At 40.5% G+C, this 72,089-nt stretch overlaps 3 protein-coding genes and 2 long non-coding RNA genes across 9 annotated transcripts; all 5 read right to left on the reverse strand.

The window, feature by feature from the left end:
* Window positions 1-6,617: 6,617 nt before the first annotated feature.
* LOC129100766 (uncharacterized) lies at window positions 6,618-6,947 on the reverse strand. Its single transcript, XR_008531677.1, has 3 exons — window positions 6,912-6,947; window positions 6,756-6,800; window positions 6,618-6,647 (listed from the first exon to the last, which is right to left on the reverse strand). It is a non-coding gene; the product is annotated as an uncharacterized LOC129100766 (long non-coding RNA).
* Window positions 6,948-15,414: 8,467 nt separating this feature from the next.
* LOC129100637 (uncharacterized) lies at window positions 15,415-35,537 on the reverse strand. Its single transcript, XM_054610071.1, has 10 exons — window positions 35,188-35,537; window positions 33,942-34,115; window positions 32,982-33,397; window positions 32,035-32,370; window positions 31,106-31,241; window positions 26,411-26,527; window positions 26,283-26,306; window positions 25,444-25,491; window positions 16,737-16,856; window positions 15,415-15,486 (listed from the first exon to the last, which is right to left on the reverse strand). Exons 2-10 carry the CDS (start codon window positions 34,113-34,115, stop codon window positions 15,415-15,417), a joined length of 1,443 nt encoding a protein of 480 aa, XP_054466046.1. The 5' UTR covers window positions 35,188-35,537.
* An 8,363-nt stretch (window positions 35,538-43,900) lies between these two features.
* LOC129100638 (uncharacterized protein DDB_G0271670-like) lies at window positions 43,901-47,369 on the reverse strand. The gene is made up of 4 exons (XM_054610072.1): window positions 47,018-47,369; window positions 45,773-45,946; window positions 44,774-45,225; window positions 43,901-44,162 (listed from the first exon to the last, which is right to left on the reverse strand). Exons 2-4 carry the CDS (start codon window positions 45,944-45,946, stop codon window positions 43,901-43,903), a joined length of 888 nt encoding a protein of 295 aa, XP_054466047.1. The 5' UTR covers window positions 47,018-47,369.
* Window positions 47,370-65,678: 18,309 nt separating this feature from the next.
* On the reverse strand, window positions 65,679-66,610 carry LOC129101411 (uncharacterized). Its single transcript, XR_008531686.1, has 4 exons — window positions 66,550-66,610; window positions 66,372-66,437; window positions 66,190-66,258; window positions 65,679-66,070 (listed from the first exon to the last, which is right to left on the reverse strand). It is a non-coding gene; the product is annotated as an uncharacterized LOC129101411 (long non-coding RNA).
* Window positions 66,611-66,745: 135 nt separating this feature from the next.
* LOC129101409 (uncharacterized protein DDB_G0271670-like) lies at window positions 66,746-70,677 on the reverse strand. 5 transcript variants are annotated; one of them, XM_054611221.1, is made up of 6 exons: window positions 70,319-70,677; window positions 69,074-69,247; window positions 67,950-68,428; window positions 67,348-67,730; window positions 66,903-67,200; window positions 66,746-66,793 (listed from the first exon to the last, which is right to left on the reverse strand). In XM_054611221.1, the coding sequence occupies exons 2-5, from the start codon at window positions 69,245-69,247 to the stop codon at window positions 67,169-67,171; spliced, it is 1,068 nt and encodes a 355-aa protein (XP_054467196.1). In that variant the 5' UTR covers window positions 70,319-70,677; the 3' UTR covers window positions 66,746-66,793; window positions 66,903-67,168. The 5 variants fall into 5 exon arrangements, with proteins under 5 accessions (XP_054467196.1, XP_054467198.1, XP_054467197.1 ...); XM_054611223.1 differs by lacking the exons at window positions 66,746-66,793; window positions 66,903-67,200 and having other exon boundaries at window positions 67,274-67,522; window positions 67,646-67,730; XM_054611222.1 differs by lacking the exons at window positions 66,746-66,793; window positions 66,903-67,200 and having other exon boundaries at window positions 67,274-67,477; window positions 67,523-67,730.
* Window positions 70,678-72,089: the final 1,412 nt, after the last annotated feature.

Raw genomic sequence — 72,089 nt, forward strand, 5'->3', positions numbered from 1 at the left:
AGGCCATGGAGTCCTGACCGACCCTGTAAATGTAGACCGAGACAAAAAGACAGTAGAATAAAAGTTTGATGAAACGCTATAATTTGATATTCATTCATTTATGGTCATTTTTACCCTTGATCCTTTGAGTCCAAACTCTCCATTTTGTCCTGGGGGGCCTCTGTTGCCCTGGAAGAGGAATAAAAACACCTTTAGACTAAAAGATAAAAGAGTGTTCACCACTTTTTAACCTGTTTAACTGTTTTTGAATTGATAAAAATGCTCAAAGATCCCTTCAAAATACCACATTAAGACACCAAGACCTTGAGGAACAGCATCGAAACACACATGAATAAAATGGGGTTCACTGGATCCACAAGCATCTCGCTTACAAGTCACATAGATGTAAGTAGTGCTGAGACCCCAGTTTAGGGACCCCAGTATAAAGTTATGATTTTTAGAATAGGTGAAAATAACACGTTTATAATGCTTGGAATTATCATAAAATGTGCATGTCTGTAAAGGTGAGACTAGTTAGCCTGCTACAGCATCTGACGGACATTCAAGTCAGCCGAGGACGCAAATCCAGTTTGTATTGGAGCACCCCAGTATCCATGAATGTAGATGGTTGGATCATCTTACATTCACTTTTATAATTTAGTTTGATGTGTTGGGAGTATGATTGGGTTATCCCTTTAAAATGACCCAACAGAGAATTATGGCCCCACTCTGCAGACTGCACACCACCTGCTCAGCAGCAAACAATAGAGCAGCTAGAGGAGATGGAGAAGACCAAACAGAGCTATAAGGGAGTGAATAGTGGCCTCACATTAGCAGGCAAACACAAACACAACTCCAAATGAATGCCTAAATGTTGTCAATCTTTGGTCATTTGTGAATGGAGATGAAAAGATTTTACACAAATAAAATGTAACTTTTGAAACATTTTTACAGGCAAACATATCAATGAGAAAATGTAAAAATATTTTAAAAGAATGAAAAATATCAAATTGACACTTCCTATCTAAGCAGACATCCTGTTAAGGTTAGTCCTCCTCTGTTTTGTAAGAGGGACTAAGTCACTTGTGCTATTTTGTTATTCTCCACTTTGAGCAAAGAACTGTTCCACTGCAGTCTGTCAAGTCTATCCAGTGACAACATCTGCCAGTGCATTCAGATTATTTGTTACACTTCTTATCACTATCTGTTATCAATTTAAAGTAGTACCATCTGTAACAGTAGCAGAATGTATTATAGAGTAACAAATAGAGACAATATTTGGCTCTGGTTTATTAGCTGTACTTGACCAGGCAGCAGTGAAGGCCTCTGACCTTTGGCCCTTGTTTCCCAACCAGTCCACAGTCACCAGCCTGCCCATCTTCACCCTGAGGAGATATGACAGAGGAACTCATTAGGGGGATGGAACATAAGCTCCTCCTCCACACTGTACATGTAGAAAAGGTCTTTAGTAAAACTACAAGCACTATTTAAGTCCCGTATTTATTTTAAAGACGGACAGATGGACAGTTCACAAAGAGTTGCTATCAGCAAGGAAAAGTGTAAGTTTGTATCATTTTGAATGAGACTAGACCTGCAACGGAGCTTGAAGGTTCACTCTGGACTTTAGAATAGTAGTCCGTCAAAAAAAATCTCATGATCTTCATCAGTATGATAATGGCCATGAGATAAAATTGTTTGTCCAGATAGACCTGCAATGTTTTGGGGATTTTAAGTTCATGGGAAGACAACTAAGCCATTTAGATAACCAGCCACAGATGTGCTGCTGCCATATCTTTAAAGAAGAAAGGAAGGATTTGTAACCTTTGTCTATTTTGTAAATCCTGCAAATTTCTCCGCTGCAGTACTAATAAAGGATATTTTATCTTATCTTACCTTATCTTAATATGAAAAAGATCGAAGTGAAATATTTATAAAGTATACACGAAAAAGTTTGAAAATAGATTAAAGGCATACCTCTTAAAAATGTTCTGTCAATTAAAAGTAAAAAAAAACGCTCAGCAACATTAAGATTGGGTTTCATTAGGTCAAACGGTGTCAACAGGTTGTTTCACACTAAAACACATGATGATATCCTGGTTGCACCTCTTTTCCTCTGGGCCCAGGATGACCTCTCACCCCCCACGGACCTGAGGTGCCACGGTCACCCCTCCCTCCCTGATGACCCTGGATCCCGGCAGCTCCTGGTGGGCCCTAAAGGGGCAGCAAGTTAAGATGTTTCAGTTTGTGGAAAATGCCGTACAATGAAACGGAGACTACCTCTCATCTCTGTGATCTCATTTGTTTACTGTAATTATACCAATACATGTTTAAATACTTTTGGAAAGGTTTCACATGGCTATATGCATGTTATAAATGTTAATTTACAATGAAGCGATTGGATTAGATATATTTCTACATCTTTGATGATGGCCATCCCCTTCCATGAAATTCAGGACTGGTTTGTAATTTTTGTTTCATTTCATCTTCTTTTGTTAAAAGAGGTCCTTCATCTAATTAAATGCTTTAAACTACACACCACACTGCAATAATACAGTTCAGCTTGATCCCAAAAGTATGGATTTAATTTCATTTTCCATTTTCATCATTAATGAAGTATCCCTCTTACTTTTTCTCCTTTGGGTCCAGTGTCTCCCTTGTCACCAGCCAGTCCTTTGAAGCCCTAGATAAACATCATATAACATTTTCACATGTTTGACCGAGATCACTTTCAGTTCAATTTGTCTTTAAACCCCTTAAAAAGAAAATGAAAAGGACACAGTTTCACTTAAAGATGCATTTATCAATATCTAGTATGAGGCCGTTCTATATTGACACTGTCTGATGTGAAAGAGGTTTCTGATAGTGATGAGAGACCCACACTGAATAGTTTAAGCTCATTTTCCTCCTCAAGCTCATTGTGTTCACTCTCTCAGCTCGTTTCCAGCTGTAGGCAGCTGTTTTCAGTGTCAATGCTCTGATATACCTACTGTACTGTAGCATTATTGCTTGTAGCAGATTTAATAAATAATTAATTAATATTAAAATATTGAACAGTTATTAATAACTCAATTAGGAATCATAAACCCATACATTTGTAAAAAAAAAAAAGAAAAAGAATGATTGCATGAATGCACTCAGCTTTCACCCTTTTTTAGCTGCAGGGGTCATTATGGCATGTTTTCCAGTTTCAAAATGTCTTTCATTTTAGAGTCTTTCTTTTGAAGTCTCTTCCTCCTAATAGTTGCTGGAACTAATCTTCAGCACTTTGGTGCATCGCAGATTGGAGCTGCAGGGCACATTAGACGGCACTGGATGGCCTTAGTTGACGGGTCAGAATCACAAAGCCAGAACAAGAGGCAGAACCGGCAGAGAATCAAGGGAGAGATCTTGTTATAGCATACTAGAACCCGAATGAGAGGAGAGGCTGCTTCAGGTTCTTGCTTCTCAGGTCGGCTGGATGTCCTCTCAAACTGTGGAGATGTTTCAGCTCGCATTGGGCCTTCGAGCCTGCAGACGGACATAACTGGCTGCTCCCCCACCTCCCTGGGAGGGAGGAGGAAGGAGGGTTGAGAAGATCCCCCTCCAGCGTCAAAGTCCAGAGCAGAAGAGCAGTCTTTCTTCTGACTTCAACTTGCTTTTATCTTCTTGAGAAAAGGGTTCAGTGTACTGTGTGAACAGCAAACCATTCCCATCCATCTTGATCCTTTTTATTTAACCTTTATTAACATAGTAATACTAGTAAGTGGACAAAGTTTATTTGTTTTTTCATTACTTGAAAGCTGGGCTATCTCAGCTACAGAACGATACCAAACACCTCAATAAAACTCACTAAATATAACTTCAATAAAATTGAATTAATTAAGCATTTGTATAACATAGATAGACCTTGTTATCATGACACAGACAGACCTATATGCATAATAAATGAATAGATAAGTTTAAACTCAACATCTCAGCACAAATCAGTGTCCTGGGTGAGAGACAAGAAAGACTCTTGGAGCAGACAGGCTCCGTGCTTAGGTTGAGAGAAAACATGCAGGCAGAACAATCAACATCCAGTTTATATGGCAGGAAACTAAAATACTTGTCAACAGAGTTGTTTATAATGGACTGTATCATGGATTTAACTATACATATTATTTATTAACTCAGTTGTTTTACCTGTTTGAGATTTGGTACTTCAAGCTTTCACTATCATTTTTTAAAGACACACTATAAATAGTGAGTCAGTAACGAAGATTATAACCAATCCAAACAAAATTGAAAAACAGTTAAAAGAGTCAAATTGTGGTCCTAAACCCATGTAGGAAGAACTATTTATATTCTCAATTTATGTTAGCTCAGCATAACATAACAATTAAGGTACATCTTATTTTGCATCAACTCAGTTACTCTAAGTAATCTATTCACAATTGGAGGTGTCTCAGTCCTTTCTACTCAGGTGTGTAGAGGCTCGTAAAACAAGAAAGGTCATAAAACCTTGTTGGATCAGTCCTTACAGTTCATAAATTGGTTCAAGTGTCAAGATCCCCCCCCCCAGTTTTTGTGTCTTATCTACTGTGAGTCTACCCAGGCATGTGGTTAATTGAGAGCAGTTTCTGGAAGAAGTTTATTATTTAAGATTAGGTTAAAGATTTTTGTTATTGTTATTATTATTATGACATTTCAGTTTTTATCATCTGCACTACGGCTCTGCACTAAATAGCAGACGTGATTAGTGACGGCTGGTGAACCAACTCGTCAGCCCTAATGCTTTTCACTGGCTGTGATCACAGCATTAAAGGCACTGAATATATTTATATTGTTCAGGTGGTTTGAGACTAGACTCTAATAGGATGATGATATTACTGTTTGGATGCTAAACATCTAGAACTTTGCAGGCATCATATGTTTTGAAATCATTTGTACTTTTAAAACAAAAGACTCTGGTGCTTACTGTGCCACCTGGAAATCCATTTGGACCAGGACCTCCAGACATCCCCTAAAAGAGCAGATAACAGGATATTACTGAAAAACATCTTCCATATCTAACATCACTGTAGCTCGCTGACAAGTTACGGTTTCAATTAAAACATTGTTTCCAAAATGTTAGCTGTCATGGGGCTTTGAACATTTGAACATCAGCTGGCAGCTTAGTGAAAGGAAGCAAAGGAAGGTTCCTGTGTGTCCAACAAGGGATATCATTCTTCAATATCTCTTCAGAAGTTTATACTACATAGCTCTCTATGCAGATGATGAAAATACATTAACACTGATAGATTGGAATACAGTCGATGAGCACACAGGACAATCAAGATAAGTTGAGTTCAAACACGGACGTTTGGTCACTGCCCTTCAGGATCTGATAGCAGCCATGGACTGTGTAACTCTTTAGCGTATGTGAGGTGCACTGGGCTTTCAAATAAAACTCCAACGTTAACCCATCCAGGACATTCCACACATAAAGAGCAGCTGATCCTCTGTTCATTCACTGTGTCTGTGTTGATTGATCGGCTGATCACATAACAAACACAAGACTGATCACATAAGAGGACGATTCAAGTAATGGTTTCTTTCTTAGATTTGCTTGGGATGACAATCAACATGAAACTTTGTGATCCTAAATAATAGCTTATTGCATTATAGTTAAAATCCATAGTACTACCACTGATCCAAGATCAAGTCTCAAATCTCATCATGGCTCATGTTGACTCAAGCCAGGTCTTCTTAAGAAACTTTTAGGTTAAGCTAGTCTTATTCATCAAAGCTTGAGGCATATATGTTTTTTCTTGTTTGAGGGTTTCAAGCAATCAAGTCTCAGAGCAATCAAGTTCAAGTCAAGTCTCAAGTCCCCATTGTTGTGACTTAAGTCAACCTCTCAAGTCTGTAGCTCTGGCAAAACTTACGCCAACAAGTATTAACTTACAGAAGAACACATACAAGTTAATTACAGATTGTGTGTGCAGTTCACTGTATGAAGCAATATCACATTAGAGATAATGAATTTATAATATTTACCATGGGCCCTTCAATGCCAGGTAACCCTATTGTTCCCAGAGGTCCTATTTCACCCTGTCAGAGAAAACAAAGGCCTTGGTATAATTTTTCTTTATTAACCTTTGCCACTGATTAAGCTGCTGACCAAACAAAACTTTGCAGATTATTGCAATAAAACTCACCATTTCCCCTTTTGGACCAGGAGGGCCATAGTTGCCTAGTTGACCCTGAAAAACCAAACCAATAAATAATAACGAGCTTTAAACCAGACTAATACTCAGGCACAGTGACACCTGCTGAAGAGTTGAGAAAGAGGCCGGTACCCTTTTTATGCATGTTTCATTTCTGTAGAAAAATAGCACCTATGGGAGTATGTTATTACTCTACTGAATGAACTCTTTCAATTACAGTTGAATAAATCTCCAGCTTTATGTGTTCTGGGTCTGTTAATGGCCAATACCACTGTATGAATGAACAACATACACACACACACACACACACACACACACACACACACACACACACACACACACATACATATATATATACGTATATGGTTGTAAATATATATACATGTGGTTGTATATACATATATTACACACACAATGGCAAGAAGGTCATTCTATGATTAAATTTACCTGCGTCCCTCGAGGTCCAGTTGAGCCTGTCTGTCCTGCTAATCCTGACGGTCCCTGTATGTGATGCAATAAGATCAAATAATTATACTGCTGTTGCATTGATTCTCCATCCATAGTTGTCCAACAGTACTGCACTTAAGGCCTTATAAAGTAAAAACATACTGCAGGGCCTTTATGACCTCGTGGACCAGTTGGGCCTGGATCCCCCTATACAGGAGGACAAGAACCCACAGGAAACAATTGTGCTTGTAGTTTACATTGCAGTCTTACAATAAAATGATCTGAGAAAATGTGGCGAAGCCTCCCCTTAGAACTCACCTCAGACCCATTAATTCCAAGTGGTCCTACACCGCCTGTGGCCCCTGGTGCACCCTAGAAAAATGTCATATCTTTACCAGAGACGGGTACTGTAGCACTGGTATGAAGTGAACACTGTAAGGTACGTAAAGACATTATTGCATGCTCACCACTGGTCCTGGAGGACCCTTCATTCCATAATGTCCAGGATCTCCCTGATTAAAACAGACAAATGAACACAGTGACTTTTCAGTGAGGGAAATAAAGACGGAGTCAGAGCAAAACAGTATAACAGAAGTCCTACCTGTGGCCCTGTAGGTCCAGGAAGCCCCTGAATGCCTCTTTTACCTGAAGAACCCTGATAAGCACAAAGTGAAATCAAACTTTAAATCAAGTTGATTTATATTTTATTTGTTTTACCTAATGCATTCATCATAAACTGATAAACACGTTTTGTAAAAGTGAGGATTTGTTGCTTTTCTCTGTTTTGTTGATTGTAAGCTGTGTATCTTTGGGGTTTGGACAGTTGATCAAACAAAACAAGACATTTAAATGCATCCTATTCAGCTTAAATATGTAGGGTCACAATTGACTGTGCACTAGTCTAGAGCAGGAGGAGTGTTTCACGGTCGAACCTTTATACATTAACAGGGGGATTTATTGATGAAAGAGATGGAGGTAGTTATGCTGGAAGACTAGTATTCATTCATTTAGTAGGCAGCACCAGTCTGTGAATGGGTCATTACAAACACATCCTTTGCAGCGAAACACATGTCAAACAAATTAAAGTGGAGTGTATTTCTTTATAATGCTTCTCCCGCGGCACAACTTCCCAGGACAAGTAAACTGAGCTTCATGTCAATAGTCTCGGTTGTCAGTCTTACAGGAAGGCCAACAGGTCCACGTTCTCCTGGTTCCCCTTTATATCCCTGGAGAGCACAAAACAACATGAATACCTAATCAATCATCAATATATGCTGAAACAGTGAAACCATATTTTTTGATGTTTAAAAAGACTTGTTTAAAAAAAAAACGAGGTTCAAGTTAAATAGTTTTATAAACCAGGATGATGTGACCTAGTGATATTTCACAATGAACTTAGTCCCCATTATTGAATTTATATTGAGTAAAAAGCATTTCTGGCCAGATATAAAAAATAAAATGAACGTTGACTTGTAAAAGAATGTGATATGCACACAGCTGAAGAGAAGTCGTCTCGGTACAAGCATTAGAACTGGAAGTTTTAAATACTGCAGCTTTGGTTGAGGGTTAGAGGCTATTTCTAGCCACTAGAGGGTGATATAGTGAAACTTCTATGGCATCTGCTGCTCATCTAAAGGAACAGAGGAACACAGCAGCAAAGGCTGATATTCATAAAAATCTATTTACTGACCTTTTCCCCAGCTCTCCCCCTGTCTCCACTTGGTCCAGGCTCACCAGTGAAGCCCTGCAGTCCAGAACACAGAGAAAACAAAATGTCATATCTTAATGCAAATATTGTGTAAGAACTGACTTGTATAACCCAGGGCTATTGTACGCTCTGTACCACTAATATTTTGAGCAAACATAATGAGCTCCAGAGGTGATGTAAATTGTTGACCTTTGACCAAGTGGTATAAGTGCATTCAAAGTAGTTCTTGTAGCGGACATCCACGTGACATTATATAACTCAAGTGTCTATGAGACAATCTGAACTTATCAACTTCTTTCAGGAACTGCTCTCACGATCCATAAGGGTACTAAGGGGTCAGACTCTCAATTTACTCTGTGCCTGGACTATCTCAAGATAAGACTTGGGGTCACTCTTGGGGTATCTTGATGTTTTATGACCCCATCTTTCTGGGTTTTATTAGCGAGGAGACGAGGAAGAACGGATCAAGCGGAACCTCAACAAAGAAGACGAGCAGGTTGCAAAGAAATCCGAGAAAGCTGAATCCAGCGAGAGATGGAAGAGTGGGATTCAACGCACTACATCATCCCACCAGATGCAGAGGCCTTCAGAGGAACAGCCGCCATTCCATGCAGCTTTACCTCCAATCTGCCCAACAGAGCCATCAGGTGAAACAATACCATTCCCAGATGATGTTGATCAGTGATGATCATAAAATGAGATTGATGTTGCTAGGCCAAATAAATGTAAGTCACATAATAAAATAATCTTAGATAGAACTATCTTAGACCTCAAAATCTCTTTTAAATTTCAATCATAACTAATATAAAGGTGTTTCACAATCTTCCCTGGTGCTTCTCTAACTTTCAACTGCTGAACAATGCATACATTTTTAGATAAAATGAAGGTATCAATGCCAAACGATGGATTTAAGTGATAGACATCAATCAATGATGAGTCATTGATTCTACCTAGTAACATGTAACCCTTTTTAATTTAGTTGTGGTTCACTATTATTTATTATACTATTTATCCTATTCTTTATTCATTCCCTGCATGTTGTTTAATTTATCATTTATTTATTTATTTTCTGTTTAGTAGTTTAGGTATGTAGTAAGTCCAATAAATATTTATTCCCTGTACACCTTGAGAAGAAATCCATAGCAACCCTGAAATTAAGTTTTAATTGATAAATATGAAATTTAGAAGTTTTGCCTATTTTTCCAAAATGTAATCTTATTTTAAATTCTGTTAGTTAGACTAATGGTGCTAAGTCCAGGTCCCATCATTCTTTTATACTAATGTATGGGTTTATAAATGATAATTTAGTTATTAATAATAGTTACATTGCTTGATATTAATTTGTAATTGTATATTAAATCTGCTACCAGCAATCACGGTACATATTTTGGCGCCCAAGGTGGGGCATAACACAAAACAATTGTTTGAGTATTTACACTAATCACTGTGATCAAGGAATATGGCTCTCTCAGATGTCTGTGTCGGGTGCTGGAAAGAGGAAATGTTGCCAGGTTGCTATGGTTACCAGGAAGATAAGTACATCTGTACATTCACCAGACTTTGTCTGAAACTATTTATTATTAATTTGTTACTCAACCCGTCTCCTACAAAATGGCATTCCCATAAAACTAAACTGTATTTCTAATAACCTTTTACAAAGAAACATATTTTCTCCTGAACTACGGTTGCAGTTTTTAACATGGCGAATATTAAAACAAATCAAAACAAAAATGTAACAAAACTCCTAGTTAGGTTCAGTAAAACATCATAGTTTGGTCTGAAATGAGAACGTTTCACGGGCGTATGTAAATTACAACATTGGTTGGGACAAACATAAAGTGAAGACTGGGGGTCATCTCTGAGAAATTTTGAGCATCAAACACTTCATTTCCTGCATTATGGTGAAATTGAATGCGCCACATTTATGATGGAAATGTCTTTATTAATGCAAAGGAAGACGCTAAATTCAAGAGCCAGCTGACATTTCAAAATATAAAAATATAACAGACATAATGCAGTAAGGCTCTCAAGTATTCTGTATTGCTTTCAAATATTTATTCTCCTGTATATTTATTCTCCTCAACTTTTCTCCTTTAATGTTGTCCCTGCTAGGGCTGCCTCCTCTAAGTCAACTGATCGGTAGTTTTGGTCTTAGTCGATTTCTTTAGTCGATTAGTCATGTTTTTATGCTTTTCATGCTGAATCACATAATCCAAGAAACTCATGAGCATAGCTAGGGTGAACACAAGATTTGAAGTGGAGCTTTTGTGATTCTTTTTGGAGGAACTCAGTTTTACAGATTTGTCAACTGAATGAACTAATTCCTTTGTCTGAATAGTGGCCTAATATTATCATTACAATGCTACAGCAAACACTATAGTTAGACACTGTACAGAACAATACAACACAATAGTATACAATAAAATCGTAAGTACATTTAAAAAGTAGCAGATATGTAAAAACATTGAGAGTATGTAACGGTGTGCCATTTTTTTAAGTTAAGTTTAAAGGTTAGGTAATGAGTGCTTTCTTTAAACTCAATAGGAACACGGTTCCAGTAGTGGGTGGCTCTGGCTGAGAAGACTGTTCGCCCAAACTTTCTACGTCTGTATTGCACAAAAAAGTGTCCTCTGGTAATTGTACACTTGTACCCTGTAGCTACTATCCTTCAGCATTATGAACTGATTCAGTGTAGGAAGTGCAAGCCCATGTAGAACCTTAATGACGAGGCAAGCATCTGCAAAATAATTTAAAACCATCGTAATTAAATAGTACTTTTAAACTATATTGCAATGGTGATAGGGATTGGACTTTCGGTCAAGTGTTTTTAGTGTTTCTTTGTAAAGGGTCTCAATAGGTTTAATAAATGAGAAACCGTCTACATAAACCACAAACATGCCAGACTTAGATGAAATAATTGACCAGTTATCTTATCTACCACGTAGCTTATCTTTGGATTAGTCGGGGTAACTATATAAAAGTGTATGCTGAAGCATGTGGTGTGTTTTACTCAACATTAGTGTAGTAGTTCTCAAACTGTGGAGTACTTTTGGCCACTGGGCCATCATATAATTAAAGGTAAATTAAAGCGTGTGATTCAAATATCACAATTAATAGTAATGGGCCCTTATGAACATTTAAAGAGGTGTTGCTTGCTGTTATCATTCATCCTGTTCATACTGGCGTATCTATTTCTAATGTGCTTTCAATCCACACTGCAAAAGTTTATCTGCAGCGATTTTGAGGCTTTAGCTCTCCCAAGGACAACAAATCAAGGTGTATCTTCCACATTACTGCCCTTATTTTTGCTATCCTTGCACTGCAACCAGGAACAAGGAATCACTGTCTAAGGAAACACAAGTTGCTATTATATAATAATAAGACTGTTACTTTCAGACAAACCAACTTGATTTAATTTGCTCAGACTGCTGAAACCTCACAGCTACAGATAAACTTAGGATACATACTTGCATGGAGCGAGAACTAATAACAATAGGAGGGCATCTTTTAATGGCCAGTATGAACACGGATCGATTACAATGTGTCACAGTTCTGCCTGCTCCCCTGACGGCTTGGCGTTCCACTGGTTGGGTTTCTCCACGTGAGCCGATCCAAGCCCGGTGTCCTGTTGTATGTACTGCCTGGAATAAAGCTTCTTCCTACTACTCCGTGTGTCTGTCGTACTGCTTTTGGGTCCTTACCACACCCGTTACACAATGAGTGAAACCTGTCTCTGTTACTTTCACTGTGGCACCTGGCTATTCTAAAACCACTAGAAGACATGTTAAGTTGTATAAGGACAGCGATTCGCTATCAATCAGAACAAATTTTAAGAGGATATGATGGGGAGTGCCCTGGTAGTTAGGGGGTTAAGCAGCTGACATCCGCTGCTCGTATCTGGCCAGGGTCCCCTCGTTCTACTATTGGCTTTCTAATGAAGGCATACAATGCCCATTTGAATTACATGATAAAAAGAAGCTGTGATGAAGCCTATTCTACTCCAGATTTTTTATTTGCACTACTGTAACTAATAGAAAAGAAAACTGTCAAAAAAGTTTTACAGCAGTATGCAACAGAGAATGCTATTTTTTTCTGCTTCTAAGGAGTACATAATGCTGCATACAAGAAACGCTGATAAAGTGTATGATAGAGGGCTTGCATGGATCCCATTACTTAAGTCTTTGAGCTTGAGGAACCACAGTGAACCAGGGACCAGCATTTAGTCTTCATGCTCAAACACTCACCTCATCACCTTTCTCCCCTGGTGAAACCGCTTCTCCTTTAAAACCTCTGGGACCCTGATGGTGAAAAAAAACTGGAAATGTTACCCAATTGATGCAGAGTGATCATGTGCAAAGCAATGAGTGTGAGAACTGGTAGTTCTCACCTGCAGCCCAGGTAGTCCTGGTGGCCCACGACGTCCGTCAGCTCCTCGACTGCCATCCCTGCCCCACCTCCCTGTGTTGCCAAGAACGCCCTTTGGCCCAGGGTCACCCTAACACACACATACAATCCCATGATATTATGTAACCAGGTATAATGGGGCGACTGATGTTGGAGAAAGGATTTTTAGATTCAACATTTACCATGTCTCCTCTCAGTCCAGGTATTCCTCTGTTCCCTGAATCTCCAGGAATACCCTAATGATGAATACATTTTAAAAGGTTACATAGTTGATTTATTATCCTTGTACAACAGGTTTGCCCAAGTAAATGCAGTTTATAGTCCCAATTTGCTACATAAGAAAAGCACACAACAGACAAAACTATATGTTATGTGGAGGGTACAGGATGAGTAACAGAGTCCCACAGCCTGAGGAAAGAAGAAGCTGTTGTGAGACAAAAGCAGGGTGAACGGGCTGTGGCTGGGCTCTACATTATGTCCTGGACCGTGTACATGCCATGCAAGTTTTTAATGTTTCCAGTTAGGGTGCTTTCTATTGCTCCTCTGTAAAAGTTAACAAGAAATTGGCATGGAAATTTCGACTGTGATGACCATGTCAGGTTGAAAACCGATGCACTTAATCCAATCGTCATACTTTCTTTCGATGTTGATGAGTGTATTTTTGTCATAAATGTAACAAAGTCTATCGGAGCTACCGGCCACCATTTCTACATGCACTGTCATCGATAACATAATTTTGACAGATATGAGAAGATAAAGCAGGGTCAAAAATTGACCAGGAATAGAGGACAGGCAAATATGCTTAAGGAATAAAATCATGGACAACTTCATCATGCAAATGTACTCATGTAAGCATTAAGGATGGTGAACTCACTGGAGAGCCAGGTTTACCCATTTCACCAATGGGTCCAGTTGGGCCGGGCTTCACCTTAAGTGCAAGGAAATATAAATCAGTGACTAACTCTGATTGAGTATCTAAGATCATCTTAAAGCTAAGCTACTCACCGGCCAGCCAGCTCTGAGCATTTGATAGACAGCTGATCTCTGGAAAAAATAAGCAATTGCAATCAGAATTTAAAATTAGATATTTGATAGGAAGTGATTAAAACAAATACGCTAAAGGTAATAATTTAAGGTAATCAAGGTATTAAAAATCTAATCACTGCGAGAGTTTGATATAAAAAAATTAAAAAAAATCTCCAGAAATGTTAACCTTATGCTGGAACTAGAGAAACAAAGAACAGGTGTTAAACTTTTTCAGTATCGTTAGCTTGGCAAAGTAGAACAAAATGTTTTAAAGTTTGTTTTTTGACATCAGTTGTACTGTTCTACTTTATAGTATGAGTGACTTCACATGTTCCGAGCTGTTCATGAGACAATTGAGATAAATTCCATCTCATACTGTGATGTGTGTCTGGTAGGTCCAGGAAAAAGGTGATTCACTGTGAGTGAAAAGGGTTCACTGTTACTGAAATTCGTTACAGCTTGACCGTTTGTTTTTCATGTGTAAAGTCACGTCTATCAAGTAAATACAGCAGCAATGCACTCACATACCAGCGAGGATCACAGTGTAGAAGGGGTCTTCAAAGAACATATCACAAAAAGATGAGGAACAAGTTGTTTTGTTTTTTAAATGGTCAAAATATTTTCCTCCCACTGCCTTTGGGTAGCCTGTAGGTCTACAATCGAAGCTAGCCAAATTAGCACAACATGCTAACGCTAAATTCAACAAGCTAACCTGCAAAATAAACAGTAAAGCAACATACAAATGGCCAAACTTACAGCATTATAGTGTGAAGTTGGGTCACAGACCGTCAGTATCATTCCATCCTTGAGCTTTCTGAATTGCTTCCAAAGACTTTGCTCTTGTTCTATGAATGTTAGTTAGAGTTCTGATGGACAGGTGGCACCTAGCATGGTAGCCCCTGTCATAAGTGTATGAATGGGTGTGAATGGGTGAATGATGACATGTAGTGTTAAAGCACTTTGAGTGGTCGCTATACAAGTACAGTACATAATATGTCAACTTTATATTTTGACTTGTGGAAATGATTTACCGTTATACTTCTGAAACCAGAATTTCCTTGGGCAATTGTAGAGATGCTCTTTTTTGTTAGAGTCTTTCAGATTTGAGCAAACAGGACGGATAAAACTAATGCCTGTTGCAACTTAAAGTTCCTACATTAGCCAAACAGTACATAACGCTGAACAGTATAGGCTTAAAGACAATCAGTCAGCTTGGGGTGAGTACTGGAACACTGTTGGTTTACTTGGCTTTCACATTTCATGTCTTTTTAACATTTGAGATTGCGGGCCGAAAGACATGAGTTGGTGACAATGTGTTGAGAGCTCCTAGCGGTGCATCTTGTAGTGCTCTGATGGTTGTTAAGAGATCCGTCACAGAGCTGAACTCTGAGAGTCAAGAGACCCTCGGGTAAACTCCAGCTCACAGGAGTCCTTCTGGTTCATTACACCACCCAGCTCTGCTGCTCCAGGTCATATTTGTCTTGGCAATGTTGCTTCAGCGGTGGTATAAGTGGAAGCTGGCCAACCCTGTCAAGGAGAGGCACAGACTGGCAGAGAGGCCTGGACCTCCCTTAAGGCTGGCTGTGTCTCAGTGGACGGAGCAGTCAGAGCCTTCAGTGTATTCTGAGAGAGCGGCAACACTGCAGCCTTTCACGGCCGGCTCGACCCTGCTCTATTAGCCGGTCAAAAAGCATAGCACAGGGCCTGACCAGGCATGAGATCTAGATCTCCAGCTACCTCAGCTCTCATTACAGTCTGCGTAAGCACAGGGAACTGAGGTCGTCTAAATATACTGTCAACACACTTAGCCCTGCCTGAAATAGATGCCCTCCATGTGATCACCGTCTATATAGAATCACTGCATAAACACTATGACTCATAATCATTTCAAAAAAATGAAAAGATAAATGTTGTTCTTTAAAACTTGGGACTATTTTTTGTTTTGTTTTGGCCATCACTTTTTAGTGTGATGCGTACTGAAATACTGATCCAACCTGAACCCATTTCTCTGACCATACAAGCACAGTTTTCCTGTGCAGTGACAGATTATTACCAATATTTTGTGATGATTTACTTTCAGTTTGACCTCCTAAATGAAGTGATACAGACAATCTGGATGTACTGGGGTTTTGTCTGATGGTAATGCATTGTCACCTGAACACTTTCAAGAGTTTTTTTATGACACTCTTATTGAGATTAACTTTAGGGCATTAACTGACGGTGACTGCTGCCCCCGTGGCACTGCTAACATGATGCTGCTTCACATGTGTTCAAACATTCTTATAGTTACTATATTAGCTAAACAAGTTTGTTCTACCATAGAAAGCTGTGTGGGGATTTTGTGGTATTAAGACAGGGTGACATTAACAGTCAGGAATAGACAAAGTGTGGTGAGGACACTGAGGACATTGGTCTGAGACAACCTCAGGGCTCAACATTAATGCTTGTACGCTTGCCCAGGGCAATTAAACTCTTTCTTTGGGCAAGTGGAATGCCTCATGCTGTTAAAAATAAATGTGATCTTTAATAGGGGCACAGAGTTTCTGCACAGTTCTTCTGATAAAGAAGCTAACAGCTGATGTAAAGAAGTTACATTCAGTTCATTATGGTGCGTTTAAGCTCCAAAGAGTAAAATTAATATTAGGCAAAGGTAAATTACATTTTATTATGATTTGTTCAAATATAATGTTGTAATAACTAGTTTTTGTTGAGAAACTTGAATAAATCCAGTTGTTTGAGGGGATGTTTTCACAGAAAAATATTTCAATAGATATTATAGATGAATTATGATCCCCAAAAACATTTTTATCAAATGGCAGAAGATGTTGTATACTGTACAGATTGTAAAGCCTTCTGAGGGAAATTTGTGACTTGTATTTTAGGGCAAAGCTAAAAAATTGAATTGAATTGAATGGAAAATAAAAATACAATCATGCACTTCCTTATTATTCACTGCAGTTCAGGTCCGGCTGAATTGTAGGGTGGGTGTTTGCATTTAGACTTACCCTAAAATCAGTCCAGTCCTCCTCAGAGTTCTTCCATAGGTAGAGAGTGGGAAGTCCTGGAGGTCCTGGAGGCCCGGGATCCCCTCTCTTCCCATCCAGACCTGGAATACCTTCAGAGCCCTAGAAAGTTGAAGTATTGCCAGTAAGTACAACATCTATATTTCATGAACGGAAATAGGACAAAAGATAAGATATCATCCTGTCAAAGGTAAGGCAAAGTTACTTTTACTAATTATTTATAAAAAAACAGAGATCCTTGTTGAAACCAGGCAAAAACCAAAGACCGGCTTTTCTTGGGACCTGCTGCACTGAAGACTGTAATTATAATATTTACTCCAGTTATAAGTATTAAAGGAAAACGGGGCCTATCATGACTGTCATACTAAGGTCAGTTAAAAATGTATAAAACATATTTACAGTTTCCAAAGCTCCCACAAATTGAGGAACATTCACTTTAAAGTTTTAAAAGATAAGAATATAAAATAAATATAGAAAAATGAACATGAAGACCTGAACAAACAATATATTGATCTTTTTACAAGTATTGTGTTTGTGTCCATAAGACTAACATAGCCTGTTATTTACAAAAACCTGCTGATTGGAAAGGTGCATATCATCTCATATAATTACATTTTCATTATGATGACAAAAAACACAAAAGAAAAATGCACACTTGGCCCATACACATCTTACCTTGTCACCTTTGAATCCATTATAGCCTTCTCTCCCAGCACATCCCTGTAACAACAAGGCATTGAGCTAGTTGTACCATACATCTACAGCTTATTGCAGTCTGCCATCATCTACAGGGTGATGATCTTACAAAAAAGTCACTGTGGTCTCTCCAATACCTTATTAATGCAATACGTTTTGAAAGAAATTGCTCTACCCTACAATTTCACAAGTTGAATAAAAAACAGTATGAGTCAATTTCACGTGGGTTGATGCAACCACACTGTTTTCTCAGAATAACCATAAACCTCCACTTACAACCAAAATATAGGCCCATCAAAGAGAGGCAATTTGGGGAATTACATAAGCCACTCTGGGAAATAGTCATGTATTGAAAAAAGAAACCATTTATACCGCGGCTGATATTTTGGTACCAGCAGTGTCAAAAGCCATTTTCTTAAGTGAACTTGACGTTTTTTTTAAGGAGTGGATCCCAACGTGAGGTTTGCAGCCCAGCCAGAGCTCTTAAATAGGTTGAAAACATAAATAGGTCGGAAAGAAATGTGCTTAATGTGAGAGGAGAAAATCTGAATCATATGCCAGTGCAGTGTGGAGCAGGAGAAGGGGTGCTTACCCTAGCTTGATAAAGACAGTAAGTAGGACAACAGACCAGAATCCTACCAACACCTTTGAACAAAGCACACTGATTGACACCTATAAACAACAATTTGGGAATTAGGTCTATTTTGTTGGCAAACAACTTGACTGTGTGCACCTTCCCAAAGTCATGTTGTCACAGTGAGGTTGCCAGGTTTGATACCACCATGCCTGTATAGAGAGCTCTACCAAGATTAGCTGTATCTGGCAAACCACACTATAGCCACAGAGAGTGCACTGAAGTGGACAGCAGATGGATAAACTGTTCTTTAACAAATAGTTACAAAACATAATTCACAAAAAACAAAAACTGTTGTTTTTATATTTCTATTTGAATGCAGGTTTAACAAATTAAAAACGTGTTAATCAGTGAGCTTTAAATGTTTTGGTCTATTTTTTAACTTTGGACGGAGCATTGCTCGCTGTTTCCCCCCACTTCCTGTCTTTATGCTAAGCTAGGCTAACCACGTCCAGAATGCGGCTCTGCTCTTTAAAGGTGATGGATATCCATCCTGTTATCTCACTCTTGGAAACAATGAGCACATTTCCCAAAATGTTGAACTATTGTTAAATTCAATTCAGTTTTCAATTTAATTTATTTTATATAGCCCCAAATCCCAAATTTTCCTCAGAGGGCTTTACAATCTGTACACATCGACATCCTCTGTCCCGGAACCCTCACATCAGCACAGGAAAAACTCCCTAAAAAAAACCTTTAACAGGGAGAAAAAAGAAAAAACCTCTGGGAGAGCGACAGAGGAGGGATCCTTCTCCCAGGATGGACAGAATGCAATAGATGTCATGTGTACAGAATGAACAGCATAACAGAGATACAACACATTCAATGCAAACCTCGATATAAATAAAGAGAACTGTGAGAGAGGGATAACCCTCCCTCTTTCAAATGTTTGTAGGAAGTGCAAAAACATGGAAACATGGAGTATGTCAGGAGGATCAAAAAGCTGATGGTTCTTTGGGACCTATTTTACCAATGATTGACAATAATAAGTTAGGAGTAATGAATGGATGAATGCTAGTCTGTTAAGGTTAGTTAAAAGTGCTAAAAACAAGATTGGGACTCTCAACATGGCGCCGAACTATGCTACCAACGCAACCATGCTGACCGAGCTGTGACTCAATCCCACATACACCATCCTGCTGCAACAAATACTCACCAGAACACCAAATATTAAATAATCACTGTTTCAAGCGTCAAGACGTTTACGATTAATTACTTTTTTATTACTTTTTAAAATAAAACTATTTATGTGTGACTGGTCTCTAAATATTTACGTCTTCAGCCAAAGGAAGGGAAGGGAAGTGGGAAAGAACTGAAAGACGGATTAACACATTGTCTGTTTTGGTCTTTTTCAAGGATTTGTGGACAATAACAACAATATAGACGAACATCAGCCTTCTACTTTAAGTAAATATCATATATTTCCAGTTTCTCCGATAATACCATGTGAAGGCAGGATTGATACTCTAATCCGACTTTACTTTGAGCAATCAATATACTCAGAGCTAAATCAATAATGACATATCCTTCTACAAGGGTTTAGGAACTAAAGTGTTTCCCCGGACCGATGTGTCCATCTTAAAGAGATGCTTACTCTCCTTCCCCGCGGTCCGATTAAACCAGAAGGGCCTTTGTGGATTCGGTAGATTCTCTGGTCAGATCCATAGAAGATGTTCCCTGTTCCTATAGCAGGTACAGATGGCAATGACTCCATGTGCTGAATACAGGAGTGCTGCCCTTCCTTTTTGTTTCTTAAAAGATGGTGATGGCTATTTGTCTCCCAATGTCCCTTCGACGCTATTGATGGTATCATGTTCTCATCCATCAGTAAAGTTACATTATGAGATTTCAGCTCAGACATTTGTGTCAGTGATATCGGTGAAGTCAAGTCGACTGTTTCTGCTGCACTTTTTTGGATGATATTTTTATTCATCATTTGGATGCCTGGAGAGGAAACAACGTCATGAACTCCTCTGTCTTCATTGTTAGTGGCCATCGTGATGTGACGTTCATCCACAAGAGCAGAGCCATGCCTTCGAGAGTCCCTCTCTAACAGGTGATCCTGAGAGGAGAGACACAAAAGAAATTGCAATCACACAGTGTCTTCAACGACATTAATTGTGTGTAATTCTGGAAAATAGACAGTAAAAGAAGAGTAGTCTGAGAATACGATGCAGGAGTAGGCAGGTTTTATGGTATGTAGAGGGTGGAGCACCTGACCAAAGTTATTACATTTGGTATTCGCCAAATAAATAATCAAGTAAACATCATATTAAATGATGTTGAAATAGAAAGAGTGTGTGTAAATATACTTCTGGCTGTGGTAATTGATCATAAATGATGTTGGATAATGATAAATATTAAATAGTAAGTTGATCAGACTATTTCATACCAACAAACTAAGGCACTATTAACTTACATGCTTTATAATGTTGTGATCTAGATTACCTTAAAACTGCACAGATAATGTAAAAAAGCACATCATTATTTATATCAGTCCACTTGCACTTGGTCCCTGCCAGATTGTTTTGTGTGTAACTACCAAAGCATGTTTCTAGTTTGGGAAGCTGATCTGCCCGTTCAACCCTGCTTGCTCTTTGGACTTTAGATTTTCTGCCTGCCTCTTTTTGATTTGTTTGCCTGAATGACTGATCTCCCGGGTTTGACCCTGCCTGAACATTAATTAAACTGAACGATCCTTCTATCTCTGTCTCTTTGTCGTGCTTTTGGGTTTCAGTTTGCATGTGCTAGTGACCATTACAAAACAGATTATTTTGTATGAAAACGTTTGGAACTTTGTTTTTGTAAAACTACTAGTGAAAGGGTTAAGGCGAGACAGAACGATAAAGGTTCAGCCTGCACATTTGTTTTTATATTCCCTTTAACTAATTCCCTTTAATTAATTTAATTTATGTGCATTCATTTTGCTATTAGCCTTGTAAAATAAAACAAAAAAGATGCATGGGATTGTTCAGTAATATTAATTTATATTGAAAAACTATAATGCTTTGTAATAAACTATAAATCATTTAAATAAAAATGCTAAAAATAGAATTGTAATTGAAGAAAATGCTAAAAAACACAACATGTCAGCACTGAAATGTGCTTAAGTGTGCCCTCGATTGTGCATTTCTGTTCTTACCTTAGACGATCACAGGTGAACGTCAGCATCTTTGTGAAAACCACCAAGTGGGTTTAAAGAAGACACTTATCCTTAAGAATGTGTGCTGAATGAAGCCCATTGACTTCTAGTCATTCCCTCTGTGTCAGTGCTGCCAAGAAAAGTATAAGGACCCAGAATGTCTGCTGCCATGTCCATTAAATACTGAACCACTGTACAGTAAAGTGGCTCTCCGTATCAGAGTTGAAGTCAGGTCACACTCCACACACTTCCTCTGCCATTCTTCTCAACAATCCAACCCCCTGGCTGAGAGCCCCATGCTTCTCCCAGTCCACACAATTCCATCCACAACAAGATTTCCTGACAACTACTAGTCAGACTAGATTGAAACCTGTAATGGAAATTTATCGACTATGGAGGACTGTCCCAATGACCTAGGTTACATAGTAGCATTGTCAAGTCAACACTTCTCCTAGATAGGTTTGTCCATGGAAGGTTATCTTGAAAGCATATGGTAAACGGTATATCCATGTTATTTCTCAAAATATAAGGCATCATGACTGTTGAAGCAAGTCAATCATACAAGTCTGGAACTGATCGACTTCAAAGACCACCTAATACAAAAACAAGAAGGTAGTGAAGAGGAGGCAGAATACAGAGGCAGTACAGGTTCTCATTCCCCTTATTCAGCAGAACACAATGCTCCTTATCCTGAACAAGCTGCCATTGTTGCTGCAGCTCTTCCAGCCAGCAGACACTTGATCTCTCTGCACCTGAGCCTATTTGTCCAGGTAATCCTCCCCATACTGCTCCTTACTATCACTCTGACAGAGGAGGACCCCTGTATTAAACAACTGAGTTTAAAATCAAACCCTAAACCAACACCAGCATAAAGACCAGGACCACGTTGAAGAAAACTAAATACAGTTTCTTTAGTGATTCCATAGAGTGAGATGGGATCTTACTTAGATTGGTGATTCTGATCAATTGTGCGAAGCTTCGATTACGTATCGTCATCAGTTCTTTTAATAAAAGGGTCGATTCTAGCTCCACCCCTATTCTGTGTCTATGCTGACATCGGGCCACATTTATTACCTTGATTTCTCAATAATAATAATATAAACTTTATTTGTATATTATATGCAAAAAGTATATGTATATATCATTTTCTTATAAATGTTACATAGTGCTTCAAAGCTAGAAAATAAAAGATGAAATAATAATGAAATAAAATGATATACAGTACACATTGATAAATAAACTGTAATGAAATAAATGTTGCTTTTTTAAAAAAGACTCTTTTAATAAGAGATCCAAAGTAGGGGTAGATTTAGCAGACCTAATCTCAGCCGGTAGGTTGTTCCAGGGTTTGGTCTCCTGGACTGAGAAAGCCAGATAGCCTTGAGTCACCAGTCGGGCTCTGGGAACGCTCAGAAGGCCACGACCAGCTGATCCGACCACCGCACAGGCACAGGGGTGTCAGGTCTGTCATATAACTGGTGGCCTGGATATTTAAAAACTGTAAGGTCGTCAATAATATTTTAAAATGACTATAAGAGTGAGCGGGAGCCAATGCAGGGAGGCCAGAACTGTAATGATATGATCTTGTTTCCTTGAACCAGTGATAATCCTAGCTGCAGCATTTGGGACCAGTGGAATGCGTTGGAGTAAATACTAAGTAATGTGTATTGGGCACTACAGTAAACAAGATGAGAAAAAAATGAAGGCATGGACAACCCTGGGTAAATCTACCATATGGTAAATGGTCTTTACTTGTATTTTATTTCCAGTCTTCCGACCACTCAAAGCGCTTCAACACTACATGTCATCATTCACCCATTCACACCCATTCATACACTGATGACAGGGGCTACCATGCAAGGTGCCACCTGCCCATCAGAACTCTAACTATCATTCATCCCTATTCTTACACCACAGGAACAGCCTGCAGGAGCAATTTGGTGTTAAGGGCCTTGCCCAAGGAAACATCGACATGGACTAGCGGAGCCGGGGATCGAACCACCGATCCTCTGATTGAAGGACAACCCTGCCACTCTACCACTGAGCCTCTGTAGCCTCATATATGAATTTTAAAATGAACTTGAGTTGAAAGATGCATGACTGAACAACCTTCTTTACTTTGTAATCAACACAGAGGCCAGAACCAAATTATAACCCAACCTTCTTGCAGATGGCATAATGTGATAGGGTTCCAAGATTGCAGACCACCTGACTGTTGGAGTTGGGTGTGGCAAACAAAATCATTAATGAACGCACAGTAATGGACCATAGATTGACCCTCAAGGAACGCCATGGGGAATTTCCAACAGCAATAGAAACGGTTCTACTATACAGATAAGGGTGTATTAGTCTCTTCTTTTAGACCAACCCAGGATTTTGCTGGTTGACATGAACACCAACATGAAGCAGGAGGAGCTCAGTGAGTACTACACATCCAGTGTGTTTTGGGGTTAATGGGGGGATGGAACTAATTAGTTTTCTTTCAGGTTTTGGAGGATCTCATGGCTGGTCATTACTAATATTGGGGGGAGGGGTGTTCCATATTTGATATATTAAAGAAGCAAATACATGCTTGTTTCTCAATGCTCCAAAAGATAAGTTGAAGTACTTTTATTGTCACTACAGGCACGTAAAGAACAGAAGGGAATATCATGCGTACAGAGCTGTAATGAAAGAGAAATACAACATACGTGATAAAAGAAATAGCAGCAATTCCATATCTTAAAAAGCAGTAATATACAACAATAGTTAGAATATAACATTTTAGCATGTGTGCATGTTTGCATGACGTTGATCGCATGTTCGGAGCATTACTACTCTGCTACTAGTCTATCAGCTCAGCATCCTGACAGCCGATTAGTGCTGAGAGACTATGTCCATGTTTTTGTTCTGATTGCATGATTCAATTCAGTTCTGATTGGGTGTCAGTTGCCCTCTGTGTTGGCTAAACAGCCAGAACAACACTTTTCCTACTCTCTGTTTTTTTTTTGTTGCAGTTTCTCATTATAATGTGACTGAAACATAAAGATCCCAAAGTGCAATGTCACCAAAACTGTCCAATGAATATGTTTCCTGTCAATCCATACTTCACCTTCACAACTCTTAAAACGTTTAGTTTTTACTTTAGCTCCTGTCCCTTTTGCTAAACTAAAGACATCAGTGTATTACTTGTCTGAACCAAATTAACTGAACTTCAGGAGTCAGCATTTTTAAATTCCAACTAATCTTGATAATATCACAATTGGCACATTCTGGAAGATCAGTTATTTTAGTCTTCAGGCATGTAACTTACAAGTGAAACAGTTGCCTGAATGGAATTGTGAAAAGGACAAACAAATGTAGAAATTCTGTCCATTAAACCAAAGATTTTTTTATCTGACATCAGACACACTTTGACTAGCGGTGATTAATATACAGCACAAAAAGAAGATTTAACATAAATTTGTGTGAGGTATGAGCAACAATAAATGAAGTCATCTATATTTTAGGTCAGAACTTGATCTCTGCTAAACCACAGAGCTGGGCAAACACATCCCATCATCTGGAGCTGTACATAACGAGCAGGGTGGTTTTGCCAAAACGCAATGTCGAGGATTTGGCTGGAGGAGGGTTGCCTAAGGACATGTTTGTACACAGCACAGGAAGATCAGCAGGGAGGCAAAGACGCCTTAGCAGCATCTGAGGTCTACAAGTTTACATTGTTGTTTGGCTCGGACAGAGAATTTCCAGCAACGCCTTTTCACTTCAGCTCACATGCTTTTGCTCTGTGCATGCTGTTTAAGACCATCACAGGACGTCTGATCAGAGACCCAAAAAAAAGGCTTTCAAGTGCACAAATGTGCTGGTGGAGAGCAGAGATAATTGATATGTATCAGTTTACACAGGCCTCTACATATAAAGGGCGTTTGCTACCGGCTGGAGTATCAAAGACCCATTACAAAATAGCTAAATTAAGAGAGTCATTTTAGATCCATAGAAACATAATCACGTTCAACTATCAGCACACAAAACCTAGGAAACACATGTCAAAGGAAGGATTCTTCCTTACTCATTCATATTAATAATAATAATAATAATTGATTGTACTTCCTCTACTCAATCACCCATTCATACACTGATGACAGGAGCCATCAACATTCACCATTCATACACGTTTCACCTTTACACGTTCTGATCCGTTAACACTGACATGGGGACCCGTCCTTGGCTGTACATACCTGATCTGTCTGCTGCCCATCCACAGTCAGTCCCATGCCGAGAGGGTCCTGCAGCCAAAGGCAGCCAAGCACACAGGTTAACAAAATCCACATGTCTACAGCATGTCCTCCTCACTCACTGCAGCTGCGTCCAGAGCCCATATGCAGTCCACTGGTCCTGTCAGGAGCAAGAGCTGCAGGCGTTTCCCCTCCTCCAGATGTCCCTCATAGAGCCAGCAGAGACACACCCAGGACTGTCATACACACTATACACTGCTCTACTCACTCAGCCCTGAGACACACTGATGCTCATCTCGTTCACATAGGAAAGATACTGCTGCTTTCACATCAAAGCCTCATGACATATGTTATGGCCGCGAAGTGGAGGAATTTTAAAACAGCTTTCCCCACTGGCATCTTTCCATGTATGTTAAGATCAGATAACTGTAGGATCAAAAGGTAGAGAGATACAGGTAAAGAAAAATGGACTGTAAGGCAGAGCGGGCCTCTGGGCAGAATATTCTCACGATTTCTAATTCAAGAATATATGTGCTAATAATAAGGATGAACAATGAGAAATATACAAAATTAATCTGTGGCTCAGAGGTAAAGCAGGTAGTGGGTCGTCCACTGATCAGAAGATCAACAGTTTGGCAGTGTGTGAGTATGTGTGTTAAGGTTTGGATTAGTGTTCTGGACCAACAAAGGCGAAAACAGACTTGGGGATCTTTCCAAAAGGTTTAATTAGAACAAATGAGCAAAAAAGGGTGAAAAACTAAAAAGCACAGGTGGCGACGGCAGGAAGCTGGCACGAGGGATGAAAGACATCGGGAGAGCAGAGAGAAACCAGAGGACAATACCTCAGGTAGGGAACGAGGCACACGCTGGAAAAAACAAGGGACAAAGAACAAAAAGAACTGCAGCACTGTGAGTATTTCAAAAAGCCAAGGAACTAGCGCAACGACAGCAACATATACTGACCCACTACCAAACAAGACAGAATTATCTGGCACAGGAGCAGAGTGGTGACCGGGTTTATATGGAGAAGGTGATTGATGATGAGTGACACCAGGTGTGCCATGTTGCCGCTCTGGAGCCACACCTCCTGCCACAGAAAACAACAAAAACACATCAAACAGAAAGGCAAAACATGTCAGTGTGTGGATGATTAGATTTGAGGTGGGCACACTGCACCAGTGGGAAAGAAAACCAGAAGGGAGAGAGATACAGAAAAACAAAAAAAGTCCATTTAAAATACTTGTGGGTTTGTCAAAAAAACTCAAACAGAAAAAAAAAAATATGAAAGTGAATGTCAGTGTGTGGATGATTAGATTTGATACTGGTGGGCAGCCCACTGTCATCAGTGTGTGAATTAGTCTGAATGGTATAATGTTGACATGGAGTGTTTAGTGCTTTGAGTGGTTGAAAAACTAGAAAGGAAATTCAAATGCAAGTCCATTTAACATCATACTTTTGGGTTTGTCAAAAAAACTGCCAATGAAGCATTTTGAAACAAAACAAAATATGAAAGTGAATATATATGATATGAAACTACTCATTGCAATGCATGAATAAAGACAAGGAAATACACGAGTGAATTGAAAAGTATCTAACTATTCAGGTGTTGAATTTGGCAGAATGTGTTGTTTGAAGGAGGAGAGTTGAGTTGGATGTGATATAGCTCTGCGTTATAAACCACTACATCTGGAGGGCTGATGTCTGACACACATTTGCCTGGACTCACAGTGAATGGACTCAGCTTAATGTGTATTCTACTGCTCTACTGCTTCTCCACCCAACACATCTGCAGGGTTCAAGGGAAGAAGCCATAAACATAGTGTAGCCACCAGGGACTGGTGAGTAGGGCAGGTGTAGCCAATCATTGATGCAAGTCTCCGCCCACATAACAGGACATATAAACACAGGCCTAGTCATGGCCAGCTCTTGTTTAGTGATTCAATCTCTGCTCTGTACAGTCTCAAGCCAGGTACAGCTAGCAATTGTCAGGATTTAACTTATGAAATCATTTCAAGTCATGCAAGAATAAGTAAACAAGGTGCTGAGGTTGCATTAATCTGGGTTCCTGCTCACATAGGCATTCTGGGAAACAAAAGAGTGGACAAACTAGCCAAAAAAGCTGTTAACAAAGGGATCATTGATACACAAATATATCTATCAAAATCAGAAGGAAAGAGGATTGTACAGAAGGAAACCAATAAAGAGTGGCAGCAGCACTGGGATCAGGAGACAAGAGAAAGACATTTACACTCAATTCAGAAGAGTGTTGGTATTGTGAGAAATGGGGGAGGAAACAGAAAACAGGAGACGGTCATTACAAGGATAAGAATAGGGCACAGCAATCTGACCAGTACACTCCACATTATAGGGAAGCACTCAAGTGGTTTTTGTGATCATTGTCATGTACCAGAAACTATACAGCATGTGATGGTTGAATGCAGGAGATATGAAGCACAGAGAAAGGACATGTTGGAAGGAATGAAAAGATCGGGACTGACAGGAATAGGTGTAAAGAATATACTGGAGTGTGGTGGAAGTGGGCGGGGCGGAATATGCTTGGGCACCTTCTTAAGAAGAACAGGTCTGATGAGTAAAATATAGCATTCTGGACGCGGTAGGAGTTAACTAACTCCAGAAGATGGCAGTAATGCAACGCTAAGGATGCAAGCTGCTGTTAAAACCCAAAAAGAAGAAGAAGAAGCCAGCTCTTGCCAGTTGTCTGGGGTCCTACCACTTCCTGTTTGTGGTGTATGTTGGCAAACAAAAAGACATGTGGCAGGTATGTACTGTTGGGATTTAACTAGACAACTAAAACTGGTAGCTTTAAACAGGTTTCATATGTTTTGATTGTAGTCAGTTACATTTTACATGTAAATCATATAATTCATTTAGCCTTGGTTCCTTACTATATCTTTTGCATTTTATCTTTTGTGTTTTGGTACATGGCCTTCGGTATGGTTGTCAGCTGCTGTTTCTAGGATTTAAACGTTGATTATATACAGATTTTCTACATTTCCCTTTGGCATTTGTAAACCGGAGCCAAAGCACAAGGTTTTTATAGCTTTCAAGCCAGGCCCCAATGATCTGGGTTTCATTATTTGCTATCACCTGAGTGAAGCGTTTATTCTATTGCATGTTATTTATCTCCATGGAGTTAACTGTGTGTGTGATTTTTAAAGTGTAGATTCACTGCATGTTAACTATTTTATAAAAGTGTTTGGTTAGGTATTTTAAGTTGTATATCACTTGTCCCTAGTTCCATAAGTCCTGCTTGAAAGCTTAACAGCCTATTGTTGCAGAATGTTTGTATAATAAAAGACGACTGACTGCTCTCCAACCTAGTGTCCTTGTTTTTTGATTTTATTATTCCTTATTCCTGCGTTGTAGTCTAGTCTTGCTACACAAATAATCTCACTTTGTCTTTAAATACCTCACACTTTTGAGCTGTCAGTTTTACTCCATGTGCCTGATAACAAAGCAGCACCTTTCTCAGATATTGAAGATGGTCCTCAAAGGATTTGCTGTGGACAAGATTGTCATCCCAAGCATGGCTGAGATCGGATCAGGTTAAAAAAAAGAAGGACCTGTCCTAACACTACACTTCACCTCTCTGGTCTGGCCTGCTGGATTCACTGTCTTTAGCCTCCCGACTTTCACTCTGTGTCACTCTGGTCCTGGCTCTGCACTAGATGAATCAACACATCTGCTTTCTTACAGTATATGGAGAAAGCTTCTTTTACCACAGCAGGTGTGATTTCTGGATGCTGCTCCATTACACTCATTACCAAATGCTCGTTGACATTGTAGCCAATAATCTGTGGGTCTGCTACTCCTGGCTCATTCAAAACAAGCACTGGCACAAGTAGCTCTGGCTGTGGACCCCTGCTCGATCCCAAATTGAACTTCAGCTTTCCCCCCATCAAAAGGTATGGATGTTTGATTTGCTGCTTTGCCAACAAGAGTCTGGTAATGGCAGCGACCTGTCAATCACAGTAAGCCCCGCCCTAAAGCACACTCTGCTTTATGGTCTTTTTTGGACTTTCTTGACTCGCAAAACTTTTAAAATGACCAAACATCTTATGTTTAATTCATGGCACAATTCAAACAGGATAAAATAAAGATATTTGTCTATTCCGACTGTGAATATTTTACTCCGGCTTTCTCCTCCGTTAGTGCTTCCCGCCCCACATTGCACTCTTTAAAAGGTAAAAAATATTTTTGATACTCAAAATGCACCGCTATCCCATTCCAAGTTACTGTAAGTAAACCAGACCTCTTAAATATTAAGTCTCTCTCTGACAAGACTTTTATTCAAAATGAGTTAATTTCACTCCGGTGGCAGGAGTGAAATTGAATCATCCTCAACATTTGTTGTGTTCAGTTTTTAGGAAGATGAAGACAGTTGGAGAACAATTAGATACACAATAGGATGTAGGCTCTACAGGAGGATTTATTTCACTGAATAACACCATTACAGAGCTAACAATTACTTTAAAAACATGTTTTATTTTCAATTAAGGTTCTGAACTTGCTCTCTTTAGCAGAGATGAAGGAGTCAAGGTGGACTGAGTTCTTTGGTCCAGATGTTTCCCAGCTGTTGGGGGGGGTTTACTCCCCCGTGGAGGAGGGAGAGTTGATCGTTAATTCCTGATAAGTTAGTTTTGTTGTTTTTGATGGTCTGAACTGATGATGTGACAGTGATCTGGTGTCTCCCTGCAATGGTTCAATAAAGCGACTTTGAAAACCAAAACTCTCTCCTCCTCTCTCCTTCTCCTCCTCCTCCTCTCTTTCTCCTCCTCCTCCTCTCTTTCTCTCCTCCTCTCCTCTCTTCATAAAAACAACGTGAATTAAAATAAATATCTTCAGAGATAAAATAATTGTAGGAATTATCCATCAGTGTGACAAATAAAAAATGATAGAAATTGATATTTACCTTTTAATAGAGAAGGTTCACACTTGCCCTCCACCTCCTCTACTTTCATCTCTCCTCCTCTCTCTTCGTAAAAAAAATGCAAAATAAGTGAATCAAATAAAAAATCTTGAGAAAAAAATTTAATATATGAATTATCCATCATTATCAGAAGAAATTGATGGTAATTGATATTTACCTTTTAATAGAGAAGGTTCACACTCGCCCTCCACCTCCTCTCCTCTCCTTGTCTCCTCTCATGTCCTCTCTGTAAAAAACAAATACAGACAAGAATTAGTTAGAATTTTAAGAAAAAAAAAGCAAATATATGAAATATGCATCTGTATCAGAAAAAATGATAGAAACTGATATTTACCTTTTCAAATAGAAGGTTCAGACTCGCCCTCCACCTCCTCTCCTCTCCTCCTCTCCTCTCCTCTTCTCTCCTCTTCTCTCCTCTCTTGGCAAAAATAAATTAAGACGTTAAGCAAATTTAAAATCTTTAGAGAATTAGGATAAACATATAAAGCATCCATCAGTATGAGAAAAAAATTTAAGAAATTAATATTTACCTTTTTAAAGAGGAGGTTCACATTAACCCATCACCTCCTCTCCTCTCCCTAACAGATTAATGAAACACGAGTTTTAGAGTTATAGTTTAAAAATCAAGTGAACAGATTATTTATTGATCACAACATCAATTTTGATAAGAAATAAACTGATACTCACCTTTTCTATATAAGGGTTCATACTCACCCTCCACCTCCTCTCCTCTTGTCTCCTCTCCTTGTCACTGAGGACTCTTGTCAGACTGGGGTGGGCAGCGACAGACATGTGGACCCTCCTGACATGGTGTGGCCATCCTATTAGTTCTCTGCACAGAGGAGCTTCACTGGGGGGTCGAAACACGTTGGAGGTTCACGCTATCCCCCCCAGCCCACTCTCTGTGTGCAGACACCCTGCTGAGTCTCAGTGCAGCGACAAGGAGACCTTTCTCACCACAGCAACGTCCTGAAATCTAAAACAACTAAATACAACTTAATAAAACTATATACAACCTAATAAAACTATATACAACCTAATAAAACTATATACAACCTAATAAAACTTAATACAACTAAAGACAAACTAAATACAACCTAATAAAACTTAATACAACCTAATAGAATAATGATACTTAAACTCTAAACAATTCAACACTCATGTTAATCATTACTTTAAATAAATAATTTAAAAGTGAATCAAATTAATTAATTTTAAATAAATGAATAATAGTGTTTATTATTGTGCTTTACCTTACCTGGAGGTTCAGTGCCCCTGTTGCACCACCAGCTGTCCAACTGGTTCCTCCACTCCAGATAGAGCCTCATGTCCCTCGCCCACTCCGGCTCAGGAAGGTCCCACAACGGCCGACCATCACTGGGACTTACCTTTACAGGTCCACCAGGTCCCTGAAGTGGTTGAGGTGGACTTACCTTTACAGGTCCACCGGGTCCCTGAAGTGGTTGAGGTGGACTTACCTTTACAGGTCCACCGGTCCCTGAAGTGGTTGAGGTGGACTTACCTTTACAGGTCCACCGGGTCCCTGAAGTGGTTGAGGTGGACTTACCTTTACAGGTCCACCGGGTCCCTGAAGTGGTTGAGGTGGACTTACCTTTACCCTGTGTTGGTTGAGGTGGACTTACCTTTGCAGGTCCACCGGGTCCCTGAAGGTTCCACCGGGTCCCTGAGACGTTTTAGCAGGACTAACCTTTATAGGACCATCTTGTTTCTGGTGCTTAACATTACCTGGAGGTTTAGTTGCTCTGTTGCACCACCAGCTGTTAAACTGGTTTGTCAACTCCTGCTCAGGGTGGTCCCATGACGGTCGGCGCCCACTGGGACTTACCTTCAACGGCTCACCAGGTACCTGAGATGGTGTAGGTGGACTTACCTTCAACGGCTCACCGGGTCCCCGAGGTCGTTTACGGGGACTCGACCTTGAAGAGGTCTCACCTGGTCCCTCAGGTGGATCAGAGGAGCTTTGGAAAACAACAAATAAATGATCAGAATCATGCAGATGACTCACAATGTTATTTAACTATATCACCAGAGGACTATTGTCCAATAGAAGCACAGAGTGAGTGAATTGGACCAATCAACAATTGAATAGTAGAATCTTCTTCAATCAAACAAAGACAAAACTGAGGTAGTTGTTTACGAAGCCAAGAAGGAACGATTAGAAGTCAACGTTCTGTTTAAATTGACAATGTTGAAAACCAGAGACCAAGACAGAAATCTAGGTGTAGTCATGGACTCTGAATTTCAACAGCCGTTAATCTGGAATAAACTCCCAGAAAACTACAGGTTGACTACAAGTCTCACTTCTTCTAAATCAAGGCTGAAGACTTTCTGTTCGCCGCTGCCTTTCATCAAATAATTCTCTTAAACCGCACTCTAACTTTTGGTCTTGTATTTTATTCCAGTCTTATTCTATTTTAGCTTGTTTAGTTTTCTGTTCTCTTGGCTCTTTTACATTTGAATGTAATTTTATGGTTTGTTTCTTTTAAACTTTGTCTCAATGATGTGGTTTAATGTGATGAAAACTTTGAATGGCCTTGTTGCTAAAATGTGCTGAATAAATAAAACTTACCTTCTCTTGCTTCGCCTTTGGGGGGAACTTGGGGGGACGCTACAGGAAGAACTAGAGGAGGAGCTTGAAGAAGAGGAAGAGGAGGAGCTGGAAGAAGAGGGAGAGGGGGAGCTAGAAGAGGAACTAGAGGAGGAGACAGAATAGGATTTAGAGGAGAAGCAAGAGGAGCAACTAGAAGAGGATTTAGAGGAAGAGCTAGAAGAGGAGCTAGAGGAGGAGCTTGAAGAAGAGGGAGAGAAGAAGATACAAGAGGAGTAAGAAGAGGAAGGGGGAGTAGCAGAAGACCCAGGGTCACAGAGAGCTGAGGAGCCAGTCCTGGGTTCTGAGGCTGGGGTCCTACGGAGGATGAGCCGGGGGATGCCAGGCCGGTTGGGGTCCTGGATGAAGAAACTCTTCCAGGTGAAGCGTTGACCCGCCTGAAGGTAAAAATAAAATACATCAAACTGCTGCTCCACATCATGGTAACAAACCTGTTAGTATTAGGAAATGTTTAGGGTATTACTTTACAGTAAAAGATCAAAAATGGGCAGATATGAATCTCTTTAACATTGTGAGTGACGGACATGAAGCAGATGACAAGGAAACACTCAAATACGCCAAAACTAAATGAATTCTTTCAACAATAGAAACAAATGTTTTAAATGAAAAATTAAGCTTTACAATCAGAGATCACATGAATGAGATTCACCCCAAAGACAGTCTAAGTTAAATAAGATACAATAATAAAAAAAACTCTCCTTCACTCCCCTATTCCTCACCCTTTCTTTTTCTTTCTTTTCTTTGTTTTGTTTTTGGTTTGGTGGAGTTTTGTGTCTCTTAGTTATTTTTTGTTATTTATACATGGAACTTGTATAAAAGTATTACAAATGTGCAATGTACTCTGCAGTAAACAATTGTCTATGAGATAATGAAAGAAACTCAACAATAAATGTGTGATGTTCAGGTTCTTGGTGTTCTTACCGTGCTCCTGGTTGGAGTGACTGTAACCCTGCTGCCAGGGTCGTAGTCAGGTGGGGGCCCGGATGAGGAGCCGATCAGGGAGGTTGGACTGGTGATCCTGATGCAGGTGGTCCAGATGCCGGGCCGGTAAGGGTCCGGGATCTGGACGCTGCTGTAGGTGCACCGTTGGGCCATCTGAGGGTAAAAACAAACACAACCCTCAGACCACTGATGCACTTCATGCTCATTTATCACATATTGTATTAAAGTAGCAGTAAATAAAAACAGTACAGTCCAAACTGTCTGCATTTCTTTCACAGTGTTGTTACTGCAGGAGGCCTTACATATGTCTACATGATGCTGGTATCAAACCCACGAGCTCACAGTCACCACTGATACAGTTAAATGTTATATATATATATACTTTATATATGATACAGTTTACTTGTACAGAAAAACTGTTGACTGTAATATTTCTGCTGCAGACAATTCATCTACTAATAAAATAACACCTGACCTGGTCTGATATTCACTACATCATTATGTATTCATAATAAATGAGCATATGGAGGATTAGGCTGTAGGTCTGACAAAGTGACACATTTATGAACCAAGTTTGGTGTAAAATAGCCTCCTGATATATGAAAACATGTCCCAAATATGTAGGAAATGTGGGGATTATGATATTAATTAAAGATCAATATTATTGCCACTGCTCGCATCACTTATGATCTGAATCACCTAGAAGTTATATAAATATATAAAACAATATTTTGTTAGCTAGCTAAATATTTGTTAGCATATTTTAATGCTGGACGGAAGGTCCGAGATAAAACAAACCAAGAAATCAGCTTTAGTTTAGAAACACTTGTTCAGACTTTGTCACAACAGTCAAACGTCAGTCCTAGAGGATTCATTTACTGTGATCATTAAAATATTACTAATATTAGCATTAGCATCGGTGTGTTCTGGACGTTCAGAGTCTCAACGGGGAAATACATAGAAACAAGGTTGGTCTAGAAAGTTTATAAATCTCACATCTCTCCAGCAAAAGTTCTCTAAACTTTGACAGTAGGTCACAAGTAGAGGTCGAGATGCAAACAATCGCAGTTTGGTGTTTTCTTCTCAGAGAAATCGTGGGGTACAAGTAGAAACTTCTGCTTTTCTGACTGATAGAACGTTTGTTTGTGAACATTCCAAAAGACGCACATTGAGGGAAACATGGCAACCATGGAATGTTCAGGTCCCTGCTGAGAACAGGTCTTACCTCAGAGTTCCATCAGGTCCAGATCAACAGTCCTCCGCTGCAGAAACAGCAACTAAATACAACTTTATGAGGAATATCCATCATGTGACTAAGACATAAGCTCGAATAATAAAACTACATTTTGACTCACTGTCTCCTGTCATGTTTGAGAGACATGTGACCTGCCCAGGGGTCAACCACAAATGAATTCTCCTCTCAGACCTTTTACAAAACCCTGTCTTAGATAAAGTCCAATAATATAGAAATGCATGTTTGCATGGAGCTTTGAGGGCGTCAGGTTGGACACTGTCCTTGGTCCTATATGGTCCTCCAGTGTCCACAGGTTGACAGCATGTGGTCCTGATGTTTTACAGGTTTCCTCTGTTGTTGTGATGCATTTATACAAACAGGAAGCCAGATTTTCAGAATAAGTGACACAAACTATAAAATATATTTACTATAAAATGAACAAATATTTTCTGCAGTGTGTTAACTAGCCAGGCAGCTACAACATCCAACAGAAAACCAATCATTAACACAGTTTAATAAAACATTCAACCCTTTGAGTGTGTGTATTATTCTTTGAAGCAGTTCTGTATACCAAGTACTACAATTGCTTGTAATAGAGAGGGCCTTCATTACTATACCTAACAAGCTGTTAGAGAACGAGCTCGGTAGGTTGGGTAAATTTGTCAGTGGATTCAAAACAGTGAGTTGGGGATGTAAGGATCCAATATGTGCAGTCTTTGTTAAATTGGGATTTTCTATGTGGGGGGCTCTGATCCGGAGGGGCCGCCGCTCCCCATACGCAGAGTACGCAGAGCCAAAATTAAGGTTGCAAAAAAAAAAATCCATGATAGTCGTTATATTAGTACATTAAAGAAATTAGCATTTTTTATATGTTGCTTAATATGTACACTGTAGATTTTGAGTGTGTTTGATGAGGTCACATTAAGAGCTGATTTTATTTTCACAAAAACAAACAACAAAAACAATATGTCTTTAAGGTACATTGACATGGATGAACACAAACATTTGAACAAATAATGGGCAATGGTAATCCCTTTGTTACTACATTTTCTAGTTACACTGCATCATGTACATCTAATTCATCACCTCCCATATGGTCTGATATGGAGATACCACATCATTACTTTCCCTTTTCCTACAGGCCAAGTGATCAGCTGACCTTCTGGTTGCCACCCACTTTCTGACAAACCTGGTAGGCTTCCAAGATTTGAGAGGAGGGCCAACCAGCTTAATGAACATCAAAGCCGACACATTCTCCACATTCAATCTGGATCTCAATGGAGTCACAACATTATTCATCTCTGAAAACCCCCTCTCACACTCTGCACTGCTGACAGAAATGGTATTAACGGCATGTCTAAGTGTGAGAAGGGCCTTTTGCATTGTGTCTGGTTTGTTTTTGTACTCACGGTAAGCTTGTTTCACTCCAGTGAAACCAACTTTTACCTGGTCACAGAGTTCCCTCAACTCACTTTCCCCATACATCACAGGTAGAGGGCTCGGCCATGTTTCGGGATTCAAGATGTTAATCTTGGTGAAGAGAGACTCCTCTTCACTCCTCACCATTCTTTCCTTCATGCTCTGGCATAAGGCCTCATAAAACTTGGTTGGGTTGATGACCTTCTGCCCTCTATCACCATGAAGTGCTATGCCATTGAAAGACCCTTGCTGCACTGCCTCACATGCCTTTCTATAGAAGGGGCCATTTTCTGGATCCTCACTCATGGCGGTAAACACATCAGTCTGTCTTTTAATGAGGTTCACTGCTTGAGACAGTCTAATGTCTCTGGCCTGCAGGGCCTCAGACAGGTCTTTGAGTTCCTCCAGTGCATCCATCATTAGTCCCAGGTTCCTCAGAAATGCATCCGAACTCAATTTAACAGCTAGGCCCGAATACATAGATCTCTCACTTGATGTTCTGTTAACATCTTGACCTGCAGCTGTGAGATGACTGTGGAGTGCAGCATACATCATCCAAATGGCTTTCACTGTTCGGAAAGATGAAGCCACCCACCTTACCCCTAAGACTCTACCGATTCTCCTAAGACACACACCAACCTCAGAAGCTGCAGCATCAAGTTCTCTAAGGTTCTTGGGTGACTGATGGTATAGGCAGTACAACTTGTCAAGGAAAGCTGTAAAGTGGTTGGTCTCAGTGCATGTCTTCACAGCATCTGACACAGACAACTCCAACCTGTGGTTCAGACAGTGCCAACCAATGAGACCTGGGAACTTAGTTTTAAGTTGTGTGTACACTCCATTCTTTTTCCCACCATTACGGCAGCTCCATCAGAGCAGAAACCCACCAGACATTCTTTTAGAAAATCCTCATGAAGACCATGTTTTAAGAGGCATTTGAGTAAATCACCAGTGATTCCATCTGCTGTTGTACTTTCTAATTCAAGCAAATCTAAGAAGAACGTAAGAGGCTCAGAATCATGGACAGATGTTCTGAGGTACACAATGAGACACGATTTCTTACTGAATGAGGTGCTTTCATCCACAATAACTGTGAGCTTTGGCTGAGTCTGTTTAATACTATTCAGTAATGCCTGTCTCATCTCTACAGATATGAAATGCACTATGTCTGCACATGTGACGTTGGAATGGAGTACACGGCCAACATTTGCACCATTCATCCTCTGTAGCTCTACTAGGTTAGGATGATCAGAGTAAGGCCTGTTGCCCTTTGCCAGGTAGTACGCTGTCCTAAAGACATTGTGAGTTGATGCTAAAATTTCACCTTGTGTTTTCAAAAAACTTGACTCAAGAGCTTGCTCACCTTGTTTTTTCAGTATATCTTCTGCAATTTTGTGACTTTGGGAGGCACTATGTTCATTTATTTTTTTTCTTAAAGATTTCATTTGCTTCTCTGTACTACTGCCATATGGACCTACTCTGCAGTTTTGCCATTCACTGGAAAATGTGTATCTGAGTTTACCTGTTCTCTCTGCCCCAAGTGATGATGCCGCACTGCATGTTTCACATCCCAATTTTTTATTTTTTGCCACAAGAAATGGGTAGGTTTTTTTTAAAATAATCATATTGCTGTCTCTTCCAGCAGTCAGGGAAGTTGTCAGTTGCACCTACATGCTCATCTGCACCTGTCCCTCCCGGTCCATCCTCAGCTCCTCTGCCCTCAGTGTCCTCATCTCTGCCCTGTCCATCCTCAGCTCCTCTGCCCTGTCCCCCTCAGCTCCTCTGCCCTCAGTGTCCTCATCTCTGCCCTGTCCATCCTCAGCTCCTCTGCCCGGTCCATCCTCAGCTCCTCTGCCCTGTCCCGCCTCACCTCCTCTGCCCTCAGTGTCCTCATCTCTGCCCTGTCCATCCTCAGCTCCTGTCCATCCTCAGCTCCTCTGCCCGGTCCATCCTCAGCTCCTCTGCCCTGTCCAGCCTCATCTCCTCTGCCCTCAGCTCCATCCTCATCCCTGTTCTGTTCAACTCTGCATTTTTAGTTTAGTGGAGGAAGAGACAGCACTTAAGACATGACAGACACACTATCAGGATGAAAAGATCTAGCAACAAATCACAGCTTGGTTACAGTGACTTCTGCACACGGGCCTAGCTTAATTATTTCAAAATTATGTCTTGGATAGCAGCTGCCCACCTTTTGAAGAAATCTGTAAGCTTCCTCCTTTTTGTTCCACTCATGTTTACCTTTTATCTCTGAAATGTTCACTTGTTGACTTTCACCCTAAGTTAAGAAGTAGATAGAATGTCTTTTAAAATGGTTCATATTATATAATGATGTAATCAAACGTTCTTTAAATAAAACACTTTTGAATGAATGAATGAATGAAGCTATCTTTTTCTTAAAGGCTAGCCGATAGGCTACGTCACCATCATGTTAACGCGGGCTTTTAAATCTAACCTGCTGTGTAGCCTATATGCAAACATTAAATCACAGGACCTACTGTACTCACAAATAAATAGCCTAGGCAATGCACTGCAATTCATAGATACAAATAAGTTTGAAATTCATCCAGCTAGGAATGAGAAATGTGATTCGGAGATCGCATAGACTACTTGCTAAATCATTTAGAATTAGCAGCATTGTTCTTTTTAACTAGCGCTTGCCATTTGACATACCAGTAGCAGGCTATCCCTGCATGTCTAAGGTTAATTTTTCCTGCTTAATGAAAATGCAAGCCCATATCTAATGATATTAGCCTATTGGTGATGATCGACCTCTTTCAAAATACCGTGCACCTTTAATTTAGTTTCTCTTACCTCGCCATTCACCTGTCTACTACGATAATTATGTCTGATGATGACCGTTAGAATGATTTGACGTTGTGTTGTCTGATCTGGGGGAGGAGGAGCTGCTGCGCAAGTTTCGTGCGCGATATGCCTACTTCTCAAACTTGCTCCAGATGTCTAGGCCAGCCTATCCCTACTCCATTATTTAGAATTGTGTTTTAAAACAACATAGATTTGCAATGGAAAAGTTGTAAATGAGTAGGACAACATTGCTCGTGATGGACTAGGCAGACTGCCAAAATCGGCTGGAGCTGATCTGCTGCGCAGAACTCCAGACCCGGCCGCTTATGTGCCGGGGCTCCGCCCGGACAGCCCCGGCCCAATTTAACCTCTGGTTTAAAGTGTTGTTACCTCTTGTAGGGAAATTTAAAACTGGTGGAGTTTAGGTATCATTTCTTAAGATCAAAATGATTGAAATCCCCCAAAACAAGGATGAATAGAGCTGGTACCAGATATATTGCAGAGCATTATTCCCTCAAGATTTCTGAAAGGAAATGTAATACTTAATCTTCAGGCAGAATAGTGTCCACTGGGCAGGTAGAATACAGGATTTTGATGAACACTGAATTCTCCCTCTGCTTTTTAATGTTCTCACTTTTTCATGTAGCAGAAAAAACAAAAAAAACATGTTGTTAAATACAATGCCTTGAAATTATCAATCAATCACAGCTGAGTTCACAATGCTTCAAAGCTTCTGTAATGAAAGAGCCTTGTCTGTCCCACGAATTTAACAGCTTCCATCAGCGTTGGGCACAGGCTCCACCGAGTGGCTTCATGAGTAACTACAGCTGTACGTTTGAAATGTATTATATAACCATGTTAATCCCATTGAGACACCTGAATTGCGGCCCACCCAGCCTGCCACAGGAGAGACAGAGGATTCTGCTGAGCTGAATAACCTACCATCATGTGCTTCACCACGTCGGCCCTCCTTCCGAGCACTGACAGAGGCTGTTGCACGGTCCCGCCATGGGGCGGCAGCAGATCAAGACAGTCTTTCTGCTGAAGATTACCGAGAAGCAGAGAGATGTCTTCAAACAAGCCCAGGAGGACAACTTAGCTGAGGAGCTTAACCTCTTGTGTGCCAGTAAGCCAGTATCTGCCACCAGTATCTGCTATCCCTAGCCCCAGAGTATGACAAGACTGTGGGACTTATCCGAGTTCGAGAGAAGGCTCCGCTGCAGGGACCGGCTAGAACCAGATGCCATCCACCCAGTGGTACTGGACCCGTGGCATAAAGTGACCCATGTCATCATTCAGGACTTAGACCAGGGCCTCCATCATCTAGGATCAGAGCACCTCTTTGCAGGGCTGCGCCGCAAATACTGGATTCTGCATGACCCTGAAGCTGTGAAACGTCATCAGCACTCCTGACCGGACTACCAGAGGTGGAGAGTCACTCCAGTTGTGCTCAGGATGGCAGACCTCTCACATTCCAGACTGAGGCTGCTGAAGTCCCCGTTTTACTCCAGAGGCACAGACTGTTTTGGGCCCACTCACAGTGTAGGTAAGCCATCGGCAAAAGAACACATAGGGCCTACTGTTTAAGTGCCTGACCACACGTGCTGTGCACCTGGATGTTTGCTTTATTGCACAAAGAGGCAAACCAGCTGAGCACTGAAGTCATCCTAGGAATGGACAGGAGAGTCCGTACAGCAGTGGTCCAGATCAAGGGCATGAGCTATACCAGACCAGTCGCTCACCTTGTTACCCTGCCTGCCGTCTCTTATATTATATTATTAGGAATCTAATAAAACTATACATCTCTGCTGACATGTGAAGTTGCACTTTAGACTTGTTAGGTTAAACAACCTGTTACATTATAAAGAGGTTTTTCTTATTATTTCATGTATATCTGTTTCAGAACCACAAACGAACTTGTTTGACTCCAGTCAATAAACCTCTCAAAGGAACATCTTGTCTGGAGTGCTTTCTAATCGATGCCCCCTGGTGGCCACAACTTTTAATGAACCAGTGAAATTATAGTCTTACTCAGTCAATCTAACAGGACGGGACTTTAACTTTCTCCTCTGTTAGTACTTCCTGTTTACATTTTAAAACCACTTTTAAAAAGGGTTAAAAACTATTTTATTCACACAAAGAAAACACTGATTTCCCATTCCAAGAAACCATAAGTAAACCAGCCCTCTTAAATATGAAGTCTCTCTCTGATGAGACTTTTATTCAAATAAGTTCATCTCCCACCCTACCTATGTATGTTAAGTATCTTAAAATAGTGACATCAGACTCGTTTTAGGTGGCAGGAGTGAAAAATTGAATCATCCCCAAAATGTGTTGTGTTCAGGTTTCAGAACAATGAAGACAGTTGGAGAACAATTAGATACACAATAGGATGTAGGCTCTACAGGAGGATTTATTTCACTGAATAACACCATTACAGAGCTAACAATGACTTTAAAAACATGTTTTATTTTCAATTAAGGTTCTGAACTTGCTCTCTTTAGCAGAGATGAAGGAGTCAAGGTGGACTGAGTTCTTTGGTCCAGATGTTTCCCAGCTGTTGGGGGGGGGTTTACTCCGTGGAGGAGGGAGAGCTGATCGTTAATTCCTGATAAATTAACTTTTTTCTGCTCTTGGATGAGTTGTTTTTGCTAGTCTGAACTGATGATGTGACAGTGATCTGGTGTCTCCCTGCAATGGTTCAATAAAGCGACTTTGAAAACCAAATCTCCTCCTCTCCTCTCTTTTCCTCTCCTCTTATCTCTCCTCCTCTCTCCTCCTCTCCTCTCTTGGTACCAACAAACACCAAAGAAAAGTGAATCAAATTAAAAATCTTCAGAGAAAAAATTTAAATGTGTAAATTATCCATCATTAAGAGGAAATAAAATGACAGAAATGGATATTTACCTTTTACAAGAGAAGGTTCACACTGGCCCTCCTCCTCCTCTCTCCTCTCTCCTCCTCTCCTTTCCTCTCCTCTCTTCATAAAAACAAATAAAAACAACGTGAATTAAAATAAAAATCTTCAGAGATAAAATAATTGTAGGAATTATCCATCAGTGTGACAAATAAAAAATGATAGAAATTGATATTTACCTTTAAATAGAGAAGGTTCACACTCGCCCTCCACCTCCTCTCCTCTTCTCCTCTCCTTGTCTCCTCTCATGTCCTCTCTGTAAAAAACAAATACAGACAAGAATTTGAGTTAGAATCTTAAGAGAAAAAATGTAAATGTATGAAATATGCATCCGTATCAGAAAAAAATGATAGAAACTGATATTTACCTTTTAAAAGAGAAGGTTCAGACTCGCCCTCCACCTCCTCTCCTGTCCTCCTCTCCTCTTCTCTCCTCTCCTCTCCTCTCCTCTCTTGGCAAAAACAAATTCAGACGTTAAGCAAATTTAAAATCTTTAGAGAATTAGGATAAACATATAAAGCATCCATCAGTATGAGAAAAAAATTAAAGAAATTAATATTTACCTTTTTAAAGAGGAGGTTCACATTAGCCCATCACCTCCACTCCTCTCCCTAAAAGATTAATGAAACACGAGTTTTAGAGTTATAGTTTAAAAATCAAGTGAACAGATTATTTATTGATCACAACATCAATTTTGATAAGAAATAAACTGATACTCACCTTTTCTATATAAGGGTTCATACTCACCTCCACCTCCTCTCCTCTTGTCTCCTCTCCTTGTCACTGAGGACTCTTGTCAGACTGGGGTGGGCAGCGACAGACATGTGGACCCTCCTGACATGGTGTGGCCATCCTATTAGTTCTCTGCACAGAGGAGCTTCACTGGGGGTCGAAACACGTTGGAGGTTCACGATATCCCCCCCAGCCCACTCTCTGTGTGCAGACACCCTGCTGAGTCTCAGTGCAGCGACAAGGAGACCTTTCTCACCACAGCAACGTCCTGAAATCTAAAACAACTAAATACAACTTAATAAAACTATATACAACCTAATAAAACTATATACAACCTAATAAAACTAATACAACTTAAAACTAATACAACTTAAAACAACTAAAGACAAACTAAATACAACCTAATAAAACTTAATACAACCTAATAGAATAATGATACTTAAACTCTAAACAATTCAACACTCATGTTAATCATTACTTTAAATAAATTATTTAAAAGTGAATCAAATTAATTAATTTTAAATAAATGAATAATAGTGTTTATTATTGTGCTTTACCTTACCTGGAGGTTCAGTGCCCCTGTTGCACCACCAGCTGTCGAACTGGTTCCTCCACTCCAGATAGAGCCTCATGTCCCTCGCCCACTCCGGCTCAGGAAGGTCCCACAACGGCCGACCATCACTGGGACTTACCTTTACAGGTCCACCAGGTCCCTGAGGTGGACTTACCTTTACAGGTCCACCGGTCCCTGAGTGGTTGGACTTACCTTTACAGGTCCACCGGGTCCCTGAAGTTGGGACTAACCTTTATAGGTCCATTTGTTTCTGGACTAACTTAATCTTGTTTCTGGTGCTTAACATTACCTGGAGGTTTAGTTGCTCTGTTGCACCACCAGCTGTTAAACTGGTTTGTCAACTCCTGCTCAGGGTGGTCCCATGACGGCCGGCGCCCACTGGGACTTACCTTCAACGGCTCACCAGGTACCTGAGATGGTGTAGGTGGACTTACCTTCAACGGCTCACCGGGTCCCCGAGGTCGTTTAAGGGGACTCGACCTTGAAGAGGTCTCACCTGGTCCCTCAGGTGGATCAGAGGAGCTTTGGAAAACAACAAATAAATGATCAGAATCATGCAGATGACTCACAATGTTATTTAACTATATCACCAGAGGACTATTGTCCAATAGAAGCACAGAGTGAGTGAATTGGACCAATCAACAATTGAATAGTAGAATCTTCTTCAATCAAACAAAGACAAAACTGAGGTAGTTGTTTACGAAGCCAAGAAGGAACGATTAGAAGTCAACGTTCTGTTTAAATTGACAATGTTGAAAACCAGAGACCAAGACAGAAATCTAGGTGTAGTCATGGACTCTGAATTTCAACAGCCGTTAATCTGGAATAAACTCCCAGAAAACTACAGGTTGACTACAAGTCTCACTTCTTCTAAATCAAGGCTGAAGACTTTCTGTTCGCCGCTGCCTTTCATCAAATAATTCTCTTAAACCGCACTCTAACTTTTGGTCTTGTATTTCATTCCAGTCTTATTCTATTTTAGCTTGTTTAGTTTTCTGTTCTCTTGGCTCTTTTACATTTGAATGTCATTTTATGGTTTGTTTCTTTTAAACTTTGTCTCAATGATTTGGTTTAATGTGATGAAAACTTTGAATGGCCTTGTTGCTAAAATGTGCTGAATAAATAAAACTTACCTTCTCTTGCTTCGCCTTTGGGGGGAACTTGGGGGGACGCTACAGGAAGAACTAGAGGAGGAGCTTGAAGAAGAGGAAGAGGAGGAGCTGGAAGAAGAGGGAGAGGGGGAGCTAGAAGAGGAACTAGAGGAGGAGCTAGAAGAAGAGGAAGAGGAGGAGACAGAATAGGATTTAGAGGAGAAGCAAGAGGAGGAGCAAGAGCAGGAACTCGAAGAGGATTTAGAGGAAGAGCTAGAAGAGGAGCTAGAGGAGGAGCTTGAAGAAGAGGGAGAGAAGAAGATACAAGAGGAGTAAGAAGAGGAAGGGGGAGTAGCAGAAGACCCAGGGTCACAGAGAGCTGAGGAGCCAGTCCTGGGTTCTGAGGCTGGGGTCCTACGGAGGATGAGCCGGGGGATGCCAGGCCGGTTGGGGTCCTGGATGAAGAAACTCTTCCAGGTGAAGCGTTGACCCGCCTGAAGGTAAAAATAAAATACATCAAACTGCTGCTCCACATCATGGTAACAAACCTGTTAGTATTAGGAAATGTTTAGGGTATTACTTTACAGTAAAAGATCAAAAATGGGCAGATATGAATCTCTTTAACATTGTGAGTGACGGACATGAAGCAGATGACAAGGAAACACTCAAATACGCCAAAACTAAATGAATTCTTTCAACAATAGAAACAAATGTTTTAAATGAAAAATTAAGCTTTACAATCAGAGATCACATGAATGAGATTCACCCCAAAGACAGTCTAAGTTAAATAAGATGCAATAAAAAAAAAAACTCTCCTACACTCCCCCGTTCCTCACCCTTTCTTTTTCTTTCTTTTGTTTGTTTTGTTTTGTTTTTGTTGGTGGAGTTTTGTGTCTCTTAGTTATTTTTTGTTATTTATACATGGAACTTGTATAAAAGTATTACAAATGTGCAATGTACTCTGCAGTAAACAATTGTCTATGAGATAATGAAAGAAACTCAACAATAAATGTGTGATGTTCAGGTTCTTGGTGTTCTTACCGTGCTCCTGGTTGGAGTGACTGTAACCCTGCTGCCAGGGTCGTAGTCAGGTGGGGGCCCGGATGAGGAGCCGATCAGGGAGGTTGGACTGGTGATCCTGATGCAGGTGGTCCAGACGCCGGGCCGGTAAGGGTCCGGGATCTGGACGCTGCTGTAGGTGCACCGTTGGGCCATCTGAGGGTAAAAACAAACACAACCCTCAGACCACTGATGCACTTCATGCTCATTTATCACATATTGTATTAAAGTAGCAGTAAATAAAAACAGTACAGTCCAAACTGTCTGCATTTCTTTCACAGTGTTGTTACTGCAGGAGGCCTTACATATGTCTACATGATGCTGGTATCAAACCCACGAGCTCACAGTCACCACTGATACAGTTAAATGTTATATATATATACTTTATATATGATACAGTTTACTGGTACAGAAAAACTGTTGACTGTAATATTTCTGCTGCAGACAATTCATCTACTAATAAAATAACACCTGACCTGGTCTGATATTCACTACATCATTATGTATTCATAATAAATGAGCATATGGAGGATTAGGCTGTAGGTCTGACAAAGTGACACATTTATGAACCAAGTTTGGTGTAAAATAGCCTCCTGATATATGAAAACATGTCCCAAATATGTAGGAAATGTGGGGATTATGATATTAATTAAAGATCAATATTATTGCCACTGCTCGCATCACTTATGATCTGAATCACCTAGAAGTTATATAAATATATAAAACAATATTTTCTTAGCTAGCTAAATATTTGTTAGCATATTTTAATGCTGGACGGAAGGTCCGAGATAAAACAAACCAAGAAATCAGCTTTAGTTTAGAAACACTTGTTCAGACTTTGTCACAACAGTCAAACGTCAGTCCTAGAGGATTCATTTACTGTGATCATTAAAATATTACTAATATTAGCATTAGCATCGGTGTGTTCTGGACGTTCAGAGTCTCAACGGGGAAATACATAGAAACAAGGTTGGTCTAGAAAGTTTATAAATCTCACATCTCTCCAGCAAAAAGTTCTCTAAACTTTGACAGTAGGTCACAAGTAGAGGTCGAGATGCAAACAATCGCAGTTTGGTGTTTTCTTCTCAGAGAAATCGTGGGGTACAAGTAGAAACTTCTGCTTTTCTGACTGATAGAACGTTTGTTTGTGAACATTCCAAAAGACGCACATTGAGGGAAACATGGCAACCATGGAATGTTCAGGTCCCTGCTGAGAACAGGTCTTACCTCAGAGTTCCATCAGGTCCAGATCAACAGTCCTCCGCTGCAGAAACAGCAACTAAATACAACTTTATGAGGAATATCCATCATGTGACTAAGACATAAGCTCGAATAATAAAACTACATTTTGACTCACTGTCTCCTGTCATGTTTGAGAGACATGTGACCTGCCCAGGGGTCAACCACAAATGAATTCTCCTCTCAGACCTTTTACAAAACCCTGTCTTAGATAAAGTCCAATAATATAGAAATGCATGTTTGCATGGAGCTTTGAGGGCGTCAGGTTGGACACTGTCCTTGGTCCTATATGGTCCTCCAGTGTCCACAGGTTGACAGCATGTGGTCCTGATGTTTTACAGGTTTCCTCTGTTGTTGTGATGCATTTATACAAACAGGAAGCCAGATTTTCAGAATAAGTGACACAAACATAAATTTACAATAAAATGAACAAATATTTTCTGCAGTGTGTTTACTGGTCCACATCCTGTCCGTCTTTGGGCCATAGTTGGACAAACATCTCTCCAGAGACATTACATTTACACATCCCATTTCTTTTGTTAGACATTTAATGTTTTTAAAGGATGTGACTTTACTAATTGATAAAATATTAGTATGTACATGTTAACGTAATTGTTTGCAATAATAGTGGTTGTGTTAACCAAGAATTGGGGGTTTGTGAAGCACAAGTACACGTGACTGGACTGACTCTCCCACTGCAACACAACAAATGTGATAGAAAATAGCTAAATACATAAACTCAAGTACTGTATTCAGTACAATTTTAACTATACTTTACTGCTCTCCAATATCTGTTGACTATATTTCAGGTGGAAATATTACTTTTTACTCCACAAATATATTTGGCGGCTGTTACTTTTCAGATAAAGCTCATGAAACACAACACATTGGACATAGAGCGAGGTCTATGTGTGTCCAATGAATATGGGAATGCCAAAGCTTTCAGAGAGCTTAAACCTTTAATAAATAAATATTTACCTTTTACAGAGATCACACACTTCATACTGCCCTCCCACCTCCTCCTCTCCTCTCTTGCGAGTAGCGCTGAAGTTACCAAATGCTTTGTTAGACCCCTTGGCGTCACTTTTTCTACCGCACAGGGTCGCTCGGTGAACGGTCGCCGTAAAACACGTAGTTAAATTGTGAATTCAAACTGAAACACTTGGACAGGTTGAGGCAACAAAAACAGGTAACAAGTTAACATAGGAACACAACACAAACATAGCTAACCTAACCTCTAAATAACTCTACTCCAGTCTCAAACACCGGTCTACTGGTTGAAAAGTCCTGCACGCGTATCAGAAGTCCCTCCATTCATACCTGTTAGGATGGCCACATAGCGGCTTAACTTTAAAAGCAGGAGGCTTGACACAGAGGTTTGGTGCAGACCCAAAGGTGTTTATTTCACCCACAATAATTACAAACAACATGACAGTCATCTTAAGTCATCTTTCACTGTCTCTTAGACCCGATTCCGACTAGGCTGCTTAAGGAAGTTTTACCTTTAATTAGCAATTCTTTATTAGAAATTATCAATCTGTCTTTACTAACGGGCCATGTACCACAGGCCTTCAAACTAGCTGTAATTAAACCTCTTCTTAAGAAACCTACTCTTGATCCAGAGGTGTTGGCTAACTATAGACCTATATCTAACCTTCCGTTCCTCTCCAAGATCCTTGAGAAAGCAGTAGCAAATCAGCTCTGTGACTTTATGCATAACAATAGTTTATTTGAGGATTTTCAGTCAGGATTTAGAGTGAATCATAGCACAGAGACGGCACTGGTGAAAATTACCAATGACCTTCTAATAGCTTCAGACAAAGGACTTGTCTCTGTATGTATTGCTAGACCTTAGTGCTGCATTTGATACCATTGATCACCAAATCCTATTACAGAGATTGGAGCATCTAATAGGCATTAAAGGAACCGCACTTAGCTGGTTTAAGTCGTATTTATCAGACCGATCTCAGTTTGTATATGTAAACAATGAAAGCTCGATGAAAACCAGGGTCAGTCACGGAGTTCCACAGGGGTCTGTTCTTGGACCTATTTTATTTACCTTATATATGCTTCCCTTGGGGAATATTATCAGAAAACACTCAGTAAACTTTCATTGTTATGCAGATGATACCCAGTTATATCTATCAATTAAGCCAGACGAAACTAACCAGTTCTCTAAACTTCAAGCATGTCTTACGGACATAAAAACCTGGATGACCTGTAACTTCTTAATGTTAAACTCTGAAAAAACAGAAGTTATCCTACTAGGCCCAGATCACCTTCGAAATCAATTATCTAACGATATAGTTTCTCTAGATGGCATTGCTCTAGCATCCAGCACTACCGTTAAGAACCTTGGAGTTATCTTTGATCAGGATCTGTCTTTTAACTCTTATACAGATCTCAAGGACAGCCTTTTTTCATTTACGTAACATTGCGAAAATCAGGCAAATCCTGTCTCAAAGCGATGCAGAAAAACTAGTTCATGCATTTGTTACCTCTAGACTAGATTACTGTAACTCCTTATTATCAGGCTGCTCTAATAGGTCTCTTAGATCTTTACAGTTGATCCAGAATGCTGCAGCACGTGTTCTAACAAAAACTAAGAAAAGAGATCATATTACTCCAGTATTAGCTTCTCTGCACTGGCTCCCTGTTAAATCAAGAATAGAATTTAAAATTATTTTACTTACCTACAAAGCTCTAACTGGCCAGGCACCGTCTTATCTTAAGGAACTTATAGTTCCATATTACCCAACTAGAAAGCTGCTCTCAATCAATGCAGGGTTACTTGTGGTTCCTAGAGTATATAAAAGTAGGATGGGAGCCAGAGCCTTCAGTTATCAGGCTCCTCTTCTGTGGAACCAGGTTCCAGTTTCAGTCCGGGGGCAGACACACTCACCACTTTTAAGAGCAGGCTTAAGACCTTCCTTTTTGATAGCGCTTATAGTTAGGGCTGGTTCAGGTTCGCCTTGGTCCAGCCCCTAGATATGCTGCTATATGCCTAGACAGCCGGGGGACTACCTAGGATACGCTGAGCTCCTCTCTCCTCTTCTCTCCCTCCATCTTTATGTATTAATCTCCTATTTATGCATCTATGCTATCTTGTGCTTTCTCGCCTCGCAGGTTCCCAGGAATCGGGGTTATATTTGGACTGTCATCGTGCCACCTACTGAGGCCCTGCTGACACCCACTACTACTACCACTATCATCTTTAGTCACATTACTATTATTATTGCCTGTACTATTACGCTTATTGACTTGCTTGTACCCTGGAGTCTTTGTGCTTTCTCGCTTCACAGGCTTCTATAAATCGTGGCTGTACCTGGACCGTGGTCGTGCATCCTGCTACTACGGCCCTGCTGACACCGACTGCTACCACCATTATTATTACTAGTCACATTACTATTACTATTACCTGTACCATTAAGCATTTTAGCTTTACTTCCACCCTGAAGCCCTTTTTGCTTTCTCGCTCTGCAGGTTTCCATGAATCGTTGTGGTACCTGGACCGTAGTCGTGCCTCCTGCTGTGAGCCGACTGACACCCACTGCTACTTCGATTATTATTATTAATCACATTACTATCCCTATTTTCATAATTATAATTCTACTATAATAATTGCTGCTGTTATTATAAGTAGTCTTATTATATGAATCATTTATGTCATATACATTGAATGTGTTGTATCTCTGTTATGCTGTTCATTCTGTACACATGACATCTATTGCATTCTGTCCATCCTGGGAGAAGGATCCCTCCTCTGTCGTTCTCCCATAGGTTTCTTCCTTTTTTCTCCCTGTTAAAGGGGTTTTTAGGGGAGTTTTTCCTGTGCCGATGTGAGGGAAGGACAGAGGATGTCATGTGTACAGATTGTAAAGCCCTCTGAGGCAAATTTGTAATTTGTGATTCTGGGCTATACAAAATAAACTGAATTGAATTGAATTAACGGTGTTTATTTCACCCACAATAATTACAAACAACATGACAGTCATCTTAACATACAGTGGACCACGGGCAGCATGTGGTCCTGGTAGCGACAGCGCTTTATGATATCTGACAGCCTTATATAACCTGCTCCTGACAAGGACCTCAACCCCACCACCGTATAGGTAACTCTGCCCCTCCCCTGACAACACAACTACCTGAATTACACCAAATACATTCAAATACGTTCCTTCCATCCCAATGTCAGTCGTCTGCAGGATCTTTGTTCTTGTAACACTTCACTATAGAATCGTATAAAGCCCGAACAGGGAATTTAACTACACTAACACCCCTCTACTAAATTCTACATGGTACCTACATGGAACTATAAAGTGTGGCTCAGGTACACCGGGGACTGTTTCAGACTGAACACCCTGAGGAGACACAACACAACATCATCATTTTGGCAAAGATCCAACTACAATGAGTACATTATGTTGAGATAACCTAACTAGCCACACACCATTCCCTTACTTTGAAATCTGGACCAGAAGTTTTCCTTGGTGGGATTAACGGTAGCTTTAAATTGGGGGTGTAGGAGAGCAGGGATGAACAAAGTCAGCAAGTGTTTGTCTTTTGGCTGCACACCGCTGTGGCCGTTTAATCGACACTCAAAACACACAGTTTTACTCTGACCTGACCTCACCTTTAACCCCCACATGACGTTGCATTACCATGGTTACCCTACCTCTCTTAAAGGGAACATGTCACACTTAACATGAGCAGCATCCGTGTTATATCCCGGTGATTCCCATAATCAAACAGTTCACATTGACTTTACAACTGTTGAATTATGTGCTTGAGTCCATGACAAGTCCACCAGAAAAAAAAAACTTTTAAATTGGCTAACATCTTATGTTTAATTCATGGCAATCCCGTGTGGCTGGTCCCTGAGGACAAGCCCTTGCTTTGCTTCTTGTGGCGCGACCTGAAGACAGAGGAACCAGCCAGCATCTACACGTGGCAAGTCCTTCCATTTGGCACCACATGTAGCCCCTGCTGTGCCACTTTTGCGCTGCAGAAACATGTGTTTGATCACAGCCAGCCAGGTGAGGATGTTGGTTTCTCCATAGAAAGCTCCTTCTATCTAGACAACCTCCTGCAGAGTCTCTCTTCTGCTGAAGAAGCCTGACACCTGCTAGACAAACTGACATCATTGCTGGCTACAGGTGGATTTGAGCTACGCCAGTGGGCCAGTAACACCCCTGAGGTCATCAGCCACCTGCCCAGAGAAGCCAGATCCGAGAGCAGTAAGTTGTGGCTCAACGAGTCAGGCACTGCATGCGTGCAGAAAACTCACATGGCCACGTGAAAGTGTCTTTCCTAACTGCAAGATCCAGGGTGGATCCAAAGAAACAGCAGTCAACAAGGCTAGAGCTCTGTGCAGCACTGACAGCTGCTCAGTTGGCCACACTACGGCAAAGAGAGCTGACTGTGAACATCTGCGACGTTGTCTTCTGGACAGACTCCACAGCAGTCCTCACTTGGCTAGAAGACCAAACTACTGTTGATATGAAGTGTTTGTAGAAACGCAAGTGGCTGAGATCCAGGAGCTGACTGACGCCTGGGCCTGGAGGTTCCTGGACTCTGTCAACAACCCAGCTGAAGACCTCACTCGGGGAAAACACTGTTGGAACTGTCTGGTAAATGTAGGTGGAGACAGGGCCCTGCCTTCTTGCAGCAGACACCTGAATTGCGGCCCACACAGCCTGCCACAGGAGAGACAGAGGATTCTGCTGAGCTGAATAACCTACCATCATGTGCTTCACCACGTCGGCCCTCCTTCCGAGCACTGACAGAGGCTGTTGCACGGTCCCGCCATGGGGCGGCAGCAGATCAAGACAGTCTTTCTGCTGAAGATTACCGAGAAGCAGAGAGATGTCTTCAAACAAGCCCAGGAGGACAACTTAGCTGAGGAGCTTAACCTCTTGTGTGCCAGTAAGCCAGTATCTGCCACCAGTATCTGCTATCCCTAGCCCCAGAGTATGACAAGACTGTGGGACTTATCCGAGTTCGAGAGAAGGCTCCGCTGCAGGGACCGGCTAGAACCAGATGCCATCCACCCAGTGGTACTGGACCCGTGGCATAAAGTGACCCATCTCATCATTTAGGACTTAGACCAGGGCCTCCATCATCTAGGATCAGAGCACCTCTTTGCAGGGCTGCGCCGCAAATACTGGATTCTGCATGACCCTGAAGCTGTGAAACGTCATCAGCACTCCTGACCGGACTACCAGAGGTGGAGAGTCACTCCAGTTGTGCTCAGGATGGCAGACCTCTCACATTCCAGACTGAGGCTGCTGAAGTCCCCGTTTTACTCCAGAGGCACAGACTGTTTTGGGCCCACTCACAGTGTAGGTAAGCCATCGGCAAAAGAACACATAGGGCCTACTGTTTAAGTGCCTGACCACACGTGCTGTGCACCTGGATGTTTGCTTTATTGCACAAAGAGGCAAACCAGCTGAGCACTGAAGTCATCCTAGGAATGGACAGGAGAGTCCGTACAGCAGTGGTCCAGATCAAGGGCAAGAGCTATACCAGACCAGTCGCTCACCTTGTTACCCTGCCTGCCGTCTCTTATATTATATTATTAGGAATCTAATAAAACTATACATCTCTGCTGACATGTGAAGTTGCACTTTAGACTTGTTAGGTTAAACAACCTGTTACATTATAAAGAGGTTTTTCTTATTATTTCATGTATATCTGTTTCAGAACCACAAACAAACTTCTTTGACTCCAGTCAATAAACCTCTCAAAGGAACATCTTGTCTGGAGTGCTTTCTAATCGATGCCCCCTGGTGGCCACAACTTTTAATGACCCAGTGAAATTATAGTCTTACTCAGTCAATTTAACAGGACGGACTTTAACTTTCTCCTCTGTTAGCACTTCCTGTTTACATTTTAAAACCACTTTTAAAAAGGGTTAAAAACTATTTTATTCACACAAAGAAAACACTGATTTCCCATTCCAAGAAACCATAAGTAAACCAGCCCTCTTAAATATGAAGTCTCTCTCTGATGAGACTTTTATTCAAAATAAGTTCATCTCCCACCCTACCTATGTATGTTAAGTATCTTAAAATAGTGACATCAGACTCGTTTTAGGTGGCAGGAGTGAAAAATTGAATCATCCCCAAAATGTGTTGTGTTCAGGTTTCAGAACAATGAAGACAGTTGGAGAACAATTAGATACACAATAGGATGTAGGCTCTACAGGAGGATTTATTTCACTTAATAACACCATTACAGAGCTAACAATGACTTTAAAAACATGTTTTATTTTCAATTAAGGTTCTGAACTTGCTCTCTTTAGCAGAGATGAAGGAGTCAAGGTGGACTGAGTTCTTTGGTCCAGATGTTCCAGCTGTTGGGGGGGGTTTACTCCCCCGTGGAGGAGGGAGAGCTGATCGTTAATTCCTGATAAATTAACTTTTTTCTGCTCTTGGATGAGTTGTTTTTGCTAGTCTGAACTGATGATGTGACAGTGATCTGGTGTCTCCCTGCAATGGTTCAATAAAGCGACTTTGAAAACCAAATCTCCTCCTCTCCTCTCTTTTTTCCTCTCTCCTCTTATCTCTCTCCTCTCTCTCCTCTCCTCTCCTCTCTTGGTACCAACAAACACCAAAGAAAAGTGAATCAAATTAAAAATCTTCAGAGAAAAAATTTAAATGTGTAAATTATCCATCATTAAGAGGAAATAAAATGACAGAAATGGATATTTACCTTTTACAAGAGAAGGTTCACACTGGCCCTCCTCCTCCTCTCTCCTCCTCTCCTCTCTTCCTCTCCTCTCTTTGCGAAAACAAATAAAAACAACGTGAATTAAAATAAAAATCTTCAGAGATAAAATAATTGTAGGAATTATCCATCAGTGTGACAAATAAAAAATGATAGAAATTGATATTTACCTTTTAATAGAGAAGGTTCACACTCGCCCTCCACCTCCTCTCCTCTTCTCCTCTCCTTGTCTCCTCTCATATCCTCTCTGTAAAAAACAAATACAGACAAGAATTTGAGTTAGAATCTTAAGAGAAAAAATGTAAATGTATGAAATATGCATCCGTATCAGAAAAAAATGATAGAAACTGATATTTACCTTTTAAAAGAGAGAAGGTTCAGACTCGCCCTCCACCTCCTCTCCTGTCCTCCTCTCCTCTCCTCTTCTCTTCTCTCCTCTCTTGGCAAAAACAAATTCAGACGTTAAGCAAATTTAAAATCTTTAGAGAATTAGGATAAACATATAAAGCATCCATCAGTATGAGAAAAAAATTAAAGAAATTAATATTTACCTTTTTAAAGAGGAGGTTCACATTAGCCCATCACCTCCTCTCCTCTCCCTAAAAGATTAATGAAACACAAGTTTTAGAGTTATAGTTTAAAAATCAAGTGAACAGATTATTTATTGATCACAACATCAATTTTGATAAGAAATAAACTGATACTCACCTTTTCTATATAAGGGTTCATACTCACCCTCCACCTCCTCTCCTCTTGTCTCCTCTCCTTGTCACTGAGGACTCTTGTCAGACTGGGGTGGGCAGCGACAGACATGTGGACCCTCCTGACATGGTGTGGCCATCCTATTAGTTCTCTGCACAGAGGAGCTTCACTGGGGGGTCGAAACACGTTGGAGGTTCACGCTATCCCCCCCAGCCCACTCTCTGTGTGCAGACACCCTGCTGAGTCTCAGTGCAGCGACAAGGAGACCTTTCTCACCACAGCAACGTCCTGAAATCTAAAACAACTAAATACAACTAATAAAACTACAACCTAATAAAACTATATACAACCTAATACAACTTAATACAACTTAAAACAACTAAAGACAAACTAAATACAACCTAATAAAACTTAATACAACCTAATAGAATAATGATACTTAAACTCTAAACAATTCAACACTCATGTTAATCATTACTTTAAATAAATTATTTAAAAGTGAATAAATTAATTAATTTTAAATAAATGAATAATAGTGTTTATTATTGTGCTTTACCTTACCTGGAGGTTCAGTGCCCCTGTTGCACCACCAGCTGTCGAACTGGTTCCTCCACTCCAGATAGAGCCTCATGTCCCTCGCCCACTCCGGCTCAGGAAGGTCCCACAACGGCCGACCATCACTGGGACTTACCTTTACAGGTCCACCAGGTCCCTGTGTTGGTTGAGGTGGACTTACCTTTGAGGTCCACCAGGCCCTTACCTTTGAGGTCCACCGGGTCCTGGTGCTTTACCTTACCTTTATAGGACCATCTTGTTTCAGGTGCCCTGGAGGTTTAGTTGTTGCACCACCAGCTGTTTAACTGGTTTGTCAACTCCTGCTCAGGGTTGTCCCATGACGGCCGGCGCCCACTGGGACTTACCTTCAACACTCACCTGGTCCCTGAGATGGTGTAGGTGGACTTACCTTCAACGGCTCACCGGGTCCCCGAGGTCGTTTAAGGGGACTCGACCTTGAAGAGGTCTCACCTGGTCCCTCAGGTGGATCAGAGGAGCTTTGGAAAACAACAAATAAATGATCAGAATTATGCAGATAACTCACAATGTTATTTAACTATATCACCAGAGGACTATTGTCCAATAGAAGCACAGAGTGAGTGAATTGGACCAATCAACAATTGAATAGTAGAATGTTCTTCAATCAAACAAAGACAAAACTGAGGTAGTTGTTTTATTGGCCAAGAAGGAACGATTAGAAGTCAACGTTCTGTTTAAATTGACAATGTTGAAAACCAGAGACCAAGACAGAAATCTAGGTGTAGTCATGGACTTGAATTTCAACAGCCGTTAATCTGGAATAAACTCCCAGAAAACTACAGGTTGACTACAAGTCTCACTTCTTCTAAATCAAGGCTGAAAATGTGCTGAATCAAATAAATCTCTTAAACCGCACTCTAACTTTTGGTCTTGTATTTTATTCCAGTCTTATTCTATTTTAGCTTGTTTAGTTTTCTGTTCTCTTGGCTCTTTTACATTTGAATGTCATTTTATGGTTTGTTTCTTTTAAACTTTGTCTCAATGATTTGGTTTAATGTGATGAAAACTTTGAATGGCCTTGTTGCTAAAATGTGCTGAATAAATAAAACTTACCTTCTCTTGCTTCGCCTTTGGGGGGAACTTGGGGGATGCTACAGGAAGAACTAGAGGAGGAGCTTGAAGAAGAGGAAGAGGAGGAGCTGGAAGAAGAGGGAGCTGGGGAGCTAGAAGAGGAACTAGAGGAGGAGCTAGAAGAAGAGGAAGAGGAGGAGACAGAATAGGATTTAGAGGAGAAGCAAGAGGAGGAGCAAGAGGAGGAACTAGAAGAGGATTAGAAAGAGCTAGAAGAGGAGCTAGAGGAGGAGCTTGAAGAAGAGGGAGAGAAGAAGATACAAGAGGAGTAAGAAGAGGAAGGAGGAGAGTAGCAGAAGACCCAGGGTCACAGAGAGTTGAGGAGCCAGTCCTGGGTTCTGAGGCTGGGGTCCTACGGAGGATGATCCGGGGGATGCCAGGCCGGTTGGGGTCCTGGATGAAGAAACTCTTCCAGGTGAAGCGTTGACCCGCCTGAAGGTAAAAAAAAAAAAAAAAAAATACATCAAACTGCTGCTCCACATCATGGTAACAAACCTGTTAGTATTAGGAAATGTTTACATCATATACTGAAAAGATGAAAAATGGGCAGATATGAATCTATTTAACATTGTGAGTAAATGTCATGAAAAGATGACAAGCAAAACATCAAATGTGTGCAAAACTAAAAAGGTTCAATTCTTTCAACAATAGAAACAAATGTTTTAAATGAAAAATTAAGCTTTACAATCAGAGATCACATGAATGAGATTCACCCCAAAGACAGTCTAAGTTAAATAAGATGCAATAAAAAAATATACAAGTCTCCTACACTCCCCCATATACCTCCCCTTTCTTTTTCTGTTTGTTTTGTTTTTGGTTTGGTGGAGTTTTCTGTCTCTTAGTTATTTTTTGTTATTTATAAATGGAACTTGTATAGAAGCATAAAAATGTGCAATGTACTCTGCAGTAAACAATTGTCTATGAGATAATGAAAGAAACTCAACAATAAATGTGTGATGTTCAGGTTCTTGGTGTTCTTACCGTGCTCCTGGTTGGAGTGACTGTAACCCTGCTGCCAGGGTCGTAGTCAGGTGGGGGCCCGGATGAGGAGCCGATCAGGGAGGTTGGACTGGTGATCCTGATGCAGGTGGTCCAGACGCCGGGCCGGTAAGGGTCCGGGATCTGGACGCTGCTGTAGGTGCACCGTTGGGCCATCTGAGGGTAAAAACAAACACAACCCTCAGACCACTGATGCACTTCATGCTCATTTATCACATATTGTATTAAAGTAGCAGTAAATAAAAACAGTACAGTCCAAACTGTCTGCATTTCTTTCACAGTGTTGTTACTGCAGGAGGCCTTACATATGTCTACATGATGCTGGTATCAAACCCACGAGCTCACAGTCACCACTGATACAGTTAAATGTTATATATATATACTTTATATATGATACAGTTTACTGGTACAGAAAAACTGTTGACTGTAATATTTCTGCTGCAGACAATTCATCTACTAATAAAATAACACCTGACCTGGTCTGATATTCACTACATCATTATGTATTCATAATAAATGAGCATATGGAGGATTAGGCTGTAGGTCTGACAAAGTGACACATTTATGAACCAAGTTTGGTGTAAAATAGCCTCCTGATATATGAAAACATGTCCCAAATATGTAGGAAATGTGGGGATTATGATATTAATTAAAGATCAATATTATTGCCACTGCTCGCATCACTTATGATCTGAATCACCTAGAAGATATAAATATATAAAACAATATTTTGTTAGCTAGCTAAATATTTGTTAGCATATTTTAATGCTGGACGGAAGGTCCGAGATAAAACAAACCAAGAAATCAGCTTTAGTTTAGAAACACTTGTTCAGACTTTGTCACAACAGTCAAACGTCAGTCCTAGAGGATTCATTTACTGTGATCATTAAAATATTACTAATATTAGCATTAGCATCGGTGTGTTCTGGACGTTCAGAGTCTCAACGGGGAAATACATAGAAACAAGGTTGGTCTAGAAAGTTTATAAATCTCACATCTCTCCAGCAAAAAGTTCTCTAAACTTTGACAGTAGGTCACAAGTAGAGGTCGAGATGCAAACAATCGCAGTTTGGTGTTTTCTTCTCAGAGAAATCGTGGGGTACAAGTAGAAACTTCTGCTTTTCTGACTGATAGAACGTTTGTTTGTGAACATTCCAAAAGACGCACATTGAGGGAAACATGGCAACCATGGAATGTTCAGGTCCCTGCTGAGAACAGGTCTTACCTCAGAGTTCCATCAGGTCCAGATCAACAGTCCTCCGCTGCAGAAACAGCAACTAAATACAACTTTATGAGGAATATCCATCATGTGACTAAGACATAAGCTCGAATAATAAAACTACATTTTGACTCACTGTCTCCTGTCATGTTTGAGAGACATGTGACCTGCCCAGGGGTCAACCACAAATTAATTCTCCTCTCAGACCTTTTACAAAACCCTGTCTTAGATAAAGTCCAATAATATAGAAATGCATGTTTGCATGGAGCTTTGAGGGCGTCAGGTTGGACACTGTCCTTGGTCCTATATGGTCCTCCAGTGTCCACAGGTTGACAGCATGTGGTCCTGATGTTTTACAGGTTTCCTCTGTTGTTGTGATGCATTTATACAAACAGGAAGCCAGATTTTCAGAATAAGTGACACAAACATAAATTTACAATAAAATGAACAAATATTTTCTGCAGTGTGTTTACTGGTCCACATCCTGTCCGTCTTTGGGCCATAGTTGGACAAACGTCTCTCCAGAGACATTACATTTACACAGTCCTGCATCGAACTTGTATTACTCTCGTTGATCCCATTTCTTTTGTTAGACATTTAATGTTTTTAAAGGATGTGACTTTACTAATTGATAAAATATTAGTATGTACATGTTAACGTAATTGTTTGCAATAATAGTGGTTGTGTTAACCAAGAATTGGGGGTTTGTGAAGCACACGTACACGTGACTGGCTGACTCTACCACTGCAACAAATGTGATATAAAATAGCTAAATACCTAAACTCAAGTACTGTATTCAGTACAATTTTAACTATACTTTACTGCTCTCCAATATCTGTTGACTATATTTCAGGTGGAAATATTACTTTTTACTCCACAACATATATTTGGCGGCTGTTACTTTTCAGATAAAGCTCATGAAACACAACACATTGGACATAGAGCGAGGTCTATGTGTGTCCAATGAATATGGGAATGCCAAAGCTTTCAGAGAGCTTAAACCTTTAATAAATAAATATTTACCTTTTACAGAGATCACACACTTCATACTGCCCTCCCACCTCCTCCTCTCCTCTCTTGCGAGTAGCGCTGAAGTTACCAAATGCTTTGTTAGACCCCTTGGCGTCACTTTTTCTACCGCACAGGGTCGCTCGGTGAACGGTCGCCGTAAAACACGTAGTTAAATTGTGAATTCAAACTGAAACACTTGGACAGGTTGAGGCAACAAAAACAGGTAACAAGTTAACATAGGAACACAACACAAACATAGCTAACCTAACCTCTAAATAACTCTACTCCAGTCTCAAACACCGGTCTACTGGTTGAAAAGTCCTGCACGCGTATCAGAAGTCCCTCCATTCATACCTGTTAGGATGGCCACATAGCGGCTTAACTTTAAAAGCAGGAGGCTTGACACAGAGGTTTGGTGCAGACCCAAAGGTGTTTATTTCACCCACAATAATTACAAACAACATGACAGTCATCTTAAGTCATCTTTCACTGTCTCTTAGACCCGATTCCGACTAGGCTGCTTAAGGAAGTTTTACCTTTAATTAGCAATTCTTTATTAGAAATGATCAATCTGTCTTTACTAACGGGCCATGTACCACAGGCCTTCAAACTAGCTGTAATTAAACCTCTTCTTAAGAAACCTACTCTTGATCCAGAGGTGTTGGCTAACTATAGACCTATATCTAACCTTCCGTTCCTCTCCAAGATCCTTGAGAAAGCAGTAGCAAATCAGCTCTGTGACTTTATGCATAACAATAGTTTATTTGAGGATTTTCAGTCAGGATTTAGAGTGAATCATAGCACAGAGACGGCACTGGTGAAAATTACCAATGACCTTCTAATAGCTTCAGACAAAGGACTTGTCTCTGTACTTGTATTGCTAGACCTTAGTGCTGCATTTGATACCATTGATCACCAAATCCTATTACAGAGATTGGAGCATCTAATAGGCATTAAAGGAACCGCACTTAGCTGGTTTAAGTCGTATTTATCAGACCGATCTCAGTTTGTATATGTAAACAATGAAAGCTCGATGAAAACCAGGGTCAGTCACGGAGTTCCACAGGGGTCTGTTCTTGGACCTATTTTATTTACCTTATATATGCTTCCCTTGGGGAATATTATCAGAAAACACTCAGTAAACTTTCATTGTTATGCAGATGATACCCAGTTATATCTATCAATTAAGCCAGACGAAACTAACCAGTTCTCTAAACTTCAAGCATGTCTTACGGACATAAAAACCTGGATGACCTGTAACTTCTTAATGTTAAACTCTGAAAAAACAGAAGTTATCCTACTAGGCCCAGATCACCTTCGAAATCAATTATCTAACGATATAGTTTCTCTAGATGGCATTGCTCTAGCATCCAGCACTACCGTTAAGAACCTTGGAGTTATCTTTGATCAGGATCTGTCTTTTAACTCTTATATAAAACAGATCTCAAGGACAGCCTTTTTTCATTTACGTAACATGCGAAAATCAGGCAAATCCTGTCTCAAAGCGATGCAGAAAAACTAGTTCATGCATTTGTTACCTCTAGACTAGATTACTGTAACTCCTTATTATCAGGCTGCTCTAATAGGTCTCTTAGATCTTTACAGTTGATCCAGAATGCTGCAGCACGTGTTCTAACAAAAACTAAGAAAAGAGATCATATTACTCCAGTATTAGCTTCTCTGCACTGGCTCCCTGTTAAATCAAGAATAGAATTTAAAATTATTTTACTTACCTACAAAGCTCTAACTGGCCAGGCACCGTCTTATCTTAAGGAACTTATAGTTCCATATTACCCAACTAGAAAGCTGCGCTCAATCAATGCAGGGTTACTTGTGGTTCCTAGAGTATATAAAAGTAGGATGGGAGCCAGAGCCTTCAGTTATCAGGCTCCTCTTCTGTGGAACCAGGTTCCAGTTTCAGTCCGGGGGGCAGACACACTCACCACTTTTAAGAGCAGGCTTAAGACCTTCCTTTTTGATAGCGCTTATAGTTAGGGCTGGTTCAGGTTCGCCTTGGTCCAGCCCCTAGATATGCTGCTATATGCCTAGACAGCCGGGGACTACCTAGGATACGCTGAGCTCCTCTCTCCTCTTCTCTCCCTCCATCTTTATGTATTAATCTCCTATTTATGCATCTATTTTGCTTCTTGTGCTTTCTCGCCTCGCAGGTTCCCAGGAATCGGGGTTATATTTGGACTGTCATCGTGCCACCTACTGAGGCCCTGCTGACACCCACTACTACTACCACTATCATCTTTAGTCACATTACTATTATTATTGCCTGTACTATTACGCTTATTGACTTGCTTGTACCCTGGAGTCTTTGTGCTTTCTCGCTTCACAGGCTTCTATAAATCGTGGCTGTACCTGGACCGTGGTCGTGCATCCTGCTACGGCCCTGCTGACACCGACTGCTACCACCATTATTATTACTAGTCACATTACTATTACTATTACCTGTACCATTAAGCATTTTAGCTTTACTTCCACCCTGAAGCCCTTTTTGCTTTCTCGCTCTGCAGGTTTCCATGAATCGTTGTGGTACCTGGACCGTAGTCGTGCCTCCTGCTGTGAGCCGACTGACACCCACTGCTACTTCGATTATTATTATTAATCACATTACTATCCCTATTTTCATAATTATAATTCTACTATAATAATTGCTGCTGTTATTATAAGTAGTCTTATTATATGAATCATTTATGTCATATACATTGAATGTGTTGTATCTCTGTTATGCTGTTCATTCTGTACACATGACATCTATTGCATTCTGTCCATCCTGGGAGAAGGATCCCTCCTCTGTCGTTCTCCCATAGGTTTCTTCCTTTTTTCTCCCTGTTAAAGGGGTTTTTAGGGGAGTTTTTCCTGTGCCGATGTGAGGGAAGGACAGAGGATGTCGCATGTGTACAGATTGTAAAGCCCTCTGAGGCAAATTTGTAATTTGTGATTCTGGGCTATACAAAATAAACTGAATTGAATAAACTGAATTGAATTGAATTAACATACAGTGGACCACGGGCAGCATGTGGTCCTGGTAGCGACAGCGCTTTATGATATCTGACAGCCTTATATAACCTGCTCCTGACAAGGACCTCAACCCCACCACCGTATAGGTAACTCTGCCCCTCCCCTGACAACACAACTACCTGAATTACACCAAATACATTCAAATACGTTCCTTCCATCCCAATGTCAATCGTCTGCAGGATCTTTGTTCTTGTAACACTTCACTATAGAATCGTATAAAGCCCGAACAGGGAATTTAACTACACTAACACCCCTCTACTAAATTCTACATGGTACCTACCTGGAACTATAAAGTGTGGCTCAGGTACACCGGGGACTGTTTCAGACTGAACACCCTGAGGAGACACAACACAACATCATCATTTTGGCAAAGATCCAACTACAATGAGTACATTATGTTGAGATAACCTAACTAGCCACACACCATTCCCTTACTTTGAAATCTGGACCAGAAGTTTTTCTTGTGGGATTAACGGATTAACACTTTAAATTGGGGGTGTAGGAGAGCAGGGATGAACAAAGTCAGCAAGTGTTTGTCTTTTGGCTGCACACCGCTGTGGCCATTTAATCGACACTCAAAACACAGTTTTACTCTGACCTGACCTCACCTTTAACCCCCACATGACGTTGCATTACCATGGTTACCCTACCTCTCTTAAAGGGAACATGTCACACTTAACATGAGCAGCATCCGTGTTATATCCCGCTTCCCATAAGAAACAGTTCACATTGACTTTACAACTGTTGAATTATGTGAACAAATCCACCAGAAAAAAACCTTTTAAATTGGCTAACATCTTATGTTTAATTCATGGCAATCCCGTGTGGCTGGTCCCTGAGGACAAGCTCTTTGTGTGCCAGTAAGACAGAGGAACAGCCAGCATCTACACGTGGCAAGTCATTTGGCACCAGTAGCCCCTGCTGTATGCGCTGCAGAAACATGCACAGCCAGCCAGGTGAGGATGTTGGTTTCCCAGAGTTCTATCTAGACAACCTCCTGCAGAGTCTCTCTTCTGCTGAAGAAGCCTGACACCTGCTAGACAAACTGACATCATTGATGACAAGACTGTGGGACTTATCCGAGTTCGAGAGAAGGCTCCGCTGCAGGGACCGGCTAGAACCAGATGCCATCCACCCAGTGGTACTGGACCCGTGGCATAAAGTGACCCATCTCATCATTTAGGACTTAGACCAGGGCCTCCATCATCTAGGATCAGAGCACCTCTTTGCAGGGCTGCGCCGCAAATACTGGATTCTGCATGACCCTGAAGCTGTGAAACGTCATCAGCACTCCTGACCGGACTACCAGAGGTGGAGAGTCACTCCAGTTGTGCTCAGGATGGCAGACCTCTCACATTCCAGACTGAGGCTGCTGAAGTCCCCGTTTTACTCCAGAGGCACAGACTGTTTTGGGCCCACTCACAGTGTAGGTAAGCCATCGGCAAAAGAACACATAGGGCCTACTGTTTAAGTGCCTGACCACACGTGCTGTGCACCTGGATGTTTGCTTTATTGCACAAAGAGGCAAACCAGCTGAGCACTGAAGTCATCCTAGGAATGGACAGGAGAGTCCGTACAGCAGTGGTCCAGATCAAGGGCAAGAGCTATACCAGACCAGTCGCTCACCTTGTTACCCTGCCTGCCGTCTCTTATATTATATTATTAGGAATCTAATAAAACTATACATCTCTGCTGACATGTGAAGTTGCACTTTAGACTTGTTAGGTTAAACAACCTGTTACATTATAAAGAGGTTTTTCTTATTATTTCATGTATATCTGTTTCAGAACCACAAACAAACTTGTTTGACTCCAGTCAATAAACCTCTCAAAGGAACATCTTGTCTGGAGTGCTTTCTAATCGATGCCCCCTGGTGGCCACAACTTTTAATGAACCAGTGAAATTATAGTCTTACTCAGTCAATCTAACAGGACGGGACTTTAACTTTCTCCTCTGTTAGTACTTCCTGTTTACATTTTAAAACCACTTTTAAAAAGGGTTAAAAACTATTTTATTCACACAAAGAAAACACTGATTTCCCATTCCAAGAAACGATAAGTAAACCAGCCCTCTTAAATATGAAGTCTCTCTCTGATGAGACTTTTATTCAAATAAGTTCATCTCCCACCCTACCTATGTATGTTAAGTATCTTAAAATAGTGACATCAGACTCTTTTAGGTGGCAGGAGTGAAAAATTGAATCATCCCCAAAATGTGTTGTGTTCAGGTTTCAGAACAATGAAGACAGTTGGAGAACAATTAGATACACAATAGGATGTAGGCTCTACAGGAGGATTTATTTCACTGAATAACACCATTACAGAGCTAACAATGACTTTAAAAACATGTTTTATTTTCAATTAAGGTTCTGAACTTGCTCTCTTTAGCAGAGATGAAGGAGTCAAGGTGGACTGAGTTCTTTGGTCCAGATGTTTCCCAGCTGTTGGGGGGGGTTTACTCCCCCGTGGAGGAGGGAGAGTTGATCGTTAATTCCTGATAAGTTAAAACTTTTTTCTGCTCTTGGATGAGTTGTTTTTGCTAGTCTGAACTGATGATGTGACAGTGATCTGGTGTCTCCCTGCAATGGTTCAATCAAGCGACTTTGAAAACCAAATCTCCTCCTCTCCTCTCTTTTCCTCTCTCCTCTCCTCTCCTCTTATCTCTCCTCCTCTCTCCTCCTCTCCTCTCTTGGTACCAAGAAACACCAAAGAAAAGTGAATTAAATTAAAAATCTTAAGAGAAAAAATTCAAATGTATAAATTATCCATCATTAAGAGGAAATAAAATGACAGAAATGGATATTTACCTTTTGCAAGAGAAGGTTCACACTGGACCTCCTCCTCCTCTCTCCTCCTCTCCTCTCTTCCTCTCCTCTCTTTGCGAAAACAAATAAAAACGTGAATTATAATAAAAATCTTCAGAGATAAAATAATTGTAGGAATTATCCATCAGTGTGACAAATAAAAAATGATAGAAATTGATATTTACCTTTTTAAAGAAAAGGTTCACACTTGCCCTCCACCTCCTCTCCTTTCATCTCTCCTCCTCTCCTCTCTTTGTAAAAACAAATACAAAAAAGTGAATCAAATTAAAAATCTTGAGAAAAAAATGAAATATATGAATTATCAATCATTATCAGAAGAAAATTATAGAAATTGATATTTACCTTTTAATAGAGAAGGTTGACGCTTGACCTCCACCTCCTCTCCTGTCCTCCTCTCCTCTCCTCTCTCCTCCTCTCCTCTCCTCCTCTCCTCTCCTCTCTTGGCAAAAACAAATTGAGACGTTAAGCAAATTTAAAATCTTTAGAGAATTAGGATAAACATATAAAGCATCCATCAGTATGAGAAATTAATATTTACCTATTTAAAGAGGAGGTTCACATTAGCCCTCCACCTCCTCTCCTCTCCCTAAAAGATTAATGAAACACAAGTTAGAGAGTTATAGTTTAAAAATCAGGTGAACAGATTATTTATTGATCACAACATCAATTTTGATAAGAAATAAACTGATACTCACCTTTTCTATATAAGGGTTCATACTCACCCTCCACCTCCTCTCCTCTTGTCTCCTCTCCTTGTCACTGAGGACTCTTGTCAGACTGGGGTGGGCAGCGACAGACATGTGGACCCTCCTGACATGGTGTGGCCATCCTATTAGTTCTCTGCACAGAGGAGCTTCACTGGGGGGTCGAAACACGTTGGAGGTTCACGCTATCCCCCCCAGCCCACTCTCTGTGTGCAGACACCCTGCTGAGTCTCAGTGCAGCGACAAGGAGACCTTTCTCACCACAGCAACGTCCTGAAATCTAAAACAACTAAATACAACCTAATATACCTTAATACAACTTAATAATACAACTTAATAAAACAACTTAATACAACTTAAACTCTAAACAATTTAACACTAATAAATTCATTCTAAATAAATGAATAATAGTGTTTATTATTGTGCTTTACCTTACCTGGAGGTTCAGTGCCCCTGTTGCACCACCAGCTGTCGAACTGGTTCCTCCACTCCAGATAGAGCCTCATGTCCCTCGCCCACTCCGGCTCAGGAAGGTCCCACAACGGCCGACCATCACTGGGACTTACCTTTACAGGTCCACCAGGTCCCTGAGGTGATTTAGGTGGACTTACCTTTGAAGGCCCACCTTGGTCCTGGTGCTTTACCTTACCTTGAGGTTCAGTGCCCCTGTTGCACCACCAGCTGTTTAACTGGTTTCTCCACTCAGGTTGCCCCCGACGCTCACTGGGACTTACCTTGAAACACTCACCTGGTCCCTGAGGTGGTTTAGGGGGACTAAGCCTTGAAGACTCACTTGGTCCCTGAGGTGGATCAGAGGAGCTTTGGAAAACATCAAAATAAATGATCAGAATTATGCAGATAACACACAATGTTACTTAACTATATCACCAGAGGACTATTGTCCAATAAAAGCACAGAGTATTGTAATTTAATTTTGTGGTGTGTTTTATTGGAACTTTGTCTCAATGCTTTTGATGTTTTGTGAAAAGAACTTTCAATGGCCTTGTTGCTAAAATGTGCTGAATAATTAAATCTTACCTTCTCTTGTGTCGTCTTTGGGGGGAAGTTGGGGGGATGCTACGGGAAGAGGAAGAGGATGAGCTTGAAGAAGAGGAACTAGAAGAGGAGCTGAAGGAGGAGCTAGAGGAGGAGCTTGAAGAAGAGGAACTAGAAGAGGAGCTGAAGGAGGAGCTAGAGGAGGAGCTTGAAGAAGAGGAACTAGAAGAGGAGCTGAAGGAGGAGCTAGAGGAGGAGCTAGAAGAGGAAGAACTAGAAGAGGATTTAGAGGAAGAGCTAGAAGAGGAGCTAGAGGAGGAGCTTGAAGAAGAGGGAGAGGAGAAGATACAAGAGGAGTGAGAAGAGGAAGGAGGAGACGTAGCAGAAGACCCAGGGTCACAGAGAGTTGAGGAGCCAGTCTTGGGTTTTGAGGCTGGGGTCCTACGGAGGATGATCCGGGGGCCGCCGGGCCGGTTGGGGTCCTGGATGAGGAAAGCCCGCCAGGTGAAGCGACGACCCGCCTGAGGGTAAAAAAAAAATACTTCCATCAGCCCACTGCTCCACATCATGGAAACAAACCATGGGCTGTTACATCATGTGGACTTTCTCACATCATATACTGAATGAAGAGGATCAGTGCCACTAAGCAGTAATATTTCATTGAAAGTAAATGTCATACATAAATTATACACAAGCAAAAGCATAGAAGTGTGTGCAGTAAACCCTAGAAAGGTTCAGATCTCTGCCAGGTGTGTGTGCAACAACCACTGCTGTAATTTATGATTCAATGAATACAAGCCAAGATTGGCAAATATTCTTTAAGTGTATCAGACTAGTTTTTACTTGAAGATCAATCTACGTAGAAGATGCTTTAATTTAGGAGTCGGATACAGTCTTTTTTTAATAACGTTACTTCTTACTAACTTACTTCAAGACTTGTAATATACAAGTCTCCTACACTCCCCCATACCTCCCCCTTTTGTCTGTTTGTTTTGTTTTCGCTTGGGTTGAGTTTTCTGTCTCTTAGTTGTTTTCTGCTATTTGTAAATGTAACTTGTATAAAAGCATAAAAATGTGCAATGTACTCTGAAGTAAACTATTTTCTGGGAGATAATGAAAGAAACTCAACAATAAATGTGTGATGTTCAGGTTCTTGGTGTTCTTACCGTGCTCCTGGTTGGAGTGACTGTAACCCTGCTGCCAGGGTCGTAGTCAGGTGGGGGCCCGGATGAGGAGCCGATCAGGGAGGTTGGACTGGTGATCCTGATGCAGGTGGTCCAGACGCCGGGCCGGTAAGGGTCCGGGATCTGGACGCTGCTGTAGGTGCACCGTTGGGCCATCTGAGGGTAAAAACAAACACAACCCTCAGACCACTGATGCACTTCATGCTCATTTATCACATATTGTATTAAAGTAGCAGTAAATAAAAACAGTACAGTCCAAACTGTCTGCATTTCTTTCACAGTGTTGTTACTGCAGGAGGCCTTACATATGTCTACATGATGCTGGTATCAAACCCACGAGCTCACAGTCACCACTGATACAGTTAAATGTTATATATATATACTTTATATATGATACAGTTTACTGGTACAGAAAAACTGTTGACTGTAATATTTCTGCTGCAGACAATTCATCTACTAATAAAATAACACCTGACCTGGTCTGATATTCACTACATCATTATGTATTCATAATAAATGAGCATATGGAGGATTAGGCTGTAGGTCTGACAAAGTGACACATTTATGAACCAAGTTTGGTGTAAAATAGCCTCCTGATATATGAAAACATGTCCCAAATATGTAGGAAATGTGGGGATTATGATATTAATTAAAGATCAATATTATTGCCACTGCTCGCATCACTTATGATCTGAATCACCTAGAAGTTATATAAATATATAAAACAATATTTTGTTAGCTAGCTAAATATTTGTTAGCATATTTTAATGCTGGACGGAAGGTCCGAGATAAAACAAACCAAGAAATCAGCTTTAGTTTAGAAACACTTGTTCAGACTTTGTCACAACAGTCAAACGTCAGTCCTAGAGGATTCATTTACTGTGATCATTAAAATATTACTAATATTAGCATTAGCATCGGTGTGTTCTGGACGTTCAGAGTCTCAACGGGGAAATACATAGAAACAAGGTTGGTCTAGAAAGTTTATAAATCTCACATCTCTCCAGCAAAAAGTTCTCTAAACTTTGACAGTAGGTCACAAGTAGAGGTCGAGATGCAAACAATCGCAGTTTGGTGTTTTCTTCTCAGAGAAATCGTGGGGTACAAGTAGAAACTTCTGCTTTTCTGACTGATAGAACGTTTGTTTGTGAACATTCCAAAAGACGCACATTGAGGGAAACATGGCAACCATGGAATGTTCAGGTCCCTGCTGAGAACAGGTCTTACCTCAGAGTTCCATCAGGTCCAGATCAACAGTCCTCCGCTGCAGAAACAGCAACTAAATACAACTTTATGAGGAATATCCATCATGTGACTAAGACATAAGCTCGAATAATAAAACTACATTTTGACTCACTGTCTCCTGTCATGTTTGAGAGACATGTGACCTGCCCAGGGGTCAACCACAAATTAATTCTCCTCTCAGACCTTTTACAAAACCCTGTCTTAGATAAAGTCCAATAATATAGAAATGCATGTTTGCATGGAGCTTTGAGGGCGTCAGGTTGGACACTGTCCTTGGTCCTATATGGTCCTCCAGTGTCCACAGGTTGACAGCATGTGGTCCTGATGTTTTACAGGTTTCCTCTGTTGTTGTGATGCATTTATACAAACAGGAAGCCAGATTTTCAGAATAAGTGACACAAACATAAATTTACAATAAAATGAACAAATATTTTCTGCAGTGTGTTTACTGGTCCACATCCTGTCCGTCTTTGGGCCATAGTTGGACAAACATCTCTCCAGAGACATTACATTTACACAGTCCTGCATCGAACTTGTATTACTCTCGTTGATCCCATTTCTTTTGTTAGACATTTAATGTTTTTAAAGGATGTGACTTTACTAATTGATAAAATGTTTTTAAAGGATGTGACTTTACTAATTGATAAAATATTAGTATGTACATGTTAACGTAATTGTTTGCAATAATAGTGGTTGTGTTAACCAAGAATTGGGGGTTTGTGAAGCACAAACGTACACGTGACTGGCTGACTCTACCACTGCAACAAATGTGATATAAAATAGCTAAATACCTAAACTCAAGTACTGTATTCAGTACAATTTTAACTATACTTTACTGCTCTCCAATATCTGTTGACTATATTTCAGGTGGAAATATTACTTTTTACTCCACAACATATATTTGGCGGCTGTTACTTTTCAGATAAAGCTCATGAAACACAACACATTGGACATAGAGCGAGGTCTATGTGTGTCCAATGAATATGGGAATGCCAAAGCTTTCAGAGAGCTTAAACCTTTAATAAATAAATATTTACCTTTTACAGAGATCACACACTTCATACTGCCCTCCCACCTCCTCCTCTCCTCTCTTGCGAGTAGCGCTGAAGTTACCAAATGCTTTGTTAGACCCCTTGGCGTCACTTTTTCTACCGCACAGGGTCGCTCGGTGAACGGTCGCCGTAAAACACGTAGTTAAATTGTGAATTCAAACTGAAACACTTGGACAGGTTGAGGCAACAAAAACAGGTAACAAGTTAACATAGGAACACAACACAAACATAGCTAACCTAACCTCTAAATAACTCTACTCCAGTCTCAAACACCGGTCTACTGGTTGAAAAGTCCTGCACGCGTATCAGAAGTCCCTCCATTCATACCTGTTAGGATGGCCACATAGCGGCTTAACTTTAAAAGCAGGAGGCTTGACACAGAGGTTTGGTGCAGACCCAAAGGTGTTTATTTCACCCACAATAATTACAAACAACATGACAGTCATCTTAAGTCATCTTTCACTGTCTCTTAGACCCGATTCCGACTAGGCTGCTTAAGGAAGTTTTACCTTTAATTAGCAATTCTTTATTAGAAATTATCAATCTGTCTTTACTAACGGGCCATGTACCACAGGCCTTCAAACTAGCTGTAATTAAACCTCTTCTTAAGAAACCTACTCTTGATCCAGAGGTGTTGGCTAACTATAGACCTATATCTAACCTTCCGTTCCTCTCCAAGATCCTTGAGAAAGCAGTAGCAA

This window comes from Anoplopoma fimbria, chromosome 13 (genome assembly GCF_027596085.1).
Source record: "Anoplopoma fimbria isolate UVic2021 breed Golden Eagle Sablefish chromosome 13, Afim_UVic_2022, whole genome shotgun sequence".
Taxonomy (NCBI): Eukaryota; Metazoa; Chordata; class Actinopteri; order Perciformes; family Anoplopomatidae; genus Anoplopoma; species Anoplopoma fimbria.

Coding starts and splice junctions, on each gene's coding strand:
- LOC129100637 (XM_054610071.1), bottom strand. CDS start 34,115: ATGGCCCAACGGTGCACCTACAGCAGCGTCCAGATCCCGGACCCTTAC. Junction 33,398..33,941: donor TCACTCCAACCAGGAGCACG/GTAAGAACACCA, acceptor TTTTACCTTCAG/GCGGGTCAACGCTTCACCTG. Junction 26,528..31,105: donor AAGAGGAGAGGAGGTGGAGG/GTGAGTATGAAC, acceptor TTTCTGTGGCAG/GAGGTGTGGCTCCAGAGCGG.
- LOC129100638 (XM_054610072.1), bottom strand. CDS start 45,946: ATGGCCCAACGGTGCACCTACAGCAGCGTCCAGATCCCGGACCCTTAC. Junction 45,226..45,772: donor TCACTCCAACCAGGAGCACG/GTAAGAACACCA, acceptor TTTTACCTTCAG/GCGGGTCAACGCTTCACCTG. Junction 44,163..44,773: donor CAAAGGCGAAGCAAGAGAAG/GTAAGTTTTATT, acceptor TGTTTTCCAAAG/CTCCTCTGATCCACCTGAGG.
- LOC129101409 (XM_054611219.1), bottom strand. CDS start 69,247: ATGGCCCAACGGTGCACCTACAGCAGCGTCCAGATCCCGGACCCTTAC. Junction 68,429..69,073: donor TCACTCCAACCAGGAGCACG/GTAAGAACACCA, acceptor TTTTACCCTCAG/GCGGGTCGTCGCTTCACCTG. Junction 67,731..67,949: donor CAAAGACGACACAAGAGAAG/GTAAGATTTAAT, acceptor TGTTTTCCAAAG/CTCCTCTGATCCACCTCAGG.